We start from the raw sequence: 72,089 nt of genomic DNA, 5'->3' as shown, positions 1-72,089 counted from the left end.
GAGGAAAGAAAACTCAGGCCACCCCTGGAGTGGGTGTCATTTCCCTGTAGCACTGGACTCTGAGACAAAGGGGGAAGATCCTGATGCTGGGAAAGACTGAAAGCGGGAGGAGAAGGGGCTGACAGAGGACCAGGTGGGTGGATGGCATCACCGACTCAAAGGACATGAGTTTGAGCAAGCTCCCGGAGATAGTGAAGGACAGGGAAGCCTGGCGTGCTGCAGTCCGTGGGGTCACAGAGACTCAGACATGACTGAGCAACTGAACAACAAGAACAGTTCCTTTTAGGAAAGGAAAACGGGAAAATCTTTGCCAAGGACCAGCCAGCAACACTACTCCAGGTGCTGAGGCAGAAATGACGTTACTGCATCTAATTTGAAGAGATCCACAGCTATCTATCCCTATTCATATAGGGGTATAAAAATATGCCCTGTGTGCACAGCAGCACTATTTACAATGACCAATCCTTTGAAGCAACCTAAGTGTCGACAGATGAATAGCTAGAGAGGATGTGGTGCATATATACAATGAAATATTATTCAGCCTTGAAAAAGAATGAGGTAATATCATTTGCAGCAACATGGATGAGCCTGGAGATTTTCATAATAAGTGCAGCCAGACAGAGAAAGATAAATCTTATATCATTTATATGTGGAATCTAAAATATGACACAAATGTTGTTTATAAAACAAAAACAGACTCACAGACGTAGAAAACAAATTTACGTTTACTAAAGGGGAAAGGAGGTGGGGAGGGATAAATTAGAAATTCGGGATTAACAGATACACACTATTATATAAAAAAAAAAAACAGGTAAACAAGGGCCTACTGCATAGCACAGAGAACTACATTCAGTATCTTGTAACATCCCATAGTGAGAAAGAATCTGGAAAAGAATAGATATATGTGATATGTATACAACTGAATCACTTTACTCCAAACCTGAAACATTGTGAATTACCATGAAAGTGACAGCGTTAGTTGCTCAGTCATATACGACTTTTACGACCCCCTATAGCCCTCCAGGCTCTTCTGTCCATAGAATTCTTCACACAAAAATACTGCAGTGGGGAGCCATTCCCTTCTGCAGGAGATCTTCCCAACCCAAGGCTCAAACCCAGGTCTCCTGCACTGCAGGCAGATTTCTTACCGTCTGAGCCACCTACCTCAACAAAAGAATAGCGCTATTGCAGAAGGGAATCTTCCAGAGCTCTACAGATAGCAGCTGGGTCAGGTCCCAAGTCAAATGAAAGCAAGGCCCAGCAAACAAATGCATGAACAGGCTGGTGTCCTGCAAAAGGAAGAGTGGATTCTGGTCAACGGGGGTGTGCGTGCCTTCCCAGGGCATCCCTGCCCCATTAAACAGAGGCAGACCTCCGCTGCCACACTGACCTGAATTATCCACTGGAGAAACTGGCTTCGGACCAGAAGGAATAGCAACGTGCAGCCTGTGTGCCCTCGGGCCCCTCCCCTACACCCGTGACCTGTCCCCTCTACCTTCTCATCCGAACCTACAGGACGTTCATCCCAGGTCCCCCCAACCCTGTCCATTCACTGCCCTCTCACCTGGGATGTGGTGTAGACCCACATTCCACGCACCGTGTAAATCCCATTCACGGGCTAGCCATATGGGCTCACCTGGCCGGCAGGCAAACACATGTGAGCACAGAAACCAAAAGTCAAACTTCGGTCGGTTTGCTTACATTGCTCAGGGCACTGCCCCAGCTTATATTCAACTTCTGGAACTCAACCCCTTGAATGCACTAATAATCGAATGAGCTGGACCGGTCTTGTCTGCATTTGAATGTAAACTTTGCCACCAATGAGGCCCGTTACCTTGAACAACAAGGCACATCCATTCGTTTGATGAATGAAAAATCCCAGGCTCAAAGATGAATACTAACCATCAAGCATTTGGGGAAGATTACATGAGGGTTTATGTAAACCACGACCCACTGCCTGCACACTCAAGTGTCACCCCCACAAACACCCTGGGCTTTGGCATGTGGACAAAGGTAAAGCCAAAGTATTACATTGTCTCCTTATCTTCTAAGGGGGTCTCCCCAGGACCCCAGACTCCAGCTGCTTGGGCCTTGGACAGCTGGTCTTCTCAGGTTTCTGCTGAGAACACTGTCTCTGACGTCAGCCCGCCGGCCCCCCAAGTCTCCCTCTGCCCTCCCATCCCAGACTGCCAGCACCACCCACCAGCTGGGAGACCAGAGGGCAGGCGGCCTTTCTGGAAGGTGGCTTCTGGCACGTCCAGAGCGTCTGGCCCAAGAGCACCTCTCATGGGGACAGGCGGGGTGGGCAGCAGGCCTCCTGTGTCCCAGCCCCCATCTGGTGAATCCCCAGGGACCCCTGACGCACGGCCGTGTTGACTGTTCTCCACCAGCCTCCCCCGCTGAGTTCACCCCAAGTGTTCTTAGCAAAGGAACGAAACTCCTCCATGATGTCGCAATGCTCGATGCAGAGAAGAAATCTGAAATACACCTGGTGCCTCCCGACCCCTACTCTCACAGGAATGGAACCCCCATCTCCCAAACTGCCACGGCTGCTGCTGAAGACAATAAATAATAAAAGATGCACACGTGATTTCTCAAACAGTATTTTATTAATTTGCTTTTTATTGGAGCATAATGCTTCACAACGTGTGTTAGTTTCTGCGGAACGACGACGCGAATCGGCTCCGTGTGCACGTATATCCGCTCCCTCTCCAGCTGCCCTCCCAGCCAGCCCTCTAGGTCATCACAGAGCGCCTAGCCAAGCCCCCTGGCCTATAGCAGCTTCCCAGTAGCCATCTCTTTTATACAGTCGTGTGTATACGTCAGTTCTACCCTCCCAATTCGCCCCACTCTCCGCGTCCTAAAACCTAAAACAGTGTTTTTTATTACCACCCATCCTCTGTCCCCCCGCAGACCGTGAGAGTACCAGGCAGCTGCTCCCATTCGACCAATAAGGATACGGGGGCGGGAGGAGGGGGAACCAGCTGCCTATCAATCCACACCATGAGTGATGGATGGAGGTGGGGCTCAAACCCAGAGCTGTGACTTTGGATGACAATTTTTTTCCTCTTTATATTCCAATTTATCCCCTCATCTATGAATCCATAAAACATTCCTTTAGTGCTTCTTACTCTAACCTTCCTTAATAAATCAAGCATAAAGATTCCGCACGAAGCGCCGAATGACTTCCATTCCAGCCTGAATAAAACGCTCCGCGGGCCCTTACATTTCAAATTCACTGTGCTCCACACCCGAATCCACGCCTCCCATCACACTCAAGGGGATCACGTGATCAACTGTCGGCTGTTACCCCCTGGAGGACCACAGGGGCTGTCATATTTGGGGAGTGAAGCTACACTTTAGTTCCCACTTTAAGTGTTCAAATATGGAAAAGAATCATGTCAGTTGACATAAATGTGATATTTTAATGAAAATCTGCAATTGCATTTGGCCCCAAATCATTGCAGACAGTCACTGCAACCATGAAATGGAAAGACAATTGCTCTTTGGAAGACAAGCTACAACAAACCTATTAGCATATGGAAGAAAAGCTTTGACAGTACCTACAAGTGTGAGTCAGTTCTTTACATCAGTTGGCCAGAGTATTGGAGCTTCAGCTTCAGCATTAGTCCTTTCAATGCATATTCAGGACTGATTTCTTTTAGGATTGACTGGTTTGATCTTCTTGCTGCCCAAGGGACTCTCAAGAGTCTTCTGCAACACCACAGTTCTTACTGGGAAAACCATAGCTTTGACTAGACAGATCTTTGTTGGCAAGGTAATGTCTCTGCTTTTTAATATGCTCTCTAGGGTGGTCATAGCTTTTCATCCACAGAGCAAGCATCTTTTAATTTCATGGCTGCAGTCACCATCTGCAATGATTTTGGAGCCCAAGAAAATAAAGTCTGTCACTGTTTCCACTGTTTCCCCATCTATTTGCCATGAAGCGATGGGACCGGATGCCATGATCTTCATTTTTACAATGTGGAGTTTCAAGCCAGCTTTTTCACTCTCCTCTTTCACCTTCATCAAGAGGTTCTTCAGGCCCTCTTTGCTTTCTGCCATAAGGGTGGTGTCATCTGCATATCTGAGGTTGTTGATATTTCTCCAAGCACTCTTAATTCCAGCTTGTGCTTCATCAAGCCTGGCATTTCACATGATGTACTCTGCATAAGTTAAATAAGTTAAATAAGCAGTGTGACAATACACAGCCTTGACATACTCCTTTCCCAATTTGGAACCAGTCTGTTGTTCCATGTCCAGTTCTAACTGTTGCTTCTTGACTTGCATACAGATTTCTCAGGAGGCAGGTCAGGTGGTCTGGTATTCCCATGTCTTGAAGAATTTCCCACAGTTTGTTGTGATCCACACAGTCGAAGGCTTTGGCGTAGTCGATAAAGCAGAAGTAGATGTTTTTCTGGAACTCTCTCACTTTTTCACTGATCCAGCGGATATTGGCAAGTTGGTCTCTGGTTCCTCTGCATTTTCTAAATCCAGCTTGAACATCTGGAAGTTCTCGATTCACGTAATTTTATTGGAGTTTGTTGCTTTTCAATGTTGTGTTAGTTTCTACTGCTCTCCATATACATATATCCCCTCCCTTCTGGACTTACTTCCCATGCAGGCCACCCTAGGGCATTAGGTAGAGTCTCCTATGCTCTATAGTAGGTTCTCATTAGTTATTTTATATTGTTGTTATTGAGTGACTAAGCCGCATCCAACTCTTTAGTCCAACTCTGTGGACTGTGGCCCACCAGGCTCCTCTGTCCATGAGATTTGCCTGCCTACATCCAAGCAAGAATACTGGAGTGGGTTGCCATTTTCTCCTCCAGGGGATTTTCCCAACCCAGGGATTGAACCCATGTCTCCTGCACTGGCAGTCAGATTCTTCACCCTGGAGCTACCTAGGAAGTTACATAGCATCAATAGTGGGTATATATGTCAATCCCAATCTCCCAACCCCTCCCACCCTCTCCTTTCCCCTTGGTATCCATACATCTGTTCTCTATATCTGTGTCTCTATTTCTGCTTTGCAAATAAACTTGAATAGAATTCTCAAGAATATTCCCTGGGCTATAATGAAACACTTTGACTGAAGAGAGTGGGTTTTTAACTCAGCCACAGGAGAAAAAGATACAAAAATTGCCAAAAAAAAAAAAATCCCAATTCCCAAACTCCCCTTCCAGGGCCCCAGACAGGAAATTTAGAGAAGCAAGTGCTTATTTATGAAAGAGTTTCTGTGATAATTGTATAGCATTTGCCTCACGCACGAAGACTCTGAAAAGACAGCCAAGTTGTTTGAGGTCTCTTCTAGGTAAGATGGATTTAGATACCTATAAATCTCCTCGACACAACCAGACAGCATCAATAAACTTGAATGATGGCCCAGCACTCACATAATTAAGAAGAATTAATCCTCCCAACTCTGCAGTGATAGGTGTGTTGTCTGTAAAAGCCTTGTCAGCACTTCAAATATTTCTCAGCTGACAAAGATTGGACATTGGGGAAGACTAAACAGATGTTGTCAGACACAATCTGACAAGATCTGCTAAGATGAATCAACCTCCCCACCCTAGGGCAAAAGAGGAAAAGAGTGTGAGGAAAGCAGAGAGTGGGCAAACTTATCTCCCCAGACTCTGGAAGTCACCCGAAGATTAACTTCACAAACAGAGCCGATTAGGAAACGACGCAGCATGATTTCCTGTTGGGCAGGAACACAGTTGGTTGACAACAGTGTTCCTCAAAGGACCTTGCTGACAGTGCCAGCTTGCAAATTCTTCCAGTTCGTGAAGAGATAAGGAGTTTGTGCCAGAATATGTCAACGACAGCCCTGTTTAGTTCAGCTCACTTTTTAAAAATGTTTTAGTTTTTATTCAGTTCCGTCACTACGTCATGTCCGACTCTTTGCGACCCCATGGACTGAAGCACATCAGGCTTCCCTGTCCATCACCGACTCCCGAAACTTGCTCAAACTCAGGTCCATCAAGTCGGTGGTGCCATCCAACCATCTCATCCTCTGTCGTCCCCTTCTCTTCCTGCCTTCAACCTTTCCCAGCATCAGGGTCTTTTCCAGTGAGTCAGCTCTTTGCATCAGGTGGCTAAAGAATTGGAGCTTCAGCTTCAGCATCAGTCCTTCCAATGAATATTCAGGACTAACATCCTTTAAGATTGACTAGTTGTATCTCCTTGCAGTCCAAAGGACTCTCAAGAGTCTTCTCCAACACCACAGTTCAAAAGCATCAATTCTTTGGCACTCAGCTTTCTTTATGGCCCAACTCTCACATCTACACATGACTACCGGAAAAGCCATAGCTTTGACTAGATGGGCTATTTTGTATTGGAGTACAGCAAAAGGAGAAGGGGGCAGCAGAGGATGAGATGGTTTGATAGCATCACTGACACAATGGACATGAGTTTGAGCGAACTCCAGGAAGCAGTGAAGGACAGGGAAGCCTGGTGCGCTGCAGTCCACAGGTCACAGAGAGTTGGACAGGACTTGGCGACGGAACGACACCTGGATGGAGTATCAGCTGCTCACGACTCACAACTAAGAGCATCTCCAGGAGTTGTTGGAGACCAGAATTTCCCTGCTCTGTCAAACGCCATCACCTGCTCCCAAGCGCTCTCTCCTGCCCCTTACAAATGGCACCGTTCTCAGTCCCTCCAGCCAAGGAGGGTGGGGGTATCAAGGGAATGATAAGGTGGTACTTTTAGCATCTCCAGGCCTAGTTCCTGGGGCAGACACACACCTGGGAAAGAACATCCGCTGCCACATTTCAGTGAGACAGAAAACAAAATTCCTTACAGTATGTGGGGATTTATTTCCCTGGTGGTCCAGGGGCTAAGACTCCACGCTCCCCATGCAGGGGGCTAAGATCAAGCCCTGGTCAGGGAACGAGATCCCACACGCTGCAGCAAAGATCTCACCGTGGCAACGGAGATCCCGAGTACCACAACTAAGACCCGGGGCAGCCACGTTAATTAATCAATTTTTAAAAATAGAAAGAAAATATAAATAAAAGGAAATGGAAAAAAATATATTTCCTGTTAAGATTTTGAAAAACAAAAAATTCTTGAGTACTCCAAAATAGTGAGCATACTTTGTACTCTAGAGTGTGGTTTTGGTCACTGTGTCTGATGCTGTGAATATGAACATTAGTTCTGGGGATGAATTTAATATTAATAAATATTCAACTTAACCAAATGCTTGACAGGATTCCTCACTGACTGTTTTGAGGAAAGTAGACGACTAGAAAGATTAACAGATTTAAGTGTCTTTAAGAACAGGAGAGAAGTGTCTAACAACTGTGTGTGTGTGTGTGTGTGTGTGTGTGCAGAACAAGCTCAGGGCACCACCCGTGGAAGACAGGTGTGAACACAAGGAGTGTGTCCACATCTCCAACACGAGCCTCCCCGCCCCCATCACACGCCCAGAATACAATCCCAGACCAGCGACTTCCTCTCAAAGTCCAATCACCTCTGCCTGAATTACCCAGCTGAGGACACCAGCCATTTTCAACAAGGGTCTGGGCTTGGATAGTTCCTTTTTAACCACTAAAAATTATTGTATTGCCACTGATAAATGCTCATTATTAATGCCTTCTGAAAATGAAATCTTTTTAAATTTACAATGCTGTGCTTAATTTCTGCTGTAAAGCAAAGTGACTCGGTTATATGTGTGTGTGTGTATATATACATACATATATGTATTCTTTTTTGTATTCTTTTCCATTATAGTTTATCACAAGATTTTAGGATTTAAGATGAAAATGCCCCCCAAACCTGCACACTTCTGCATTGTCCTCTGTTTCCTCTCATAACTACATCCCCAGAATTTAAATCAGGTTTCTCTCATTTTTCTTTCCTCTTAAGAAATATTTCATTGTTAATTCTCTAACCTGGAGTCATATGGGCCTTTTCCTCCAACTTGAAGTTGCCTTGCTAAGCTCCAGGGCAGGTGTCTGTCGGCGCCCGTACGAGGCTTTCTGTGAATTTCTCCAAGACTCAGGCGCTTGGCCCCAGGTTCCCTCTGTTCTCAAAACAACATTCCTCCCCCTTCTGAGCAATGGAAATTATAGCGAAGTTAAGCCAGAAATCAAGCTGTATAAAATTACAATCACAGTGACCAACTTGGTATTATCACTATAGACCAAAATCCACTGGGAGTAAAAGTCCCAAAACCCCTTGACAAGACTGTCAAAGGTCATTTATTCCTTCTCCCTCAAAGTAAATGTTGCCAATTGTCCTCTCAACATGTGTCTCCCCCTCTCTTTGCACATAGGCAAAAAAAAAAAAAAAAACTTAGTACAGAAGTGTGCGTGGAAGAGTTTTGTTTACACACCCTCAGAAGGAGCAAGGTAGCTTCGCATTAGCATGAGCACACTTTAAACATATTAGGGCTTATCATGTCACGGAAGAAGGACAAATGAGATTTAGTGATATTCCTGGTGACTACGGCCATGATTGAGAACTGGCTGTAAAGAGCTCTCTTCATAGACTGGAGCCGTATATTATTACCTTCTTGGGAATTCAAGAACTCCAAGAATGAAAGTTTAAGGAGTGAATAAGCTTTGTTTCTGCCATGAATTAACAGACGAGAGGGACAGCGTCCTTGAAATGGATTATTATTTTTTCTTACTGTAAGGTGAGTGAAATCTCAGTAAAAGACAAAATCTCTCCCCACTCACTCCACCCTCACACTCCCACACAGGGACATGCCCCGGGGAAGTCAGTCCGCCAGGAACCAAAGCCGAGAACCCAGCAGTGACCGCCGTCTGACATTGTCTACCAGGAAGACTGAGTGGCTTCAGCAGAGACAGAGAAGACACTGTGGGTCTGAGGTGTGAGCCAGAGACGGATGGCCTTGGCCACAGCCTCCTCTGTCATCTGACTGCCAGTACCTCCATGCAGGTCCGAGGCCCTGACGTCAGGGCCAGCCTGAGTTCTGTGGCTCAGAGAGCCGTGGTGGCCAGTCCGGCCCTGTTTCATCACCAGCGTCCCCTGGGGGCCGGGGCCTTCAGTCACCTGTTCAGCCCTGTTGCCCATTGTACTATTTATTGAGTTGACCAAAAAGTTCATTTAGATTTTTCAGGATGATGTTATGGAAAATCCAAATGGATTTTTTGGCCAACGCAACACATCCACTAGCCTCTCACACATAATTGCTGCATCTTACCTTCTGTTTTTTCAGCATCCTTTCTTCCTCTTGGTCACAGGAAGCCCAGCTTCTGGGCAGTAGTTTCTATCAATCTTGGCCTACAGAGGACGGCCACCACTGGCTTCTCAAGGATACTGGTGACCCCCTCATGGAGTCTTTATTGGCACGGTGACTGAGTGTCCTTGGACTCTGTTAGGGAACAAGCAGGTTTCTTCCTCATGCAATAAATCCACTCCAAACTTCACACTTCCCTGAACCTCCTGACCTGTTCTGCAAATCCCTGACAAGAGACTGCTGAATCTTTCATCTCCTGTGTTCTCCCTCATAGTCAGACTTTGGGGAGTCAGCTCAGCTGTATCTTAGGACCTGCTCCAGGAGTTCCTGCCTGTACTCAGTTACGAATCACAGAAGGAAGCTCCACATTCATCAGCTCGCCATTTTTCACCCTGGAGTCGATCCCTCCCGCTGTCTCCTTCAACCTCCATCCCCATGCATTCTCTTGCTTTTGTCCATTCCTTTCACCCAGGTCCTACAACTCTTTCACTGAGGAGGCATCTCTTCCCATAGCAGAAACTGGATTTCTCCAGCTGGGCTAGAGTGGAAACTGATTCAGCTCTTGGTCTGGAGACGACGAGGCAAACAGGAGCAGATTTTGAGGAGGAAATGCATCATCTTCAAGGCATTGGCCTAACTGAGATCCCAGCATGGTCTCCAGGTCATAGCAGAAGCGTTCTCTGGGAATAGTGTCAGTCGCTCATTCATGTCCAGCTCTTTGCAGACCCACGGACTGTAGCCCACCCGGCTCCTCTGTCCATGGAATCCTCCAAGCAAGAATACTGGAGTGGGTTGCCATTTCTTTCTCCAGGAGATCTTCCTGACCCAGAAATAGATACCAAGTCTCCTGCATTGCAGGCAGATTCTTTACCATCAGAGCTACCAGGGGAGCCCTCTTTGGGAACAGAGTCTACTGCTTTTTCCCACCTTGAGACTTCAGGAGGACCTCGGAGTTCACAGTGGAAGAGGAAATGGGGGCCACGTGGGGAGCAGGGTTAGAGGAGACCCATATCATTCACACCTGTGGGGACACTGTCCTGGAGCATAAGCAGGTGTTATCACCAACCAAAACAAAATGAGGAGGGGATGCATCCGTTAAGTTACCCCATCATAGCGTCTCCCCCAAACAGCAAGCATGAGTCGGGAATTACCCCAGACGTACCTTTTAGGTCTCAACCTCTTGCATGTTCCAAGATTTTTACAGGAAACATTCATTCTTACGGCTTCTCAAATGACCCCAAAATATGAGAAATTTGTCATTGCTGTCTTAAGTGCTCTAAGTGGTTTTTCCCTGTAGAGAGCAATCTGTCACTAGCCCGGGAAAGTGGTCCAGGAGCAGAAAGATCAGTAAGGCAGCACTTCTCAGGGCAGCCTCACGAAGCCACTTCCACGGCCACCGAGAGATGGATGGATAACGTGCAAAGAAGGTGTGCTGATTCTCCAGCTGTCATGGGCTCACAGGAGATGCACAGAATGTCCCCGACAGGCGGGAATATCAGTGCCATTAATGTGCCACTGTGTCTGGTGGGGACGCTGGGGGCTGGATGGAGAGTCATTTGTTAAGGGGCCCATTTAATCTCCTGTCAGTTCGTTAGCATATTTAAATAGTTTTCATCTGGCTTCAGCACTCTGATTAAAACTGCTGACAAAGACAAAAAGTTCTGCTTGACGGGGTGAAACATGGCCAACAACGTGGATTCCGACTGGTTGATGGCAGGGCAGGTGTGAGTCTCTGGGGCCAGAGAACCTAACCCCGCAGGTGAGATGTTACAGAGTAGAACCTGCATCACTTTACAGAGTGAGTGGCCCCCTCACCCTGGCATGCAGCACTTGTGTTTCACGTGTGACCTGCTGTGAAAGATCCCATGATTTATTGACATATAATGTCTTTACTAAATCATCATGCTTCCATGAGTACTGTTGTTCAGTTGATACGTCCAACTCTTTACAACACCATGGACTGCAGCATGCCAGACTCCCCTCTCCTTCACCGTCTCCCAGAGTTTGCTCAAACTCATGTCTACTAAGGTGGTGATGCCATCCAACCATCTCATCCTCTGTCATCCCCTTCTCCTCCTGCCTTCAGTCTTTCCCAGCATCAGGGTCTTTTCCTGTGAATCAGCTGTTTGCATCAGGTGGTCAAAGCACTGGAGATTCAGCTTCAGCATCAGTCCTTCCGATGAATATTCAGGACTGATTTCCTTTAGGATTGACTTGTTTGATCTCCTTGTAGTCCAAAGGACTCTCAAGAGTCTTCTCCAACACCACAGTTTGAAAGCATCAGCGCTTCGGTGCTCAGCTTTCTTTATAGTTCAACTCTCACATCCATACATGACTACTGGAAAAGCCATAGCCTTGACTAGACAGAGCTTTGCTGGCAAAGTGATGTCTCTGCTTTTTAATACACTAAGTTGGTCATAGCTTTCCTTCTAAGGAGCAAGCATCTTAGATGAATGAAAAAATACAAAACTGCCATAGATTAGGACATCTCTTGCCTTCCCTGTAAATTTACTCTGTAAATTTTGTATCTGAGTTTTCAAATGCCTGGAGATGTTTGCCGAGCATCATGGTCACTACGGAAATGGAGCCTGGAGGTTTCCTGGCAGTGATGCGGTAAGTAGCAGCTGCGGAAGCAGAGAGGATGAATCACTGTCTCCACCCTGGACTCACCTGTGCTGTGTCCTTCAGCCCCACTGCAATGAAGCAAGAGTGATCCATGTCATACATACACTGTCTTATAGAGGAATCCTTGCGTGGGTTCATTTTTTTGGAGGACAGTTGAAGAGACACATCTGGTAACGTTTAACAGGAAGCCTCAGGGAAGAGTGAAATAAATCTCTCTAAATCTGACCCCTTCCCCTGTACTGTTCTGAAAAGAGGCTGGCGACCCCTTCCCCAGCACTCGCTTACTCGCTTCCAGCCTCCTGCACGTCCCTTCATCGCTGCTTCTGAAAGAGATGGTGCCTCGGAGCTCTTTAAGATGCCAGATTATTGCTGTAAAATGTAATGTGATACAAGGACAGATCAAATTTATGGAATGCCTTTTATGAGACGATCCCAAAGGGCTCTGCATAATGGCTATAAAATTGTGAAACACATTGTGGAACAGATTTAATTTTTAAAGCAGCTGAAAATATATATTAATGATTTACCATCCCTATTCCTCATTAGAGGTCTTTAGGAATACTAATAAAATGACTCTACCTACAATTATTTCCATCCAAGTGTTTCTTCGCAGAATTCAGTCTGATCATACAGCAGGTAATTGACCGATCAAGGTAACATTCTGAAAGCGGGGGGGGGGTTGTTTCAGCCAAACAGCCATCCGATTTTGTCATTAGCTTACTCCTCTTCCTGCAGCACCTGCTCAGCCTTCACCTGCGTTACTCGGCTTGGGTTTGCTTACAACGATGCATCATCTGAACATCATTCAGGTAATGTAAACTGGATGGAAATCTGTCCTTGGTAGACAAGGCACATGGATCCAGGTCTACCGTGTATTTGCCGTGTGCAAATGCTACCCATTCTTTAAGATCTGACTCGGGGCCCCATCCTTACCTGGCAGAGGTGGTGATGTTTCCCCAACATGCTCTCTGAGCACCCTACCCTTCCCCTGTCTGCCTTTGATGTCACCAACTAGAAGGTGGCCAATGACCTCTTCACCCAGCGAGTGGGGGTAATAGACTCAACTGGGGAACCGTCCAAGGAGTTGTGTAGATGCACCACGTGTCCTGTCCTACAGGACAAGTGTCAGGGCAGTTTTGTTAGCGGGGATCCCAGCAGGCAGTCTGGGATGCAGAGCCGTCCGAGACAAGAGCGGTCTTGGAAACATCCAGGAACACTGGGGCTCCGAGGGATTGCAGCCCCTCTTCCGAGGGAGTGAGACCCCTGGTGCTGTGGGAAGCTGAGTGGAGTGTAATCTCCCCACTGGGAGAAGTGGAGAGCCTGGTCCAGCGGGCTTGTGGTCCAGGCACCCCAGGGTCACTGCCCCCCAGTAATACACACTCAGGAAACACGCTGAGTGACTGAACGCCTGGAAAAGACTGAACAGCAAGAGGAATCGGGTACCAGCCCGAGGTCCACGGCAGGAGGTCACCAGACAGGACACACAGAGCCAGGCCAGGGGCCGCCAGGCTTGGACTGGGCACAGCCTGGGAGCCAGGGGCCCTGGCTGTGACCAGTGACCTCCTGTCACCTGGGGACTAGCCCTGACCACCGTGCCTGGTCCCCACGCCAGCCTCAGTCTCCTGCTTGAGTCTCACACCCACCCACCCCATGCCCCCTCCCCCACACCACCCCATCCCAGGCCTGGCCCTCTGATGCCAGGCACAGACGTTCCTGATACCCACTAGCCCATGCTTATAGCTCCAGCAGCCCCGTCCCTTCTGCCGGGATGCACATTCCTCCGGGCTCTCCCGCCCCTCCCCACCGGGGATGGCCGTCACCTAAGTACAGCACTTTGCCCCCCTGTGGATGCCTGCATCTCCTGCCCCTGGACCCACACTCCCCCCAAAGTCATGCCCACGCTCACCTATGACAGTGGGGAGTCAACCTGCTTCCAGTTAAACGTTCGACATCTATTTACATCAACGCCCTACAGCCATGATCAACAAACAAGCCAAAATGGAGAAAACAGGCATCTTCTCAAGAAATAAGCCCAGGACACTCCGAGCTCAGAAGCACCCAGGCAGCTGGCACCTGCCTCGATCTAGTTGGACGGTCACTGAGGGCTGAGCCAAGGCTGAGAAGAGTCAGGAGGAAGAGGGGGGGACCCACATCCCGGTCCTGCCGGGAGTGAGAACAAGCTTTTCACTCCTCCCAGGCCTTGTCCTTTGCTCTCTGGAGAGAGGGCTCCCAAGAGCCTGCTGAAGGTCCCCTCTTCGCCTGGGGAGCCTGTCCTGCATGGGGAGAATGATGGGCAGAAACCCAGGGCCCCTGGTGGGTGTGGCTGGAGTGTTGATCACCAAGGAGCACTTCCTGGACACAGTTTCTTATCGCCCTTTTCCCTTTTCTCTGCATCTCATAACCCGGTAACTTTCCCCTCACGTCACTCCCCTGGTGTCTGCGGTAAATCGTCGGAGCTGTCTTGCTGAAAACCAACCGGGTATCTTGTTCCAAGCCGAGGAAGCGTGACAAGAACCTCCCCTTCACCCCTTCCCCTGGGCATCCATCCTGGCGTGGTTCAGTCTCCATTTCTGGGAAAGGAGAGGACTGGACAGTGCTGATTTAGGAGACAAGGGGCCCAGGCTGTGCTCACCGCTGCGCCTGGAACTCGCCGTGTGACCCCCAGCAAGTCAGCTAACTTCTCTGGCTCTCTTATCTACACAGTGAAGTTTGGGGCTATGATTCTTTCTAATCTCCCCTCCAGCTTTTCTCTTCGATAATTCATGGCTTGCAAAACCGCAGAAGGCTTCATCATTTTTGACTGATCTCATTAATACAAATGAAGGGAAAGAATCTGGCGTTTTTTAAAAATAGCAGCCCAGAAGTCAGCGCATCGCCATTCTCCGGGGATGGGTTTGGTGATCCCCGGAAGGGAAAAGCTCCTTACTGCTTAATCCCTATCTCTCCAACAAGCCAGACATAAAATCCTTTAATCAAATCTAATAAACTCAGCTAAGCTTCAGAATGGGGCTAAGAAATAACTAATGTGTTTTCTGTCTGTCCAGATTTATTCACACGGTCCCCTTTGTAGATGTGCTCCCAGGTGATGCTGGGAACAAACAGGGATGGCAGAAAGCAAATAAGTACTGTGAGGAGCCCTGAGGCTGTGGGAGACACTTGAGTGCCTTTAGCAAAGGATGCTGTCCTCCCCCTTCCTGAGAAGAGGGTTGATCTCACTGTGAATTAGGAAGGAGGGTCGAGGCAAACCCCAACCCAGGTGTAGGCAGGTTGGGCATCAGAGATGGCTGCCAGCACCCAACTCTTACTATCCCACAATTAGTGTCCGTGATTTTTTCCCTACTTTGGTGCATTTGCAAATAGTCTTCCTTGACCTGGAAAATGCATCCAGTTTCTCCAATGTCTATTCCAGCATATGCAGTGTGCACACTTACTGCGCCTCCTTTGCTGGGAAGTGAACAACGTATGCAGTGGGTCAAATATACTATAAGCCCTTGGTCAGTGGTGCGGGCTAAGATCCTGCAGCCAGGAAAAAAAGAACACATACCTAGGATACACATCAGTTCTAGGAAGATAAGTGGCTTCCCTCTCAAGGATGGAGTTGGTCCAGGGCAGTCACTTTGCTACCAGACATCTGTTTGGTCTCTTCAAGAGATGGACCCATACTGGGGTTTAGGGTTTGTCACTGACTACACTAAAGCCTTTGTGTGGATCACAACAAACTGTGGAAAATTCTTCAAGAGATGGGAATACCAGACCACCTTACCTGCCTCCTGAGAAACCTGTATGCATGTCAAGAAGCAATAGTTAGAACCAGACATGAAACAACAGACTGGTTCCAAATTGGGAAAGGAGTACATCAGGGCTGTATATTGTCACCCTGCTTATTTAACTTATATGCAGAGTACATCATGAGAGATGCTGGGCTGGATGAAGCACAAGCTAGAATCAAGATTTCTGGGGGAAATATCAATAACTTCAGATATGCAGATGACACCACCCTTACGGCTGAAAGTGAAGAGGAATTAAGGAGCCTCTTGATGAAAGTGAAAGAGGAAAGTGAAAAAGCTGGCTTAAAACTCAACATTCAAAAAACTAAGATCCTGGCATCTGGTCCCATCATTTCATGGCAAATAGATCACAACACAGTGGAAAAAGTGAGAGACTTTTTATTTTCTTGGGCTCCAAAATCACTGCAGGTGGTGACTGCATCCATGAAATTAAGATGCTTGCTCAGTGGAAGAAAAGCTATGACCACCCTAGACAGCATATTAAAAAGCAGAGACATTACTCTGCTGACAAAGGTCTATCTAGTCAAAGCTATAACTTTTCCAGTGGTCATGTATGGATGTGAGAGTTGGACTATAAAGAAAGCTGAGTGCCAAAGAATTGATGCTTTTGAACTGTGGTGTTGGAGAAGACTCTTGAGAGTCCCTTGGCCTGCGAGGAGATCCAACCAGTCCATCCTAAAGGAGATCAGTCCTGAATATTCATTGGAAGGACTGATGCTGAAGCTGAAACTCCGATACTTTGGCCACCTGATGTGAAGAACTGACTCACTGGAGAAGATCCTGATGCTAGGAAAGACTGAGCGCAGGAGGAGAAGGGGATGACAGAGGATGAGATGGTTGGATGGCATCACCGACTCAGTGGACGTGAGTTTGAGCAAGTTCTGGGAGTTGGTGATGGAAGGGAGGCCTGGCATGCCGCAGTCCACGGGGTCGCAAAGAGCTGGACAAGACTGAGCGACTGAACTAAACTGAACTTGTTGCTGACGTGATGGACACCAGCACAGGCGGCAGCTAGATCAGCCTTGGCAAGTGGTTTCCAAGCTGCCTGGTCTCCATCCCAGCCATCCCTGTCCATGTTATACACATGTGTATGGTGTCAGACCTGGTGGCCCAACTTCAACCATGCAGGTCTCTCTGTACTGAATCTTTTTACTGAGTCTTCTGAAGTAGCTTCTCCCCTAACGAGCACTGTCATGTGATAAAGGTCTTCAGGCTTCATGCTCGCTGCCTTTGGATCGTCTCTACACCTCTCTCCTTGCTTCTGATGCCACACTGTAGCTCTTTCCGGGGCCCTAACTACCCAAGCCATTTGTCACTTGGTTCAGGCCCCTTCAAATTCCTTGGGAAAATAGAAAGTTAATGTAACCATGTGACAAGGCTATAAACGTATACTGTTGTCCTTCCCCAGTAAATGGGAAGAATGTCTGATACTCTTTTCTGATAAGGATCAGGGCAGATCCATGACCACATGCCGAAATACGCGTGCATGCGTGCATGTTCATCTGCTCTAACAACGCTGTGTGTGGGATGGCAGCCGCACCTGTGGCTCCTACCTGGGTAACTTTGCAACTGTCCACTTTCATTCTCCTAGAGATGAGAGAGAGGGGGAGAGAGTGCTGGTAAAGTCAATGAACATAAGATGGGTATCACGGCCCGTGCAGCCTCTCGGGTTTTAAAGGTTCCGTTAATGTGTACCATCCCCCTGGGGTGTGACACTGCTTCTCGTACTTTTATCTCGGTCATGGGAAGGCAGTGTCAGAGCTTTGGCTTGGCTTCCCCCACAACGATAATAGCTCTTTCCCACAGGATGAAATGCCAATATGGAATTCTCCCAGTTACCATGTACGTCTAGCCCAGTTACAAATTCAAGGGCAGGGAAATTAACCACAGGGAGAATGCAAACTCGGTGGACCCACCGCTAGCCACTCTGGGCCAAGTTTCCGCTCATCAGTCAGTCCTCTCTGAGGGGAGGAGGGGACACCTGATGACACTTTAGATCCACGGGTATTGGTGTCAACATATATTCCACATTGTATGTACCACTTCAGCCCACTTACAGAGCAACCTGCGAAGTTACTGGTTTTGAGTGGGGCCCAGAACAGAAGGCTCTGCTGTTGGCCTTGGGAGACAGAACTATGATCAGAAGTATTGTCTTTATTTGGAGATTAAGGATGGTGTGAGGAGATGTGTATGAGTGCCAAGTAGACAAGGGGTAGATTTGTGATGGTTAATTTCATGTGTCAACTTTACTGGGTTATGGGTGTGGGGGAGGAGGGTCAGATATTTTGCCAGACATCAGTCTGGATGTTTCTGGATGAGGTTAACCGTTGAACTGATAAAGAAAAGCAGATTGCCCTCCCTAATATAATGGGCTTCAATCAGACGACACTCTGAAAGCAACAGAAAGACTGAGTAGGAAGGAATTTCCCCATCTGGCTGCTATCGAGCTGGAACATGGGATTGTTTTCCTGCCTTTGAATTTGAACTGAAATATCAGCTCTCCCTGAGTTTCTAGATTGCTGACCACAGATTTGGGGAGTTGTCAGCTTCCATAATCACATGAACCAATTCCTTATTTTACATACATACATACATATATACTGGGATTTCCAGGTATCGTTGGTGGTTAAGAAACCCTCTGCAATGCAGGAGATCTAAGAGACGAGGGTTCGAGCCCTGGGTAGGGAAGATCCCCTGGAGAAGAAAATGGAAACCCACTCCAGTATTCTTGCCTGAAGCATCCCATGGACAGAGGAGCCTGGCGGACTTCAGTCCATAGTGTTGCAAACAGTTGAACAAGACTGAAGCGACTTAGCACGTGCACACACGCACCACATACACACCCACACACATCCTTTTAGTTTTCTTTTGCTGCATGACCTTAAGATAAGCCTTCATATTTTAATTGCTAGACTCTTCTGCACGAGGGTCAAGTTCCCCTGTTTCCTTCTTCTGAATTCTGCTGTATGGTGACAATTGTCCTAACTAAGCCTGAATGCACTTGGGGACGTCCAGGCTTGATACAAACACTTCCTGTCTACACATCAAGTGCATGAAACAAAGGCTTGCAAGCTACCTGCAGACCTTGTGATCCTCTCACCAAGCCCCTGGAGGACTAACTCTAACCGCAGTGAATGTACGCTCTTAGATGGCGTATTTTCCCACTGTGTCTATTGACCGATCCTTTGCCAAGGCACCCGTATCCAGGGCAATGTCAAGTGTAACTATTGTTTAATTTATGGATTTATTTTTGGTTGCCCTGGGTCTTCACTGCCACGCGGGCTCTTCTCTAGCTGCGGTGAGCAGGGGCTGCTCTTCGTTGTGGTTCACGGGCTTCTCGTTTGGCGGCTTCTCCTGTTCTGGAGCATGGGCCCGAGGCACGAGGTCTTCAGGAGTTATGGCGTGTGGGCTCAGGAGTACTGTGGTCTTCAGACTCTACAGCACCTCAATAGTTGAGACGCACAGGCTTCAATGCTCCATGGCATGTGGGATCTTCCCCGACCAGGGATCAAACCTGTGACCCACTGCATTGGCAGGAGGATTCTTCAACACGGGACCACCAGGGAAGCCCCAAGGGTAACTATCACAACCCTGGTTTCAGGCGTGTTCCTGTGCTTGAAGACCGAGTCCATGCCAAGTTATCAGGGCCCAAGAGTCACGTGAACAGCGGCCCTAGCCTGCGGCCAGCTCTCCCCGAGCACCACCTGTCACCACGGGCCAGAGCAGAGAGGGGAAGTGTTCAGCACTTTCCTGCTCCTTCGGCGGCTGCAGGCGGAGTGGAAGACACATGGTGGCCATCTGGGGCTCTTGTTGCGTCGTTTGTCATGAAAATGAGGTATTAGAATTTCAGCGTCTAATATGCTCCCTGAGTTATAGTGGAGCGTGGGGCTGCTCCTCTGGTATATTTCCCATAATAATGCAGCTTTGTCAAAGGCTGACAGCCAGCGATCCGTTCAAAAGGGCCTCGGAAAAGCACACGCTTCTTGTTGAAATGGCTTACGTTGCAGAAAACACGACAATCGGTCAAAATGGCACGTGGGGGAGGAGCTCACACACCTAGAGGAAGCCGTTTTAGCCCTCGGAAAACACCTATAAGGTGACGCAGTGGATAAAGAACCTCCATGGAGCCTGTGTAACAGCAGATTGCTCGGTGGCTCCCAGGTTACTGATACCCCACTAAGCCCTCATGCTCCCCGAGACCACCAGGCCTCGTCTTGTGCATAGAGGAGAAAACAGTGTGTGATATTTCCCCAAAAACCACCTGCCTGAAAGTACCTCCCCACCCAACACTGTGCACGAACGTCCACAATTAGACTCACTTTTTAAGAGTCATGTGGAGTTAGACGCCTTTGCTGTTGTTCAATCACTCAGCCGTGTCCGACTCTGTGACCCCATGGACTGCAGCCCACCCGGTTTCCCTGTCTTTCACCATCTCCCAGAGCTTCCTCAAACTCATGTCCATTGAGTTGGTGATGCTGTCTAGCCGTCTCATCCTCCGGCCCCCTTCTCCTTTTGCCTTCAGTCTTTCCCAGCCTCAGGGTCTTTTCCAATGAGTCAGCTCTTCGCATCTGGTGGCCAAACGATTGGAGCTTCAGCTTCAGCATCAGTCCTTCTGATCAATATTCAGGGTTGATTTCCTTTAGGGATTGACTGGTTTAATCTCCTTGCTGTCCAAGTCACTCTCAAGAGTCTTCTCCAGCACCACAACTTGAAAACATCAATTTTTTGGCCTTCTTTATGGTCTAACTCTCACATCTATACATGACTACTGGAAAAACCATAGCTTTGACTATATGGACCTATGTCAGCACAGTGATGTCCTTGCTTTTAAACCAAGTTAGAAGTCTATCTTCTCAGGGAAGATAATACATTCAACAGTTTGTAGTCTTCATTTAGAAGGAAAAACTAGGGGCGGTTGTCAAGAGCTCTAGGAAAGAAGATTTTAATTCCACAAGCGCCCAACACAGAAAGGGTTCCTCGGCCATGGGACATATTTGGATAGTAATCGGATGGTCTTCTTCCTACGTTGGGTAGGAAGCTGGAGCAGCTGGGCAAAGGTTCCTTTTGACTCAGAGGTCCTGTAACTTATTTTACCATTAACCCAGAATAGGGAGAACAAGGGGATTCTCCTCCTCTTTGGAAAGATATTAAGAACGTTAGCAGATCACTGGGCAGGGAAATGTAGATTCTGTGTGTGTCCATGGGGGATGCCTACCTGTTAAGCAGAGGAGTTGTTTGCATTCCCTAAGGCTCTTCTCATTCTGAAATTCCACAATTCTTGAGCCTAGGTGAGTCATATGGGATCCTTCCTATCTCTTTAGGGAGACAGAATAATATCACTCCAGAGCAGCAAAGAAGGACTAAATCTAGCACCAATTCTCATTGATTGGTAGTGGCTACTTAAAATGACTACATCAAAGAAGGATCTGAGGCCAAGTCCAAAGAGAAGTGGGAAGTATTTTCAAGAATAATTAAGTGTGTCTGTCAGAAGGTCTAGAGTGTGGAAATGTTGACAATAAGTACCATATTTGTCAGCCCTGCAGTAAACCCTTAAAAATCCTACTTTGTCAGTTTCAACGGTCACAGGTGATTGCTGACCCAAGATATGTCAAATAAAAAACAGTGGTTGAACTGGTCTGAGAGGCTGAGTGTGGTCACTGGTCACAGGCATGAAGGTCACCTAGGTCTTGGTGCTCCAAACTCAGCCCCTGGGGGTCCAGCCTCTTCCTCACCCTATAGCATCATCGTGCTCTGTCTAGCCTGTCTGAAGGTATTCTTCAAACGCTTCCACTACGTTCTATTCCATTTTAGGAGGGAAATGACAGACTGATTTTGAAGACTTGAGAAGGCTCCTGGAAAAACGATTACTCATTAATATTAACAGATTATTGTATAAAGCCTCTGCTCTGGTGCAGGAATGTTTAAGATTTATAAAAGTGCTTTCAGAGATGCAAAGCTGTACAACTTCAGTGCATCATTAATATTATTAATAATAATTTGTCCTTCATGTCTCCAAAAGAGATATCTAAACACATTGTCGGGACTTCCCTGACAGTCCAGTGGTCAGGACTCGACACTTTCACTGCCAGGGGGTGGGTTCAATCCCTGGTCAGGAAAATAAGACCCCAAAAGGTGGCTGGCATGGTTAAAAAAAAAAACAGAAAAAAAAAATTGTGGACAACAAAACTTCAGTAAAACAGTCCACGCTAACATGAAGAAGTTTGATAGAGAATTAATTGATAAAGGAACAGATAAACACTGGATGAAATGAACAAATAATGAATCCCCAGGGGGCAGGTACCACACCCCTCCAGTTACCCTTTGCCTCACTTTTCTAAAGCATCTTTTTTCTAAATTTCTAAAATAATACAAGGATTGAGAATAAAGAAGTGGACAGCTCTCAATGAAACTTTTCAGTGAAAAAACTCAATGGATGAGCCTCCCAAGGCAGCAGGAAGAGTGGCTGATGGAAAATCTGGAGGTTGATGCCACAATAGGAAAATGAGCTTTTGGCAAACAGGTTCACTATTTTCCCAAAGATGACTCACATTTTAAATTTCTTGGTTTGAGCTGATTTAAGTCACCCCCAGCCCAAACGTGAAAGGCAGAAAAACATTAACTCCAACCTGCCTCTAAACTTGTATTGGTCTGGTGTCTTTAGAGAAACAGAACCAGTAGGAAACATTTCTACCTGTGAGCTGTCAGAGGGAGAGGTTTTGAGGAGCTGCCACATGAGATTGTAGGGGCTGCCCAGTCTGGAACCTGTAGGGCTGGAAATCCAGGTAGGAGCTGAGGCTGCAGTCATTTTTTCTAACTTTTTATTTTATTTTTAAATATTTTTTACTCTTTTATTTACTTGGCTGCACTGGGTCTTAGTTGTGGCACATGGGATATAGTTCCTTGACCAGGGATTGAACCTGGGCCCCCTGCTTTGGAAGCACAGCATCTTAGCCACTGGACCACCAGGGAAGTCCTCAGTGTGCAGTCTCCTTCTTCTCAGGGAAACCTCAGTTTTTGCTCTGTGGCAAATTGAATGTTTGTATCCCCCGAGAATTCCTCTGTTGAAGTCCTAATGCTCGATGTGACGGTATTTGATGAGGCCTTTGAGAGATGATGTGTGGGTTTCCCTGGTGGCTCAGAGGGTAAAGCATCTGTCTGCAATGCAGGAGACCTGGGTTCAATCCCTGGGTTGGGAAGATCCCCTGGAAAAGGAAACAGCAACCCACTCCTGCACTCTTGCCTGAAAAATCCCATGGACGGAGGAGCCTGGTAGGCTAGAGTCCATGGGGTCGCAAAGAGTCGGACACGACTGAGCAGCTTCACTTTTTTGGGAGATGATTAGGGTTAGTTGAGGTCTTGAGGATGGGACCCCATGGTGGGATCAGTGCCCTTAGAGGAGACACAGAAGGCCTGCTCTCTCTGCCACGTGAGAGCACAGTAAGAAGCAGCTGTCTGCAAGCCAGACAGGGGATGCTCCTGGGCGGATGGAGAGAAGGTGAAGAAGGTCGTCAGACTGGCTGGAGGGAAGGGCTGACATGAGGAGACACACGCCCAGAGTTGGAAGGGAAAGCGTTTGACACAAGAAGGATCTCAGATGTGAGGCTGCACAGACTGTGTTGAACAGCTCAGGGACCAAAAAGGAGACCAGAGGCAAATAGAAGAAAGTCAGGTTTGTAGGAAGACAAGACAAAACAGAAAGGGGAGCTCATGCTACCAGGACGCCTGTGATGCTGGCGTTGTGCTGAGTGCAGGTCTTCTCATTCCATCCTCACCGCAACACTGCAGAAAGGCAGATGGAATTTTCCTCTCCTACAGGCAAGGAAAAGGAGGCTGAAGGCTACACACCTCAAAGAGGCGGACCCTGCTTCCACACCAAGCCTGTCTTACACAAGCCTCTGCTCCCCCACCCTCTCCTTTCCACCCATGGCTGCTCCTGAAAGGATAGACTGGTAATGTGTGTAGAAACTATGAGCCACTCCCTGGGTAATAGAGAACAGCCACTGCTAGTCACCTGGCATCAACCTAGTCATTTTCATCACAAGAACTTCCCTGAAGAAGACAAGGAACAAAGAAAGACAAAGGCTCAGTTTCCCCGGTAGACTTTCCTCATCTGCTCAAAGACAGAACCAAATGCAGCAGATATTTTTCTTCCCTGAAAACGTCCAAGGCCAGTTACCCATGACCGGTTCCCAGCCAAGCGCCAATGGGAAGATGGTGAAGGCATCCTCCTCACGCCTCTGTGGTCCCTCTTTCCTGCTTTCTTGATGCTCCCAGTCTCCTTCCAATGCGAAAGGGATTCCCAAAGACCAAAGGAATTCCCATCACTGCCTGTTCATAGTGATTAACGGTTGGATTTGAAAGGCAAACTTCCTCAGCTTAAACCCCTGCCCTGTTACTTCTATCTTTGTGTCCCCAAGCACATGAGCCTCCTTACATTTTATATCCCAGGGTATAAATTGGAAATAATAATAGTACCAGCCCAGCAGGTTATTGTGAGCATTGAATGAGCTGTGTATTAGAATGAAGCACGTGTTGGAAGAGGCAGGCAGCAGGTCTGGAACGTGCAGTGAAGTGGTGGAGTGAGGGGTTGAGGGGAGAGAAAGCATAGCCAGCGAACTCCCGCGGGTCCTCCAAACACACCCTCCGTCTGCCATGATCCTTCCTCCACCCTCTCCACTCACGTTTTGAATGAGGCTGATAGAAGTCAGTCCAGAGTTGTAGCACAAAGTATACAGGTCTAAAGCCAGGACACCACCATCGAATTTTAGGTTATTTTATAGATGAGGAAACTGAGGTCTGGCAAGGTGAAGGGCTTGTCCAAGGTCACACACGGCTAGTTGTTACTGAGTCCAAGCTCAGACTGCTTGTCACATGACAGGCCTAATAAATTGAGAGATGAGTTGTTGGGGCAAGGAGTAGAGGCTTTATTCAGAAAGCCAGCAGACCGAGAAGATGGTGGACTGGTCTCCCAAAGAACTCTTACCCCAGTTAGAACTGAGGCCCCTTTTATAGCAGAATTCTTTGTTCCTGCGGCTATCTACCTCAATCAGGTCATAAGGTCATGATGTTCCTATAAACCTCCAACAAGATACATGTTACTCTGTTCTGCAACTTTTTATCTCCATATGAATGGGTAACAGTTACACCTTAAAAGCTCAGAGCCTGGAGAATCCACTCTCCTGTATACTTGAGGTCACAAGCAACATTCTTAACTTTAGCAGAAACAATAGAATGCAGAGGTTAAAGTCAAAGAAACAGATCCAGTATGAAGTCAGATCTGTCCTTCCCTGTTATGCAGTGACTACTCCGCAAGAGGCTGCCAGCTTAGAACCCACATCTGTGGACTTCCAGGCTGCTCTCCCGTCCCTTCCACATGCTGCTCGGTCTCTCACACTAAATGACAAGCAGACAATGAAGAAAAACGTTGGCGTGAATGTGATTTAAAATCGTGAGGAATGTGACATGATAACCAGCTGTTTGCCATCACTTCTGGTGATAAGCTGTTGAAGCGACAGTGCTTCAGTTAAACCTGAGCCGAAGAAGCAGCTCGTTCCTGGGCATCTGGCAGGCGTCTTGTTCTTTTGGCTTCAGTTCAGTGCCACAAGAGATGGGTGCAGACTCACTGTGACCCGTGGGAGCTGCAGCCTGGGCTCCCTTAGAGAGCAGAGTGTGTCCACCCTGAGTGGCTATCTCCACCCTGGTGCTGAGAGTGAGTTATGGTCACACCCTCGTTCTCAAATCTATCTAAACCTTTCCCTCAGAACCGACCAAAGGGAATCCCAAGAAACCACCAAAGACATGCTAGAGTAAGCTGATCCCCACTTCCTCCTGCAGACGCTACCAGGGAAACCGCACAGGTATCCACACAGTAGCCGAAAATGATGTGACTGCTACCCACCTGACCCCTTGACCGGGGCACGGGATTACTTGCTCTTGACTAGTTGTTCCAAGTGTCAGCTATGGATTCAATAAACACCTTAGATAGTTTACTGAACCATGCATCCTTGGGCAGGCTTTTTAAATTTGGGTAAATATAGGCAACACAATTATTCAAACGAGACAATGTTTGGACCCCATGCAATAACTCCTCTGCCTGCAGGTTGGGAATGCTATTTTAGGATGTCCCATAATCTACCCTGAGTTCCAATAGCCCTCTGGACCCCTGTCACTGGAGTTGGCCAAGGAAAGCAGTAGCTAGAATTTCAAGCAGCTGCACAGAGAAATGTTTCAGCATGGAGTTCCTTTTACCGTAATATCCAGCATGAACTGTCAGTATTTACGGTCCCTTTCCCTTCTGTCCTGGTCAGGGCAGGGAACAAGAGAAATGAAAGAGAACAGGACATTGATCTGAGAATTTTAATCTAGGCTGAGGCAGGCAGAAGGTGGGAGGAAAGAGAACAGCGTCTTAGCTGAGGCTTCAGAGGAACGCTTCCTGTCCTGCCCACAGTTAGGGGTCAGGGAAGGGGTCACAGCCTAGCTCTCCAGTTATTCCTAGACTCACCACCTCTCCAAATAACCTTTCCCCATCCTTTCTTCTTCCATCAACACGGACACACTCACATGTGTACACACAAACATACACACACACTCCCTCAGTCAGTTCAGTCGCTCAGTCATGTCTGACTCTTTGCGACCCCATGGACTGCAGCACACCAGGCCTCCCTGTCCATCACCATCTCCCAGAGTTTACTCAAACTCATGTCCATTGAGTCGGTGATGCCATCCAACCATCTCATCCTCTGTCACCCCCTTCTCCTCCCGCCTTCAATCTTTCCCAGCATCAGGATCTTTTCAAATAAGTCAGTTCTTCACATTAGGTGGCCAAAGTATTGGAGTTTCAGCTTCAGCATGAATCCTTCCAATGAATATTCAGGACTGATTTCCTTTAGGATGGACTGGTTGGATCTCCTTGCAGTCCAAGGGACTCGCAAGAGTCTTCTCAGACACCGCAGTTCAAAAGCATCAATTCTTTGGCGCTCAACTTTCTTTATGGTCCAGCTCTCACATCCATACATGACTACTGGAAAAACCATAGCTTTGACTAGATACACCTTTGTTGACAAACAAACACACTCCTTACTGACTCCAAAAATGATTGGGTGGTTCATGTCAGAGCACAACTAATCATAGCCATTTATGAGCCCGTTATCAGTCATGCCTAATTACCAAGTAGCATATAATCACAGTACATGTAATTAATAACGTGTTTGATTAGTTTTGTTGTGCTTATTTGCTATCAATACTGAATCCTGTTCTGTGAGTTCAGCCTTCATGGTCTGGAGGACATGGCCCTAAAAGGGTAAAGTGACGTGAAAGTGAAAGTCACTCACTCGTGTCCAACTCTTTGTGACCCCATGAACTATACAGTCCGTGGAATTCTCCAGGCCAGAAATCTGGAGTCGGTAGCCTTTCCCTTCTCCAGGGGATCTTCCCAACCCAGGGATCAAACCTAGGTCTCCCTCATTGCAGGTGGATTGTTTACCAGCTGAGCCACAGCAGAAGCCCCTAAGAGGGTAAGGAAGGGCTGAAACCTGGGCAGAGTCAGAGCCCAGGAACACCTGCCGGGAAAGACGCAGCCAAATGAAGGTTATTAGTAGACCAGGAGGTTAAAAGCAGTTCTAGAGATAGCGAACAAGACCAGGGTTTCAGAAAGCCAGTTGCTGCAGAGCAGAAAGAGGGCTGGAGTAAGGACAGAAGAAGGTGGAGACCGCTCCACACCCAGCACAGGGCAAGAGCAAATGCAGGTGAGCAGGGCCGACACACCTGGTCTGCAGGTGCGTGGTTCAAGCGCTAAAGAGGATATTGGATCCACAGGACAAACTCGGTGCATTTGAGAGGGTCTGGATACAGCAGGTGTACCTTTCAATGATCAAAACTGGAAGAAATGCATCACTGTTCACTATAGGCAAAAGGTAGAAACACCCCAAATGCCCATCAAGCCCTGAATGAATACATAAGATGTGGTCCATCCATACACTAGAGTATTGTTCAGTCTTGAAAAGGAAGGAAATTCTGGTGCCTGCTGCAGCATGGATGAATCCTGAGCACAATTGTTCCTGGTGTTCAGTTGCTCAGTCGTGTCCGACTCTTTGCGACCCCATGGACTGCAGCACACCAGGCTTCCCTGGCTTCCACCATCTCCCAGAGTTTGCTCAAACTGATGCCCATTGAGTCGGTGATGCCATCCAACCATCTCATCCTCTATCGTCACCTTCTCTTCCTGCCTTCAATCTTTCCTAGCATCAGAGTCTTTTCCAATGAGTCAGCTCTCCGCATGAGGTGGCCAAAGTATTGGAGTTTCAGCTTCAAGATCAGTCCTTCCAATGAACACCCAGGACTGATCCCCTTTAGATGGACTGGTTGGATCTCCTTGCAGTCCAAGGGACTCTCAAGAGTCTTCTCCAGAGCCACAATATGAAAGCATCAATCCTTGGGCGCTCAGCCTTCTTTATGGTCCAACTCTCACATCCATACATGACTCGTGGTAAAACCACAACTTTAACTATATGGACCTTTGTAGGCAGTTATGTCTCTGGTTTTAAATACGCTACCTAGTTTGTCATAGCTTTCCTTCCAAGGAGCAAGCATCTTGTAGTTTCACGGCTGCAGCCACTGTCCACAGTGATTTTGGAGACCAAGAAAATAAAATCTGTCACTGTTTCCACTTTTTCACCATCTATCTGACACGAAGTGATGGGACTGGATGCCACGATCTTAGCTTTCTGAATGTTGAGTTTTAAGCCAGCCTTTTCACTCTCCTCATTCACCCTCATCAAGAGGCTCTTTAGTTCCTCTTCGCGTTCTGCCTTTAGAGTGGTGTCATCTGCATGTCTGAGGTTGTTCATATTTCTCCAAGCAATCTGCTTTCCCAGCTTGTGCTTCATCCAGCCTGGCATTGCACATGATGTACTCTGCATATAAGTTACATAAACAGATGACAACATACAGTCTTATCATACTCCTTTCCCAATTTTGAACCAGTTTTTCCGTGTAAGGTTAATATACTAAGTGAAATAAGCCAGACATAAAAGGACAAATCCAGGGATTCCACTCATATGAGGTCCCAGAAATAAGCATATTCCTGATGAGAAAGTAGCACAGAGGTTACCAGGGACTGGGGAGAGGGAAACAGAGAGTTAGCGTTAGCAGAGACAGAATTTCCCTTTGGGAGGGTGAAAAAGTTCTGAGATGGGCGTGGTGACGGCTGCATGGCAATGTGAATGTACTTGTGCACGTGTGCTAAGTCGCTTCAGTCATGCCTGACTCTCTGTGACCCTGTGGACTGTAGCCACCAGGCTCCTCTGTCCATGGGAATCTCCAGGCAAGGACACTGGAGTGGGTTTCCATGCCCTCCTACAGGGGATCCTCCTGACCCAGGGGTCGAATCCACATCCCCGAGGTTTCCCGCATTGGCAGGCAGGTTCTTTACCACTAGGGCCACTTGGGAAGTCCATGAGTGTATTTAATTTTACCCAATTGTTCATTCAAAACTGTGCAATTTACACAATGGAAAAAATCTAGAAGAAAGTTGGGATGTTAGGGGAGGAGACGAACAAGAGGTGAAACATTTTAAAGTTGTTCCCTGGAGCCTTGGGTTTAAGTGGAGGATAGCACATACAAGGATTCACCAAAGTAAGAAGCCTGACACCTGGGGGCAGACGAGGAAGGGCCAGGCCAACCATGCCTGGTGGACCACATGCCCCCTCCTCATCCACAGGGAGGTTTGGCTTGTTCGTCCCATAGTCCCATCTCTGCAGCTCCTGTCCCAGTTCTAATTACAGCCACAGTGATGCCAAGATCGTGGCAGAGAACACAGGCTAGAATTCAGAGTCGGCTGGCGAACACCCGCACGGAGCAGGAAAGGCACCAAACTGGGGGAGGGATGCAGTGGGAGCTCAGGATCAGCAAATGCAAATCCTTAGATCCAGAACAGATGAACAAGGTCCCACTGAATGACACAGGAGCCACTTCACTCTTCAGGGCTAAACCATAAGGAAAGGAACATGAAAAGGAATGTATGTATGTGTATAATGGAGTCACGGTGCTGTAAGGCAGAGATTAACACAACATTGTAAATCAACTATACTTCATAAATGAGCAATTTTTTTAAAAACAGAAAGAAAGGCACCAAACTGAACCCAAGAAATTGATTATCTTTGGATATTTATCTAAGCAAATACTCCTTTTAAAAATGTCTACCCTTTGCTACCTTGAGCCATTTAAAAATCATTAAAAAAAAACATTTTAAAATCATGTTTTTACAAAAGGAAAAGAATCATGAACAATTAGCATGACATCCCAGTAGCTCCCTGTAGCTGATATAACTGACGCACACGGAAGCTCCAAGACTGATGCCCGAAGGTTGTGGCTGGATGGAGAGCGGAGCCCCGGAGGGCAGAGCTTACCACCCTCGGGGAGTCCTCGAGGGCCCTGATGCCAGGCTGGCCCAGCGCCGCACCTGTGTCCTCCCCATGCGGTCGGCAGCTGCTCTGTGGGTTTACATGGCAAGCGGTGGGAATGATTCATCATCATCGGCCCCCTCTTAATCGCACTTTAATAAAGCCATAAATCAGCTCCCGACAACGAGACAAGTCTCCAGAAGGCACGGCAGTGCCATAGGACAAGAGCCAAGCCAGGTGGCACCTGGGCATTGGCAGTGCCCAGTGGGCAAGGCCTAGTGGGGAGAGAGTGCCTGGAATCCACGGCCACAGCCACACCTAACCCCGTACCTCTCCCTGAGAGCTCAGTCCTACATCTGGGGTTAGAAGCCAGGTTTAGGGCTATATTCAGCCCATAAGCGCTTGATGCTTTCTAACTGTAGTGCTGGAGAAGACTCTGGAGAGTCCCTTGGACTGCAAGGAGATCAAACCAGTCCATCCTAAAGGAGATCAACCCAGAGTATGCACTGGAAGGACTGATACTGAAGCTGAAGCTCCAATACTTTGTCCACCTGATGCGAAGAGCTGACTTGTTGGAAAAGACCCTGATGCTGGGAGGGATTGGGGGCAGGAGGAGAAGGGGATGACAGAGGATGAGATGGTTGGATGGTATCACTGACTCAATGGACATGAGTTTGAGCAAGCTCTGGGAGTTGGTAATGGACAGGGAAACTTGGCATGCTGCAGTCCATGGAGTCACAAAGAGTCAGACACGACTGAGCAATTGAACACAGCTACACCTGTTGATAAAATATTGAAATGGTTCCCAGCAGATGCTATAGACCCAATGTTTGTGACACCCCCCCACCCCAATCCATATGTGGACACTAAACCCAGTGTGATGGTGCTTGAAATTTGGGGCTTTGGCGGTGATTAGCTCATGAGTGTGGAGCCCTCCAGAATGGGGTTCATGATCTTATAAAGGATGGAGAGACCAGAGCACTCTCTTTCCAAGAAGACAGCATCTGCCAACCAGGAAGAGAGCCCTCGCCAGACACCCAATCTGCCAGCACCTGGACCTTGGACTCCCAGACCCCAGACAGTGAGACGTAGGTGTCCGCTGTTCAAGCCCCACAGTCTGTGGCACATGTGATAGCAGCCTGAATAGTCTAAGACACCAGATGATAAATATCCACAACACCAAGGTCCCAAAGGACCTGGCCATCCCCGCCACCCCCGGATCTCATCCGTGACCCGGTAAACCACGCCACCACCAAGCAAGCGAAAGGCCCGCCTGGCGCGGCCGGGGGCCAGCCATCCTGCTGTGGTGGACCTCTTCCTGATGGGCGGGTGGCCGGCTGCCCTGATAGCTGTATGTTTCTACTATCACTGCCATCTGTGCTGCTTTAATTTATATCACACAAAACAGAGCGGACCAGCCTATAAAGATGTGGAGTGGAGCAGGAGAAGTCAGTTGTGACATGTAAGTATGCTTACACAAAAATTTTCTTTCTACCCCTTAGAGAAGTCCATTTATCAGGTCCAGAAAGACATGTTTTGAACAGACACACACAGTTTTCTTTACGTTTCTAGAATCAGAATGGCTTCAGGTTGTGACTTTTGTAGAAAAGCTGGGTGATGATTTACTACTGGATCCATGGCATTTAATATTCCCAAGGTCCGATCTTCTGTCCTCGTAGAGCAATTTATAGACAATATAAGATATATATGTGCGTGCTCAATCTTGTCTGACTCTTTGAGACCCCGTGGACTGCAGCTTGCCAGGCTCCTCTGTCCATGCAGTCTTCCAGGCAAGAAATACTGGAGTAGGGTGCCATTTCCTACATACATAATTCAAAAAAATAAATATAATTCCTTGCTTTATTAGAGATAGAAAAAGAAAACAATTTCTAATACAATGATATGTGTTTCATACTTGGGCACAACTAAGCTCAAAAATAATGATAAGTTATGCTGTCCTGGCCTTACATATAATGAATGAGTTTGGACTGGGAAAAAAGGAGGAAAAAAAAGGATCAGAAACCATTGTGACAAGTACAGAGAAAGCAAAGAGAGAGGACACCAAAATAAAACCCAGTACAACCAGCATACGTTAAAAATAAAATAATAATGCTAACAGATAACCTATGTTTATAAGTAAACTGGAATTCGGTTCTAGGTAAACTGGAATTTGGTTCTAGGCTCAGGAATAATAAACAAAATTTCCATCTTTTTGAACAAACTTTGAATGTCTTGCTGACTAAGATAGCATCCTTGGACAGTAATTTCCAGAATACCCAATGACGTCCCTGGAGTTCACCATCTGAATGCTGGTGGTGGTCCCCTCCTCGTGATAGCCAGGCATGCTCCCCCAAATTTCAAAAGAGCCGCATTGTGGATCCCTAGCTAACCAATGCTAAAGAGACAGAGACCTCACTCTCCTGGTGGCGAGCGTGCCTGAGTGTGTCGGGGCTGTGAAAGGGCTTGGGACACAGGGGAAAGTCAGCCTTTTCTCCCCACGCTGGACGTTGGAAGAAAGGGAAATGAAGACTCAAGGCTGCAGGTTAGGTTTTCAGCTCGAAAGGTCTGTGTGGTGGTGCGGCAGCACGCGGCCAAGCTTGGCTCAAGCCAGCCCCCAAGAGCCCGTGGGAGGATCTCTCCGATCCTCATGTCAGGACACCATGTGGGAAGCTGGGAATCGGACACAATGGAAGCATTTGCACCAGGGAAATCAGGACTCTTCTTTTTTTAAGAGAGCCCAGCGTCTTTGTTTTTGGCCACACCGTGCAGCTCGTGCGTGGGGTCTTAGCACCACAGTGAGGGACTGAACCCGGGGCCACGGCAGTAAAATTAATGAGTCCCAAGCCCTGGACCACCGGAGAACTGCTGAGAGCCCGTGGTTACACGTTTAGCAGCACGCCCCTGCAGGAACATCTCACCACTGGCGTGGCCCGAAAGTCCATCCGGATTTTTCCATTACATCTTACAGGAAAATCTAAACGAACTCCTGGGCCAACCCAATACAAACGGGTAAGACAAGAGGAGGAGGATATTTTAGGAGGCACGGTGAATTCAGTGAATGGTGAACTCAGCTTTTGACGTCTTGAGTTTGAGAACAACGATGTTCAGTGCCTAGTTAGTCCACAAGTCACTCAGGAAAACAGCAAGTCTAGCTACACAATTCATGCTTTCTTCTGTCCCAGAGAATGGAGTGGCTGCCCTAGTCCAATGCTTAGAATACTGGGTACAGGAGACCCAGCCCCTGATGCATCTTTGGAACTAGAAGGGGTCTCTAGGTGCAGCTGTGGGAGGTGGGGAGGGAAAGAGAGAAGGTTGAGCTACAGATGAAGCAGATCCCGTACCACTGGGAGTGGCTGTCCTCTCCAAAATACCACTCACCTTTGCTGTCGTTCAGTCACTAAGTCATGTCTAAGCATTCTTTGACATTGCCTTTCTTTGGGATTGGAATGAAAACTAACCTTTTCCAGTCCTGTGGCCACTGCTGAGGTTTCCAAATTTGCTGGCATATTGAGTGCAGCACTTTCGTATCATCATCTTTCAGGATTTGAAATAGCTCAGCTGGAATTCCATCACCTCCACTAGCTTTGTTTGTAGTGATGCTTCCTAAGGCCCACTTGACTTCAGACTTCAGAATGTCTGGCTCTAGGTGAGGGATCACACCATCGTGGTTATCTGGGTCATGAAGATCTTTTATGTACAGTTCTGTGTATTCTTGCCACCTCTTCTTGATCTCTTCTCCTTCTGTTAGGTCCTTACTGTTTCTGTCCTTTATTGAGCCCATCCTCGAATGAAATGTTCCCTTGGTGTCTCCAGTTTTCTTGAAGACATCTCTAGTCTTCCCCATTGTACTGTTTTCCTCTATTTCTTTGCTTTGTTCACTCACCTTTAGGATTCTTGTTTTGTGATTGGTTTATTGCTTTTCTTTCAACACTGCCCTTAAATACTGCTTAATGTAGGCGTGGGACATAGAAGGCTCTTAAAGAAGGTCTTTTGAATGATCAAATGCCCAGGTGTTATGTTATCCAGAGTCCACAGATAAAGAAAGCTAAAGGTGAACAGAAGCATGTGGCACTCTATCCCCTGGGCCCTGGCTGGGCCCAGCAGCAAATCTCTCTCTGGATTGATATGGAAGCCCGTGGACCACAGGACTCAGAGTGGCCCCCACACCGGAGCTGCTCCTTAATGAAGTTCCCCAGCAGCGCACATTCATCACTTCCTGTGACTGGACTCCACTCAGCACTGGGAGAATATTAAGTTAAGAGGAACACATTAAGTGCTGGTGTAAATTAAAAGCCAAATCATTCTATAATCAAATAGTCATTATTCCAAAAGGAATTGCTCACTGGGAACACTTTTATCAGTATTTATTGCTCTATTATATTATAATGGGCTATTTAATAATAAAAAAATACATCATATTGATTAGAAGCCAGCCTTTGATTCAGACAAAATCGCAGAGGTCCTGTGTATATTTTCACCCATCCTGTAATTTATCCCCCGCTGCCCTACTTTTATTGCACCCTGGTCTGAGGAACAGTTAAGGACACATAGACGCATCAGTCTTTCTGCCAGGGAACAATACACGTGGACGCTATGAAGCAGCTTTAAACTGGGCATTCTTCTTGGTTGCACTTACGGAAATCGAAGATGGCTGCTTCCGTACACCCCTGACCTTCTGGGTTGGGAACATACCACCTCGGCTTTGGTTCTGCACGGGGGTGTCAAGGTTTGCAGGCTGCTGTGTGGTCAGGAGCCGGGCGTGAGCTGCGGGCAGCAGAGCCAGGACGGGAGGTGAAGGGAAGGAGGAACAGGGAGAGGACAAAGGATGGGAGAGGATGCGGAAAGGGGAGAAAAAAACATGGAGAAGAGGAGGGAGGGCCGTAGGAAGGGAGGACGGGAAGAGGGCGGGAGAGGCACGGAGTCAACAGCGGAGCCCTGGTCCTGGCAGTGGGGTGCACGGGGCGGGGGGAGCTCTCCCCTCCCCCATCCCTAGCATCACTCCCTCCTCAAACCACCCTGGACCACGTGCAAACCCGGCTAAGCCAGTCACATCTTCCCCGGGGCCTTTCTCCCCTTGAGCCGGTGAAGACCGCCTCTCAGTGTCAGCAGGTAACGTGGCCAAGGCTGGACCCAACTTGTTTTGTCCAGAGTGTAGAATCTTGCTGTCTTCTCAGATCTAATTCCATCACCACTAGAGTGCCAAGTTCTACCATCCCCAGCAGAGAAAATCATGGTATTTCCAATAGTTTCTTCTTCTGTAATAGCGTTGTCTCCAACAAGTCATAAAAGGCTTTCAAAATATGTCTAAGGAAATACAGAGAAAGAGCTACTTTCTAAGTTAGGTAGTAATGAAAAAGAGAGAGAGAGAAATATAAGAACAGAAATAACTTGCATTCATGTAGAATCATGTGCCATTCAAAGCACAAGACTAATTTCCCAAGGTCACAGAGTAAATTATTAGAAGAAATGGAATCAGAACTCTCTTTTTCTGACTCGAAGTACGACAGCCGTTCCTCAAGGCCAGAGGCTCCTATGGAATTGCTAAGACGGCTCACTGAGAACGAGTGAAACAAGATCTTTTTTATCCCTCCCTTGATTCTGTCACATCTCCTGCATTCCTCATTGAAAATATCATAAGTTGGCACAACACCCCCCTTGGTGTCCAGTGTACCCTTCTCATAGGCTCCGCCCCTTCTGTTCAAAGCCATTTTCTCACCATGAGGACATAATCTATACCTTCAAGCCAGGCATGAGCACAAATCCCAGGGTCCACTTTTGAAATTCTAATTGCCTCCCACGCTTCAGGCACCAGTGACTGTGTCAGTCAGGACGCTGACATGAACAGCACATCTGCAAAAATTAATTTAGGGATGTTTAATGAAGGTGTCTTCCCAAAGTTGACTGCAATGTTCAGAGAAAGCAGCAAAGAAAGATGAATTAGCCAGGATGCACTTCTTCAGGGGGACACTGACCCTCAGTCCAAGTGTAAAGCAGAGGGCTTGGTTCTCGGAATCCAGTGAGAGCTGCCTCTGGAGAAAAGGGCTGTAACCTCGGGTGGAAAAATGTCTTCAATGATGATTTTTAAATTCTCAAAGCTTCAGGAGACACAAAATTCCACTTGAATAAAGATAATGAAACTAACAATGGAGGGAAAAAGAAAAAAAGTACAAAACTGTACACATTGTTGAAAATGCATATAAGTACTGATAAAAGAAATTTGCTGTGATATTTAGAATTTGAAAAAGAATAGATAAATACAGTAACTAGAGACAACTCTACACATGGTCAATACTGAAATCAGATTGATTATATTCTTTGCAGCCAAAGATGGAGACGCTCCATACAATCCGCATACAAGACCTGCAACTGACTGTGGCTCAGATCATAACTCCTTATAGCAAAATTCAGGCTTAAATTAAAGAAAGCAGGGAAAACCACTAGACCATTCAAGTATGACTTAAATCAAATCCCTTATGATTATACAATGGAGGTGACAAATAGATTCAAGGGAAGAGATTTGGTGGACAGAATGTCTGAAGAGCTAGGGACAGAGGTTCATAACGTTGTACACAAGGCAGTGACCAAAACTATTCCAAAGAATAGGAAATGCAAGAAGGCCCAGTGGTTGTCTGAGGAGCCGTTACAAATAGCTGAGAAAAGAAGAGAAGTAAAAGGCAAAGGAGAAGGGAAAGCTATGTCCAACTCAATGCAGATTTCCAGAGAATAGCAAGGAGAGATAAGAAAGCCTTCCTAAATGAGCAATGCAAAGAAATAGAGGAAAACAGGAGAGACGTGTGGCCTTCCCCTCTCCCTGCCATTGGCACGTGCTCATCTACTGATACCAGTGTGCGGAAAAGCAGGAGTCATCTGGCAAAAAGGTCACTTCACCTGCTGTGTTCAAGGCTCCCATTTGACCAGAGATTGTTAACTGTGTTCACACCAACTTGCAGAGAAACAGCAGACAGCCCTACGCTGTCAGTGAATTAGCAGGTCATCAAACTCATGCCGAGTCTCAGGGTACCAGCAGAGCTGTGGCTCGAATTCCCAGGGTTCCAGGTGGTGGGACTCACCATTCAGGTGCTTCTGGAAACATGTGTCTTGGAGCCCACATGTTCTCACCAACCTGGAAACACTGGCACCGTTGAGGGAATCCAATGCAGCAGTGATATGCCATCTGCTCTGCATGGGCTGCCTCGGCCTTACCAGCGCCGGTCATGTCTGAAGGAAGTTCCTGAATGCCCTTTGCTGGTCGAAGATAAAGTTGAAGGCTCCAAGAAGACCAAGGAGGCTGTTTTGCTTCTGAAGAAACCTAAGGCCTGGAATGATATCAGAAAGGTCGACGCCTCTCAGCAAATGAGAGCTGGCAAAGGCAAAATGAGAAATCGTCGCCGTATCCAGCACAGGGGACTCTGCCTCAACTATAACAAGGACAATGGTATCATCAAGGTCTTCAGAAACATCCCTGAAATTACTCTGCTTAACGGGAGCAAACTGAACGTTTTGGAACTTGCTCCTTGTGGTCATGTGGGACGTTTCTGCGTTTGGACCGAAAGTGCCTTCCGAACTTAGATGAGTTCTATGGCACTTGGCGTCAAGCAGCCTCCCTCAAGAGAAACTAGAACCTCCCTGGGCACAAGACGCTCAACACAGACCTCACCAGGATCTTGAGAAGCCCAGAAATCCAAAGAGCGTGCCAAGCACCACGCAAGAAGATTCATCACAGAGTCCTGAAGGAAAATTCCACTGGAAAACCTGAGAATCATGTTGAAGCTCAACCCATATGCAAAGACCATGCACCGGAACACCATTCTTGGACAGACCAAGAGCCACAAAATCCGGATGGATAGGGCAGCAGCGGCACTAGAAGTGAAATCAGATGAGAAGGGGGTTCTGGGCAAGAAGCCTGCGGTGGGAAACAAAGACAGCTGTTGGTGATAAGAAATTGAAAAAGCCTTTAGTGGGGAAAAAAGGCCACAGGGACCAAGAAAGCAGCGGCTGAAAAGAAGCCCACAGAAAAGAAACCCACCACAGAGGAAGAGATGGCGTCTGCATAGACTTAATTTTGTTTATTCCATAAACGCTAAATCATTTTGGACAGCCAGTTTTGAATAAACACCTGAACAAAGAGGCAACGAGAAACATGAAGAAAATAAAAAGAAAGAAAGAATTAGAGGAAAGCAATAGAATGGGAAAGACTGGAGACCTCTTCAAGAAAACAGAAGATCTCAAGAGAACATTTCATGCCAGGATGGGCACGGTAAAGGACAGAAACAGTAAGGACCTAACAGAAGCAGAAGAGATTAAGAGGAGAGGAGGCGGCCAGAATACACAGAAGACTGTTCTCTGTATTCTAGTTCTTTGTCCAGAAGAACTGTACAGAAAAGCTCTAATGACCCAGATAACCACAGTGGTGTGATCACTCACCTAGAGCCAGACATCCTGGAGTGTGAAGTCAAGTGGGCCTTAGGAAGCATCACTATGAACAATGCTAGTAGAGGTGATGGATTCCAGTTGAGCTGTTTAAACTTCTAAAAGATGGTGCTGTTAAAGTACCACACTCAATGTGCCAGCAAATTTGGAAAACTCAGCAACGGCCATAAGACTGAAAAAAGTTTCAATTTTCATTTTCAATCCCAAAGAAAGGCAATGCCAGAGAACATTCAAGCCACCGTACAATTGTACTCTTTTCATGTGATAGCAAGGCAATGCTCAAAATCCTTCAAGCTAAGCTTTAGCAGTACATGAGCCAAGGACTTCTATACATACAAGCTGGATTTAGAAAAGGCAGAGGAACCAGAGGTCAAATTTCCAACATTTGTTGGATCATAGAGAAAGCAAGGGAATTCCAGAAAAACATCTATTTCTGCTTCATTAACTATGTTCACAACAAACTGTGGAAAATTCTTAAAGAGATGGGAATATCAGACTACCTTACCTGCCTCCTGAAAAATCTGTATGCAGGTCAAGAAGCAACAGTTAGAACCAGACATGGAACAACAGACTGGTTCAAAATTGAGAAAGGAATACATCAAGGCTGTATATTGTCACCCTGCTTATTTAACTTATATGCAGAGTACATCATGGGAAATGGCAGGCTGGATAAATCACAAGCTGGAATCAAGATTGCAGGGAGAAATATCAACCTCAGATATGCAGGCGATACCACTCTAACAGCAGAAAGTAAAGAGGAACTAAAGAGCCTCCAGATGAGGGTGAAAGAGGAGAGTGAAAAAGCTGGTATAAAACTCAGCATTCAAAACACTAAAATCACAACATCCAGTCCCATCACTTCATGGCAAATAGAAAGGAGAAAAATGGAAACAGTGACAGATTTTATTTTCTTGGGCTCTAAAATCACTGCAGATGGTGACTGCAGCTATGAAATTAAAAGATGTTTGCACCTTGGACGGAAAGCTATGACAAACCTAGTCAGCATATTAAAAAGCAGAGACATCATTTTGTTGACGAAGATCAATATAGCCAAGGCTATGGTCTTTCCAGTAGTCATGTACGGATGTGAGAGTTGGACCATAAAGAAGGCTGGGTGGGGAAGAATTGATGTTTTCGAATTGTGCTGCTGGTGAAGACTCTTGAGAGTCCCTTGGACTGCATGGAGATCAAACCAGTCCATCCTAAAGGAGATCAGTCCTGAATATTCACTGGAAGGACTGATGCTGAAGCTGAAGTTCCAACAGTTTGGCTACCTGATGTGAAGAACTGACTCATTAGAAAAGACCCTGTTGCTGGGAAAGATTGAAGGTGGGAGGAAAAGGGGATGACAGAGGATGAGATGGTTGGATGGCATCACTGACTCAATGGACGTGAGTCTGAACAAACTCTGGAAGATAATGAAGGACAGGGAAGCCTGGTGTGCTGCAGTCCATGGGGTTGCAAAGAGTTGGGCATGATGTGGGGACTATGAGACAACAACAAATAATAATAAACACTGAGACTTCAAAAAAAGAACAGATGCCTAGAAAAAGGAGGCTAGGGGATCATTTACAAGCAATGAGATCTAAAGACTGTCCAGAAGAACGGACAATGTGACCAACAGATTTCAAGACTACCATCCCGTTGCTAAGGACAATCTGATTATAGGAAAGGAGATTTCATTCTATGTTGACATATGCCATTAAACATGATGATCAGGGGGGAAAAGTAAAGAAAATAAAATCTCAAAGGTTTGGTAAAACATGCTTCAAAGCTAACAATGTGGCGGCTTGGTATTGCCACAGATTTTGCTGCCGTGGAGTAGCTCTATGACCCCCACGCCTACCCTGACTTCATTCAAAGTTATTTTTGTCACCTTCAAACAAAACTGAAGAACCGACACCCACCCCTTCTCATCCGGCAGGTTGTCTCAGGCTTTACTGATATGTGAGCAAGTGCTTCCTAAATAAGCAGGCCTGATGCAACCAGAGGTACGGTTACTGAGGCCACAGTGTAGGTGTTGAACTAACGCCCACCACAGTAATATTTCCACTGTAAGCATTTGGCTATGAGTTGCTGATTGACTTTTTATTTAACAATGTAAAGGCAATGCATCAGTCTCACTAATAACCCCATTGTACCTGTGAACAACAGGCAAAGGCTTTATAAACCTGCCCTTCTGGTCGGGGGATGTGTCGCCACAGTTTCTAAAGTAACACTCATCACCCACAATTTAGATTCAATCAGTAATCCATCGAGTACACACATCTGCAGGGGGGTATGTATTGAGAACAAATTCAAGGCTCGTAATTTCAGCCTCAACATCAAATTTTTAAAAAACGATCAGAAAACATGACCACGCTTTGCAGGCAGACTACTGCCCCCTGTTTCATTTCTTCACTAGACTTAAGGGGTCGTGTGGAGGGCCAGATGCTGCGTTCCTGCCACTCACAGTGTTTAGGATCTTTCCTGAGAGTTCACGGTGACTCTAACACAGCATCTAACACATCTGTGTCCCCTTCCCCCCTTCCCCATGTCCCCTAGGCTCAGCGCTACATCAGAATTGAGCCCAATATCATTGCTGGGAAATTAGGAACCTTCCAGACTATGATTCCTCCCACTTTATCCCAACAGACAACCTTGCCCTTCTGAGCTTAGCTTTTGGGGATGAGCTAGTTGACTGATTGGTGATTGCTTGAGTTAGAATCAGCAATGCTATGAGGAAAGCAACAATCCCCCAAACACTCAACACTCAACAACGTCACTGTTAAAAGGACAACAAATATATATACACACTATGTATAAAATGGGTAACTAATGAGACCGACTGTGCAGCATAGGGAACTCTAGTTGGTACTCTGGTGACCTAAGTGGGCTTCCCTGATCGTTCAGTTAGTAAAGAATCTGCCTGCATTGCAGGAGACCCTGGTCTGATTCCTGGGTCGGGAAGATCTGCTGGAGAAAGGATAGGCTACCCACTCCAGTATTCCTGGGCTTCCCTGGTGGCTCAGCTGGTAAAGAATCTGCCTGCAATGCAGGAGACCTGGGTTCGATCCCTGGGTTGGGAAGATCCTCTGGAGAAAGGAAAGGCTACCCACTCCAGTATTCTGGCCTGGAGAATTCCAAGGACTATAGAGTCCATGAGGTCGCAAAGAGTCAGACAGGACTAAGCCACTTGGTGACCTTCGTGGCAAGGAAGTCCAAAAAAGAGGGGATATATGCATCCATATGGATGATTCACTTTGCTGTACAGTAGAAACGAACATAATACTGTAACACAACTACACTCCAATAAAAATAAATAAATCAAATGCATGTATCAAATAAATAAATGGCAACAGAAAAAGTGACCCAAATGTAATTTCCAAGAGTTTTCATGTTCAAAAGCCAACAGCCTATAAAAGCAGATTTATTTTTCCAACAACAATAACAGATTTTGCACGTCAGCAGTTCATCAGAGGGAGGAACTATTTCCTTTGACCTTGTTCAGGACCCTGTGGAATTGGTGACACGTCCACAAACGTTAACGCCAGGGCTTCACTGCAGCCCTGACTCCTCCCACCCAGACGACATCGTCTCCTTCACATTGTCACCCCCTTAGTGACAGGGAAACGTTCCAAATCCAGAATCAAATCCTGGAGAAGCAAGCCATCGGAAGCTACAGCGGAGCTTCTTCCTCTGGCCTTTCTAATCCCGAGGCCCCCTTACCTGAGGTCTCCAGGGGACCGACTGCTGGCATGTGAGCCCCTGTAACCCGCCCACCCTCTGAACTTCAGCCCCCTCTCCTGTGACAGGCACCCTCAACTCCCATAGGGTTAGCACCGTCTCCAACACACCTCAGTTTCCTGTGCTCACAACCCTACCTGCCTGGATCCACCCGCCCTTTCCTCACCTACTGAAACCACGTGTAAATGAGTGGCTGTGTTGGCTACTGCAGCCTGATCCATGGCCCTCTTTCCCCTTCTTAGCCACCCCCTGGACTGGGAACTACATTTCCCAGACTCCCACTCCAGGGAGGGATTCCAATTGGTTTCCTCCAAAGAGGTGCACTGGGCTTCCCACATAGTTCAATTGGTAAAGAATCCACCTGCAATGCAGGAGACGCCGGTTTAATTCCTGGGTCAGGAAGATCCCCTGGAGAAAGGGTAGGCTACCCACTCCAGTATTCTTGGGCTTCCTTTGTGGCTCAGCTGGTAAAGAATTCACCTGCAATACGGGAGGCCTGGGTTCTATCCCTGGGTTGGGAAGATCCCCTGGAGAAGGGAAAGGCTACCCACTCCAGTATTCTGGCTTGGAGAATTCCATGGACTCTACAGTCCATGAGGTCACAGAGTCGGACATGACTGAGTGACTTTCACTTTCACTTTTCAAGGAGGTGCACTGCTGCAGAATCTGCAGGCAGAGTAAACAAAGAAAGCCACTTTTTCCAGTGGTTTGTACTTTGCCGGGTTAGTAACAGTGGCGCTTTGAGGTCACCTCTCTTTGGTGCTGCACTGAGGTCACTCACAGCATCTCTGGATATCCTCCCAGGAGTCTCCACTTTAATGCTATTGCAGGTGAGAATTCCAGCCATTTCTGCACTTGGAGATTTCCTGAAGATAGCGTCGTCACCTAATGGAAATTTAATCCAATAATTCTCTACAAAGACTCTTCCCATTTTAGTATCTAAAGTGCATCATCCTCTGGCTGATCCTGATACGGTGGAGGAAATGTTAACAATTTTAATAGACGGCTCTGGAAATGCATGTAGGAAAAGAACAATATATGCCTGGAGGGAAAAGAAAACCTTAAGATGTACTTCAAGGAGAAGATGAGATGGCCAGGGTCAGGTGTGTGGGCTGAGTCACTTCTCTAGAGAAGCAGACGCCAGAGGAAGAGGAGATGCAGTGGAGATGGAACTTGGTATCTCTTCCCCAGACCTTGGGCCTTCAGTGACCCAGAGCTTCAGCATGACAAGCCAAGAGTCAATCTCTTGTGTGTGCATGCTCAGTCATGTCCAACTCTTTACCACCCTATGAACCAAAGCCTGTAGTTCCCAGTCCAGTTCCCACTTCTGTCCATGGGATTTTCCAGGCAAAAGTACTAGAGTGGGTTGCCATTTCCTCCTCCAGGAGATCTTTCTGACCCAGGAATTGAACCCATATCTTCTACATTGGCAGGCAGATTCTTTACCACTGAGCCACCAGGGAAGCCCAGATTTCTTGTAGGAAGGGGTAAAGGGGTGATATGGGGAAAGCATGGAGCTGGGGGAGACTGAGCCCCGGAGGTAAGCAGGTTGGTGGAGACAAATGATGAAGTGCCTGACCCTTCCCTCAAGGACCAGGAACCCTGCTGCCATCCCAGGCTGCTTGGGGGTCATGGTACCAACCCAGTATCTCTTTCCATCCCATTGAGGAGCCTTGCATGTGACCAGACACCCTACCCGCTGCCTAGCCTAACCTGGCCAATCGTTCCATGTTAAATGGTGCCCATGGGGTGCCTCCTCCCACAAGCCTTCCAGAATGATAACTCAATCCAAGAAAAGTTTGGTGGAAGATGTAGTTAGACATTTGGTGGCAGGAAACTTTTTAGTATCCATTAAAGTCAAGTTGTATAGAATCAACTCCCAAACATGGAAGAATTATCACACAATGTAAAAGGAGAGGATGTCAACCATGAAATACTGATTAAAACAATAGAGACTCCAACAAACAACGCGTGCTCACTGAGATGTTGCCCACCTTTGCACTCCCGTAGATACCCTCACCCATGTCCAGAAGTGTCATTTGGTGATTCTGTAAATGGTGAAAATTTCTTTCTGATGCTGCAGAATCCCCGCTGAGACTGCAAAATGTAGCTAGGTAGATGCAGGTAATCTACACTTCTCCAGGGCACCATTTTTCCCCTGACTATGTTCTGTGAGAAATTTTATATTTTAAAAAAGGAGAGGTTACAAACTCAAATAAGTTTCAAAAGTGCTGCCTATCTCATCCTCCTTTTGCAGATTTACAGTGCACATCAGCAAAATAAGCACTGTAGAATCCAGCACTAAAAAGACCCTTTTAAATTCCATTTAATCTAAATGATCTCCAAATTTTTCTGTGCAATAAGTCCTTTCTCAAAAGGGTCTATGAAACAGTGATTCAAACGAAGCCTGTTTGGGAAACTCTGCTCTAGAGAAAGTACGGCCAAGGTTTTACAAACCCTGGCATCCCTGGTTATGTGTCTCTTAAAACTCCAATAAGTATTTCTTTAGAAGAAGAGAGACTAACCTGCAATGTTATAGAATCTGCCACTTTCTACATATTACGTGCAGCTTCTCCCTCATCGCTAAACCAGAAAACCTGCTTTCAGACTGAATGCTTTTAAGTCAGGACAGCCATTCAGTTCTGTCTGCTCCCAACTCCCAGAGAAGCTAACCTTCACCTCCAGACTGTCAAGAAACTGGCCACAGAATGCAAATGACAGAGGCAATGCCTTACACAGCACCAAGGGGCCAAGTACCATTCTCAGGTCTTGGCCTATCTTAATCCATTTAATCCTCGGGGAACCCTGGAAGGTATAGACTACTATCTTCATTTTGCAGATTGAGAGTTTAAGGTCCAGAGAGGTGAACCACTTGCCCAAAGCCACACCTGCACAAAATGATCAGACAGATCACCTGGCTTCCTAGCCTGTACCCTAACCACTGAGCTACTTTTCACAATTACTTCCTTTTTTTTGGTTTCCCTTGTGATTTCCCAGCTGGTAAAGAATCCGCCTGCAATGTGGGAGACCTAGGTTTGACCCCTGGGTTGGGACGATCCCCTGGAGAAAGGAAAGGCTACCCACTCCAGTATTCTGGCCTGGATTCCATGAACTGTATAGTTCATGGGGTCACAAAGAGCTGGACATGACTGAGAGACTTTCACTTTCACTCTTTTCCTTTTTTTAAGGTTTTTTTTTAAAATAAAGTATAGTTGATTTACAATGCTGTGATAATTTCACATATATAGCAAAGTGATTCAGTTATATGTATATGAACCATGAAATTTGCTCAGTCACATATATATATATAAATACATGTGTGTCACATATCTATGTGTGTGTATATGTGCATATACATACATGTATATATATAAGCAAGGAAAGCTTTATTCTAGGCCATTGCTGTAGGAGAGAGAGACTGAACCAACTCAGCTCAAACAGGGTAGGAGAGTTTTTAATCCCTGTGGTGAACTAGTGGAAAAGTCCTGGAGGAAGTTAGGGAGTGGGTGGTCAACATGATGAAGCCTCTAAGTCTGCTAATTTATACTTACTGTAGTTAGGCCCCTGCTCTCCCAGGGACACTGGGAAATAGGGCATTATCTTTCCAGATGATGGCATTTCAAAGGGATGGCTCCCCTGTCCTCAAGAAGGACAGTCCTGGACTGTAAAGCTGGCAAGAAGCTAGAAGATATTTGTCTCCAGGGACAGAGGAAGAATTCACCGTGTTAAGTTTTCTAAGGGGCTTCCCAGGTGGCACAGTGGTAAGGAATCCATCTGCCAGTGCAGGAGACATAGGACACGCAGGTTCGATCCCTGGGTGGGGAAGATCCCCTGCAGAAGGAAATGGCAACCCACTCCAGTGTGCTTGCCTGGGAAATCCCGTGAACAGAGGGGCCTGGCAGACTACAGTCCATGGGGTCACAAAGAGCCAGACATGACTTAGCAACTGAGCGTGCACACACACACACACACACACATACACACATGCTAGTGCTCTAAAGTAAATGCTGTAAGGAAAGGGAGGTCAGAGGGCGAGAGTCAGGAAGTGATCTGTCTGAAGTTTAGTCAAGCTGAACTTGACTAAGGTCGTTTGGGTCACACTCTAGAATTCCTGAGCCAGATCTGAGTGGACTGGGCCCAGGAATCTGTTCTTTAACAAGCTATCCAAGTGTTTCCAAAAGGTGCCAACCTTCCAAGTCTTAGCTATAATAGCCTGAGTAACTAGAAACCTGGGGTATTAATTTGCTGAGCTTCACAAATGTCATTTTGATGAACTAGCTTCCCTACGAAATAAAGCTGGCCAGGTGGTGAATCTCAGCAGTGTTGTCTCCATGTTAACCTTTCGGAGATGACACCCAGTCTGGAATTAAGAGGAGCCTGGAATTTAGAGGAACTCCAGAGCTTTTCAGTTTATTTTGTTTTGTTTCAGTGAGGACCCACCCAAGAAAATTTACCATCATTCAAACAGGAATTTTCCCTGGGACCCTGGAAGCCCATACTTTAGTCAAGGCGATTCTTTTTCTTTAATGTTCTGTATTGCTTTCAGTACATGAAGGGTATTACTTTCCCAGTGCTACAGGGAGAGGTTCTTTATAGACCCAGTAAATCAGGGATAAGAACTAATTGAAACTTGCTTGCTATACCTTTGTGGGCTGAGTCTTGCAACAGGAAGGCAAACAGCCAGCAATTAAAATGCTAATACAGGGCTCACCCCAGTTGGGTGCGCCTGCCAGAATGCAATGGGCAGCTCGAGGAGAATTCATAACCACCGGCCTGGACTGGGCTTAATTTAAAAGCCATCGATTTATCAGAGCTGCAAGCAACACTTTAAGAGATATTGTGCAAATGGAAAATACCAACAATAAAAATAACAATAATAATAATAAAAGAACTGATTGTTAAGAAGCAAACCAAATGATTCTCAATGAGCTGAGCAGACAGCTCAGTTGTTTAGGATTTGGTGCAAACAGCGCCAGCCTCTTGGGTTTAGCTCTGTTAGGCTAGCTTTTCTGGGGGCCTGGCCAATGGAAACAGCAGCAGATGCCATGTACAAAGACTCAGGCCTGAAATGTCACTGAGACATGTGAGAGTGGGTTGACCTTGGGGACTTGCAGTTGAACTGACCTCAGCTGAAATCATCCCACTTGGGACTTCCCTGGTGTTCCAGTGTTTGAGTCCACCTTCCAATGCAGAGGCGAACAAGGAAACAGGATTTGGCCCCAGAGAGCTGAGGACCCATATGCACGCATGCTAAATCGCTTCAGCCGTGTCCAGCTTTTTGCGACCCTATGGACTGTAGCCTGCCAGGCTTCTCCCGGCAAGAATACTGATGTGGGTTGCCGTTTCTTTCTCCAAGGGATCTTTCTGACCTAGAGATCGAACCTGTGTCTCCCACAGCTCCTACACTGCAGGCAGATTATCTACCACCAAGCCAAGGGGACGCCCTGAGGTGCATACGAAAGGAATAAATTCAGTGAGCCCAGAGGCTTGCATCTTCCCATACAAAGAATACTAAATTCCTTAACTTGATATCTGATCTTTGATGTTCAGACTGCCCACTCCCTTTGTTTCAAACTTGTATATAGCCTGACTTCCCCTCACCCAGCCTCCTTGGAGCAGTTTTCCCAGAGCTGCAGTGATGCCGTCTCCTGGACTCGGAGTCCTAAACATTCCCACCAAATAAAGCAGCTCTCTACTCTCAGGTTGTGACTCTATTTTTCAGTCAACACAATGCAGAGGACAAGGGTTCAATGTCTGGTCCAGGAACTAAGATTCCACATGCCACAGGGCAATTAAGCCCGGGTCTTGTAACTACTGAGCCCCCAAGCTCTGGAGCCTGGGTACCGCAACTCGAGAGCCAGGATCCCGCGTGACATAACTAGGACCCAATGCAGCCAAACGAATAAATGAATGAAAAAAAAAATCACTCTACTTGCTAGCTGTTGATTTTGGGCAAGTTATCTTAATAATGCCTGCCGCAGTTTCCTCATCTGCATCATGAGGATATGAACATACCTACCCCATAAAGTTGTGAGAATTCAGTGTCATAATTTAAAGCAGTTAACACAATAGTTGCATAGAATGATTGTTCACATAATGAACTATTATTACTAACATCATTATTAGGCCTCCCACCCTCACTTGTTCTGTTTTGCTGCCTTGGCTGCTATCCCTCTGCTTTGTACCTATTCTTTGGTTTTTCTCCCCAAAGCCCTCCATCATGATTCCATTAGGAATCTCAGCTCCCACCTCACAGGCCATGGGCCAGACCTGTATGGTCCCACACTCAACTGTTTCCCAGGAGGAAGGTCAACCAAGAACCTTCCTCTTACTGATGGCAGCTTGAGAGCAACATTCTGAATAAACTCCAATTTAATTCAAAAACATGCATCCAGCATCCATTATGGATAAGGCACCATGATGGCCACATGGTGCTGCCCATAGCTATTTCTTCACTTTGATATTAGATGGTCCAGTAAGCAAAACAGTGCCCCCACATACACACACAAAGATATCCACATTCTAATCTCCTGAACCTGTGAATATGCTGCCTTGCATGGCCAAGGGATTCTGCAGATGTAACCAATAAGACAGGGTCATATTGGATTGGGGCGAGCCCTGAATTCAAAGTCTGGTGGCCTCATAAGGAAAGGGATTTGGAGACAGAGACTTACACAGGAGAAGAGCCCACTTGACAATAGAGGCAGTCTTTGGAGTGATGCAGATGTAAGCTAAAGAATACCAAGGATGAATGGCCACTACCAAAAGCAAGAAGCAACCAGAAAGGGCCCTCCTCTAGGGCCTTCAGGGAGAGCATGGCCCTGCCAAAACCTTGAACTCCAGAACTGTGAGAGAATATATGTCTGTTGTCTTCAGCCACCCACTTTGTGGTACTTTGCCATGGCCACCTTAGGAAACTAATACACTTAGCAACTCAAAGCTTTTGAGAATGAAAGTCCTCTTAATATGACAGGAAAGGTTCACTTCATTCACTCAGTCGTGTCCAACTCTTTGCAACCCCATGGACTGCAGCACGTCAGGCCTCCCTGTCCATCACCAACACCCAGAGCTTTCTCAAACTCATGTCCATCAAGTTGGTCATGCCAACTAACCATCTCATCCTCTGTTGACCCCTATTCCTCCCACCTTCAATCTTTCCCAGCATCAGGGTCTTTTCCAAAGAGTCAGTTCTTCAGGTGGCCAAAGCATTGGAGCTTCAGCATCAGTCCTTCCAATGAATATTCAGGACTGATTTCCTTTCAGATTGACTAGTTTGACTGACTAGTCAGTCAAAGACAGATCGACTAGTCTCTTTGCCATCCAAGGGACTCTCCAGAGTCTTCTCCAACACCACAGTTCAAAAGCATCAGTTCTTCCCTGCTCAGCTTTCATTATGGTCCAATTCTCACATCAGTACATGACTACTGGTAAAACCATAGCTTTGACTAGACAGACGTTTGTTGGCAGAGTAATATCTCTGCTTTTTAATATGCTGTCTAGGTTGGTCATAGCTTTTCTTCCAAGGAGCAAACATCTTTTAATTTCATGGCTGCAGTCACCATCTACAGTGATGTTGGAGTCCAAGAAAATAAACTCTGTCACTGGTTCCCCATCTATTTGCCATGAAGTGATGGGATCAGATGCCATGATCTTAGTTTTCTGAATGTTGCATTTTAAGCAGCTTTTTCACTCTCCTCTTTCACTTTCATCAAGAGGGTCTTCAGTTCCTCTTTGCTTTCTGCCATAAGGATGATGTCATCTGCATATCTGAAGTTACTGATATTTCTCCCAGCAATCTTGATTCCAGCTTGTGTTTCATCCAGTCCAGCATTTCTCATGATGTACTCTGCATATAAGTTAAATAAGCAAGGTGTCAATATACAGCCTTGATGTACTCCTTTCCCAATTTGGAACAAGTCTGTTGTTCCATGTCCGGTTCTAACCGTTGCTTCTTGACCTGCATACAGATTTCTCAGGAGGCAGGTCAGGTGGTCTGGTATTCCCATCTCTTGAAGAATTTTCCACAGTTTGTTGTGATCCACACAGTCAACACAGTCAAACAGAGAAGGCAACGGCACCCCACTCCAGTACTCTTGCCTGGAAAATCCCATGGATGGAGGAGCCTGGTAGGCTGCAGTCCATGGGGTCACGAAGAGTCAGACACAACTGAGTGACTTCACTTTCACTTTTCACTTTTATGCACTGGAGAAGGAAATGGCAACCACTCCGGTGTTCTTGCCTGGAGAATCCCAGGGATGGGGGAGTCTGGTGGGCTGCCATCTATGGGGTTGCAGAATCAGACATGACTGAAGCAACTTAGCAGCAGCAGCAGCACACCGTCAAAGGCTTTGGCATAGTCAATAAAGCAGAAGTAGATGTTTTTCTGGAACTCTCTTGCTTTTTCAATGATCCAACGGATGTTGGCAATTTGATCTCTGGCTCCTCTGGCTTTGCTAAATACAGATTGAACATCTGGAAGTTCACAGTTCATGAACTGTTGAAGTTTGGCTTGGAGAATTTTGAGCATTTACTTTGCTAGCATGTGAGATGAGTACAATTGTGCAGTAGTTTGAACATTCTTTGGCATTGCCTTTCTTTGGGATTGGAATGAAAACTGACCTTTTCCAGTCCTGTGGCCACTGCTGAGTTTTCCAAATTTGCTGGCATATTGAGTGCAGCACTTCAACAGCATCAACTTTTAGTACTTGAAATAGCTCAAATTCCATCACCTCCACTAGTTTTGTTCGTAGTGATGCTTCCTAAGGCCCACTTGACTTTGCACTCCAGGATGTCTGGCTCTAGGTGAGTGATCACACCAGCATGGTTATCTGGGTCACTAAGATCTTTTGTGTATAGTTCTGTGCATTCTTGCCACCTCTTCTTAATATCTTCTGCTTCTGTTAGGTCCATACCATTTCTGTCCTTTATTGTGCCCATCTTTGCATGAAATGTTCCCGTGGTATCTCTAATTTTCTGAAAGAGATCTCTAGATTTCCCATTTTATTGTTTTCCTCTATTTCTTTACATTGATCACTGAGGAAGTCTTTCTTATCTCTCCATGCTATTCTTTGGAATTCTGCTTTCAGATGGGTTTATCTTTTATTTTCTCCTTTGCCTTCAGCTTCTCTTCTTTTCTCAGCTATTTGTAAGGTCTCCTCAGAGAACCATTTTGCCTTTTGGCATTTCCTTTTCTTGAGGGCAGTCTTGATCACTGCCTCCTGTACAATGTCACAAACCTTTGTCCATAGTCCTTCAGGCACTCTATCGGAGCTAAACCCTTGAATCTATTTTTCACTTCCACTGTATAATCATAAGGGATTTGATTTAGGTCATACCTGAATGGCCTAGTGGTTTTTTCTACTTTCTTCAATTTAAATCTGAATTCAGCAATAAGGAGTTCATGATCTGAGCCACAGTCAGCTCCCGGTCTTGTTTTTGCTGGCTGTATAGAGCTTCTCCATCTTCTGCTGCAAAGAATATAATCAATCTGATTTTGGTATTGACCATCTGGTGATGTCCACGTGTAGAGTCTTCTGTTGTGCCGTTGGAAGAGTGTACTTGCCATGACCAGTGGGTTCTCTTGGCAAAACTCTGTTAGGCTTCATCCTGCTTCATTTTGTACTCCAAGGCCAAACTTGCCTGTTACTCCAGGTATCTCTTGACTTCCTGCTTTTGCATTCTAGCCCCCTATGATGAAAAGGCACCTTTTTTTGGTGTTAGCTCTAGAAGACCTTGTAGGTCATCATAGAACCATTCAACTTCAGCTTCTTTGGCATTAGTGGTTGGGATATAGCCTTGGTTTACTGTGATATTGAATGGTTTGCCTTGGAAATGAACAGAGATCATTCTGTCCTTTTTGAGATTACACCCAAATACTGCATTTCAGACTCTTTTGTTTATGAGGGCTACTTCATTTCTTCTAAGGGATTCTTGCCCACAGTAGTAGATATAATGGTCAACTGAATTAAAATTGCCCATTCCCACCCATTTTAGTTCACTGATTCCTAGAATTTCGATGTTCACTCTTGCCATCTCCTATTTGACCACTTCCAATTTACCTTGATTTATGGACCTAACATTCTAGGTTCCTACGCATATTGCTCTTTACAGCATTGGACTTTATTTCCATCACCAGTCACATCCACAACTGGGCGTTAATAAGGTGCAGCTAATTCAGGATGAAGCCTCCAAATACAACCTCTCCATGAACTGGAAGAACAGCAGCAATATCCTGTGATACCATCTCTTCTAAACTTCATATATTTCTGTGTTTACCAATAATTTATGTGCCTCCTATAAGAATCAAGCAAATCAAGCAGTTAGGTAATGGGGGGAGATCAGGGTAGACATCACCAGGAGACCTTAGCTGAACTGTTCACCAGAGCTGAGCTAATAAACTCTCCTTGCACCAAAATTCCCACTTCCAGAAGAGAACACAGAGACGTTAGTAATCCAACAAATGACCTCAGGCTAATTAAATCAATAGTCCTTGCAAATGAAGTTTTTAAATGGTAGTGTTTTAAAGGCTTTAAATAAAAACTGGGATCCATTCCTATTGGGGATAACATTTGAGGATAAATTAACAAGCAGGAAAGAGTAAGGGCTTCCCTGGTGGCTCAGTGGTAAAGAACCTATATGCCAGTGTAGGAGACGCAGCTTCCATCCTTGGGTTGGAAAGATCCCCTAGAGAAGGAAATGGCAACCCACTCCAGTATTCTTGCCTCGGAAATCCCATGGACAGAGGAGCCTAGCAGGCTAAAGACCATGTGGTCGCAAAGAATCAGACATGACTGAGCAACTGAACAACAAAAAGAGAGAGTAAGAGAAGGAAACAGAATTGTCTTCTGCTATCTAAAAACTCAGTCGCCATGCTAAACTGAACTCATAAAGACCCTTTTCTGTTCCATTGAACTTTCACATCCATAAATCTTCCTCTGCAGTTACTCTCAACCATGCAGGAACCAACATGGAGAGCAAGGGGATTTGCCTTCCTGTGTGAAATGTGTCTGCACAGACTTTCTTGCTCCAAGACATCCTATCTCTACAAAAAGAAAGAAAACAATCAGAATGATCTCCCTATTGACTCTGGGCCAAGGGTCAATGTCCTTGAATGTGTCTAACCTAGAGCAAATCTCTTCACTTTCTAGACCGTCACTTATTCATAATATGGTAAATAATGAAGTCTGCAGTAAGATGCCACCCTTGGATTTTAAATTGCACAATATTACACAAAGGCAATAAATTCCAGGGATACCAACAAGCATGTTTTTTTCCACATCTCAACCTCTCTGAGATCAAGATGCCTAATAGCCCTACAATCCCTGCTCTACAACCTCCTACGGTACAGTGTATGATCCAACAACCACTGTCTGCCGAGTGATGGTCCCAGAGTAGTTGCCATCGGTTCAGTTCAGTTCAGTTGCTCAGTTGTGTCCGACTCTTTGCAACCCCATGGACTCAGCACGCCAGACCTCCTTATCCATCACCAACTCCCGGAGTTTACTCAGACTCATGTCCATTGAATCAGTGATGCCATCCAATCATCTCATATGGTAGCTGCCATCACTTGTCCTCAAAAGCCATCTTGACTGCTCACCTATCCTCACTGCCATTGAGTAACATGCATGGTCCACCCTACATGACTTTATTCACTAGTTACAGTGTCTTCAGGAGGAGCAGAAGTTCACAGAACCTTTCTGGCCTTTCTGCTCAATTTTTCTGTAACTCTAAAATTAATCTAAAAGAAAGCTCTAGGGGGTGGGGTAAGTGGAGAATGGTTACTGTTTAAAGGATACAGAGTTGCAGTTTTGCTAGATAAGAAGAGTTATAGAGATGGACAGTGGTGATGGTTGTACAACAATATTAATGGATTATGAATTCCTAAGGGGAAAGAACAGACTTTTAGACTCTGTATTTGCAGGACCTTTGTACAGTATCTCATAACATAAATAGTGCTCGACAAAGTTTGCTAAGTGAATGAATTAATCGACACACCTTTACTTCTGTGATCATGACCATTACTTTTGAGTTTCCATGGCTGGTACTCACTCGCTGTTTCAGACAAATATATCACTTGCTTTATACCATGTGTTGCATAATCACTTAGAAAAATGCTGGCAAAGGAATCATTTTTATCTCAGAGTGTCCTTCAAACTGTCTGACTTTCCATGGTTTCAGACTAGGGGTTTACTTTTTCCATTTCCATCCATCTTTTTTGTTTTTCCATTCATCCTATAAATTTTCTCAAAACACCTGGCCCAGGGTCACCAGGTGCTGGTGGAGAATAACCATCCCAGTTATGTATTTTCTCCCATTCAGGATTACCCTGCATCATATTTCAATAGCTGGCCAGTTTAATCATCTCCACTGTCGGGAAAGTTTGGCTTGTGGATAAATCAAAGCAGCTCTGCAACAAGAGTCAGGGACAGACTAACTTCCTGGGAAGAACTTCCCTTTGCAAATATATTGCTTTCTCGGTCATAAACAAGGTCACTATCAGTGCCTTTCACCTTGATGAGAAATTTAAAATTTCAAAAGGAAAAATCACCCTACAGGGAGAGGGAATCTTAGCTCATCTCACAGAGTCTTTAAAAAAAAAAAAACATAATTCTCCATCATAAATTTGTCCTGGTTAACCCAAGAAGATCTGTGGTTTTTGATTTGTGTGACCAAACATCTTAAATCTCACTGCTAACTACAAGTCCCTAAATCTAACTGTTTTTGCTGACAAGAGAAGAAAATCTGGAAGGCCCAGACTTTGCAGACATTTTTCTTGGCTTTGGCATTCCCCACTGGTGGTTGTCAAGTTGATGCTGTCACTTTGATCACTTTGTTTGTTTGAACATGAGAATGTAAAAAAGGACAACATACATCCCCTTCCTTCCTGTGAGTCTGAGCCATAGTCAGCAGTACGTGAAGGAAAGAGACTAGCAGGGGCCAGGAGAGGTGAGAGGAAGGGCTGGGAGCAGGTTCAGGAAGTGATGGGAACCACAAACGTGAGTGTGGCAGAATGCATCCTCCAAAACACCCGCAGCAGCACTTCCAGTCCCACCTGCCCCTCCACAGCACTGCCACCCCCCTCCAGGTCAGGAAACCTATTGACTTTGAACTTGGGAGGGACTTTGTGGCTGCCTCGATGGATAGAAGCCGTGGCAAGTAATGCTGCATGCCTGCCAAGCTATCATCAGAGACAGTCCTCTCTACTTTTCCCTCTGTCTCTCCTCCACCCACCATCTTGCCCTTGGAACCAGCCTCAATATTTATACAAAGCTCAAACCACAAGGAGAAGTCACATGTAGAGTGTTTCAGACAAGAGACCAACTCCAGATTGGCCCCCAAATCCAACATCAACTATTAAATATGTGACTGAGTGAGCCTTTAGGAGATTCCAACCCTAGGCTTCACCAGCTGATGCTGTAGTGGGTAAACACCGGCTATCCCCACCAATTCCCACACAAACCAAAGATTCATGAGCAAAATATATGTTCATTTTTTTAAGCCACTAAGTTTTGGGGCAATCTGTTCCACGCCCAGAGTAAATGGATCAATATGGAGACCAAGATTGGCCGAAGTGACACAAATGAGCCTGACCAAGGGATCACACAGAACAAGCTGTCAGGTAAAGCCAGTTATGAAGCAGAGTGCTAAAGCCAACACCAATTTTGAAAAGTCATGAGATCAAGAAGACCTTTCTATTTCTGCAACTACAGGAAAAATCATTCTCATGATGGACATCCATTTTCATAATCAATGGCTGTCTCTGCTGTGGTCAAAAATATTGTTAAGCCTCCAATGTTAAATTTTTATTTTAAATACTCAGATTATTCTGAAGGTCATGATTATACAATTAGGCCATCATTGTACCATAGTTCTCTCCCCTAAGCTCCCAATGACATCCCCATCTACTGACCCACAGGTACCTCAAATTCAGTATGTGAGAACAAGTTCATCTTCTTACTTCTGCAACTGATATAACAAAACACTTCAGTAAGCCTCATGCTAATTCTGATCACAAAATTAGCAGACCTGAAAGGAAAAGGAACCACTACCAAAATATCACTATCAAATCAAAAAGATAGACAGCAAGAAAGAATGAACTTTAAACTACAAAACAATCAGAAAACAGTAAAATGGCAATAGTAAGGCTTTTTCTATAAATAATTGCTTTAAACATAAATGGATTAATTCTTAATCAAAAGACATAGCATGGCTGAATGGATTTTTTTTAAAGATCCAGTTATATGCTACCCATAAGAGACTCACTTTAGGGACTTCCTTGGTGGCCCAGTGGGTAAGACCCCACACTCCCCACACAGAGGATTCAGGTTCAATTCCTGGTCAAGGAGCCAGATCCCACATGACACAACTAAGCGTTCACAAGCCACAACTAAAGACCAAATACCCCTAATGCCAGAACTAAGACCCAGCTCAGTCAAATACGTATTTTAAAAAAGAGAGAGAGAGAGAGAGATTCACTTTAATATTAAAGACACACATGAAAGTAAAGGAATGGAAAAAGATATTCGAGGCAAATGGTAACCACAAGAGAGCAGGAATGCTATTCTTAGACAAAACAGTCAAAAATTGTCACAGGGATAAAGAAGGTCATTATTGAGTGACAAAGTGGTCAATTTATCAAAAGAATATAAAATGGTAAACATATAAGCACCAACATCGGCATATATTTCTACCAAAAGATATATCCAAGGATGCATCACAGTTTTATTTGTCAAATTCAAAAACTGGAAACATTCCAACTGTCCACAAACAGCAGAGTGGATTAAAATATTCTGCTATAGCTATTCACTGTAACTACATACCACACAACAGAACACAACAATGAGAAGAATGAACTACTCCTCCATAGACAGCGTGGATGACGCTCACAGACATGATGAGCAGAAGATGAAAGAAAACTGAAAGTCACTGAGTCGTGTCCGACTCTGTGGCCCCAGTGACCATATGCAAAAGATGGCAACACACAGAAGTTGCACACATAATGCACAACTTGTAGGCGCTTCGATGACAGGTCAAACCAATCAGTGGCAATTTAAGTCAGAAAGCTGGTTACCTCTGGTTGAGAGGTGTGCAGGAAGTAACAGGACTGACTTAGGAAAGCACCCCTAGGGAAGCTTCTGGAACTGTTCTCTATCTTGATCTTGTAAAACAAAGTAAAAATTCAGCAACTTGTCCACTTAAGATTTGTGCCCTTTGCTACATATATGTTTATATTGCTGTTGTTTAGTCACTAATTTATGTCCAACTCTTTGCAACTGTAGTCTGCCAGGCTCCTCTGTCCACGGACTTCTCCAGACAAAAATACTGGAGTGGCTTGCCATTTCCTCCTCCAGGGGATCTTCCCGACCCAGGGATCAAACCTGCGTCTCCTGTGTCTCCTGCATTGGCCAGAGGACTTCTTACCGCTGAGCTGCCCGGGAAGCCCATATAAATTTTTAAACTTAAATCTTGTCAATTAAAAAAAATTTTTCTTTTTTTCACTGTTTCAACTTTCACTTCTTTATTTATTTATGTTTAGCTGCACTGGGTCTTCGCTGCTGCGTGAGGACTTTCTCTAGTCGCAGTGAATGGGGGCTACTCTCCAGCTGCTTGTGTTGCACAGGCTTATCACGGCGGTGGCTTCTCTTGTTGTGGAGCACGGCCTCTAGGACACATGGGCTTCAGTAGTTGCAGTATGTGGTCTCAATAGCTGCAGCTCCCAGGTTCTAGAGAACAGGCTCAATCATTGTGGCACACGGGCTTAGTTGTTCCATGGCATGTGGGATCTTCCTGGACCTGGAATGGAACCCGAGTCTCCTGCTTTGGGGCAGATTCTTTACCACTGAGCCACCAGGGAAGCCCTAGAGGGGTCTGGGTGTCTCTAGGTCCTCTTTTCACACTGGTCTCCTCCACACTTCTCCTCCGTCCACACTGGATGGGAGGCAGAGCATTCCTCTCTGTTGCGCTAATTCAGTCTAAGTCTTAGGCGAGTGCTGTGTCCTCCGGCCTGGGGAGGGGGCTTCTCAGTGACCCTGCGCTCTTCCCAGGGGCGGGAAGTCTCCCGTGGCCTCAGCCCAGGATGACTTCCGGCTGCTCCATCACATGACCCCGGTTTCTTTCTGTCCCCTTCCACCAGATGCAGGTCTTCACCAGGGCCCCAGGGGTGACAGGGTTTCCTGCGTGTTCCTTCATGGCTAAAGGATCCTAGCCTGCAGGGGAGAAGGAGGAGGAGGGTCCACACCTTTCCTGCATCTCCCCCTCCTCTGGGTTTGCCCAGCGAGGGGGCTTTCTGGAGACCCTCTCTGGGTTTCCAGTCTGCCTTGGGGACACCCCAAGAGGCGTGCAGAGAAGGAGCAAGTCCCCATGGCTCCCCAGGCAGTGTTCTCATGCTGGCCCATGACTCATTAGAAATTTAGGGCTTTAGCGATTCATTAGAAATTTAACTTCCTCTAACTGGCCGGTATAGTGTCTGGTTGTAGACAAATAAGTAAGTGTTCACATAAGCAAGTGTTCACATCCCACACCTCCCAAGGCACTCAAGTATTTCCTTGGACTTCTGGCTAGTTTGCTGCCCTGTGGTTTTAGCTCGGTGAGTGTTCACATAAGCAAGTGTTCACATCCCACACCTCCCAAGGCACTCAAGTATTTCCTTGGACTTCTGGCTAGTTTGCTGCCCTGTGGTTTTAGCTCGTTAATGAATTCAGGAAACACTGAGGGTCTGGGGATTGTTCAGCAATTAACATTTTTGTTGTAAAGGTGGGATTGATGTTCTCGCTAGCTTTCTACATCCCGAGTGGAAGCTGGGAGACTTCACTGAAGACAAAAGAGTCCTCATCACAGCTTATAATAGAAAAATAAATGGGAAAGTTCAGTGACCGTCAAAAGGAAGAACTTTTAATGAATTAGTTTACATTCAGACACTGGAAAACTAAACCTCAGAGAAAAAATTGAGACAATCTACATATACTGGCAGAGAATGAGGAAGCCAAGCTATACAAGTAAGTAAATAAAATAACATAAAGTCACATAGGAGGAAAAAAGAAAACTGAGCTCCGAATAAAGAAAGCTGAGCACCGAAGAATTGATGCTTTTGAACTGTGGTGTTGGAGAAGACTTCTTGAGAGTCCCTTGGACTGCAAGGAGATCCAACCAGTCCATCCTAAAGGAAATCAGTCCTGAATATTCATTGGAAGGACTGATGCTGAAGCTGAAACTCCAATACTTTGGCCACCTGATGCAAAGAACTGACTCATCGGAAAAGACCCTGATGCTGGGAAAGATTGAAGGCGGGAGGAGACGGGGACGGCAGAGGATGAGATGGTTGGATGGCATCCCTGACTCAATGGACATGAGTTTGAGCAAGCTCCAAGAGTTGGTGATGGACAGGGAGGCCTGGCGTGCTGCGGTCCCTGGGTTCACAGAGTCAGACATGACTGAGCGACTGAACTGAACACATAGGAAGTGTGCTATAGCTCTTTTTAAAGGGAAAAAAGAATACTGTTTGTGAGTGCAGATCTGTCACTTTGTCATTTGCACAGAAAAACATGTGTTAGAAAATACTCTTAAAAAAAAAGAAAAGAAAATACTCTATAACCCAGGTGTGTCCTTACCTGGGAAATCCCAGACAGAAGGAACCAGGGGGGCTTCAGTCTGTGGGGTCACAAAGAGTCGGCCACGACTGACTGATCACACAATAACAACAACAACAAAAGTGGAGTCATAGAGGAATAAACAGCCATTGGCCAACCCCTAGTCCTTGATAAGAACAATAAATTAGCTAAAAATAAAATACTGTATAATATTCATATGATAGTCAGTTTTACTATGTCATGCTTATTTTAAAAACATATTTCTTCCAACCATGGTTTAATACATTGGGGAGAAATTTGAGCATAATGAAAATTTTGCATTTGTTTGCTTGCAATTTTGTTCACGAGAAACATCAAGTGAACGCAGAAATCTGGCTCCAGCTTAACCAAGTGCAGTAGGAACACATAAAACACACACCTCAGACTACCAGCTCCTGCAATCATCACGTGTGTGGTAAGCTCCACTCACCCACATCTGGTGAACTTTCCTTCAACTTCAGATAATCCTCTATTCATCACTTTCCAAATTCACTAGTGACAATCTTTCTGACATTCACATCCACAAGCAAAATTCAGAGCATTTTCGAGGTAAAGTGCCATCTTGATCGTAGTATTGATGCATTTTCTAACCATTTACCAAGTGTACAACCCAGCTACTGTTTTTATTATATGTCGATATTTGTTTTAATAGGTCACTGATGAAATTTTTGAGGGTTGGTCCTCTAGCCCTGTGAATTTTAGTGCACGATTTTGCCTAGCATGGTCATTTTTAGGAGTATTCCTATCACATTAGATCATAATTGACGATGATGCTGGGAATGAATTGGAGGAGCAAGGTGAAAAGATCTTTCACTTCTTATTATACATGTCCATGTTATACAGGCAAAATCAAAAGCAAGTCAAAAGAAGCTGAGAAATAAGGGACAGAGGACCAGAGGCCCCAATGAACATTGGTCATCAGACTGTGATATGACTGGGACATTGAGGGGTGCACCATGGTGGCGCTATGATCCTAGAAAACTCCCTTGGGTTTAGAAATAGTGTGTAAGACCATCATCTTAACTACCATATGATCCTGCAATCCAAATCCTCGGCAATGCAGGCCCCCTAATGTTCATTGCAGCACTGTTTATAATAGCCAGGACATGGAAGCAACCTAAATGTCCATTGACAGAGGGACGGATGAAGAAAATGTGGTACATATATTCCATGGAACACTACTCAGCCATGATATAACACCATCGGCAGCAACACGGATGAACCTAGGGACTGTCATACTGAGTAAAATAAGTCAGACGGAGAAGAACGAATATCATATGGTGTCACTTATATGTGGAATCTTTAAAAAGTTACAAACGAACTTATTTATAAAACAGAAGTAGAGTCACAGATGTAGAAAATAAACTTAAGGTTACTGGGGGAAAAGACGGAGGAAGGATAAATTGGGAGATTGGGCTTGGCGTATACACACTATTACGTGTAACATAGATAACTAGTAAGGACTTACTGTATGTAGCACAGGTAACTCTCCTCAATGCCCTGTAATGACCTATATCGGAAAGGAATAAAGAAAAGCATGCGTATATGTGTAGGTATAACTGATTCACTTTGCTGCACAGCAGAAGCTAACAACATTGCAAATCAACTATGGTCCAATAAAAACTGATTAAAAAAAAAAAATCCTCCCTTTAAGGGACTAACAGTGCCACCAGCATATCAAAAGCTCTATGAAGACTTCAGCAAAAACTTGGGCAACTGGAATTAACCTGGCATTTCTAAAATACGTATGACCATGAGACACTGCTTTGACATCCTTTAATATCAATGTGATACTGATGTGACATCCATTAATGTCCCTTGGATGGAATATAACGATCAGGTCACATCAACAAGAAAATAAAATCTTCCCTCTTGTTATCCAATGAATGAATGAAACACAGAGACTAAAATAGAGGAAGAGTATATGTTTGGGTGGAAAGAGGATGGGAAGGAGGAGACAAAGGAAGTGAAATCTGATGGAGACGTTTTCAATCTGCAGGCTTGGAATCTTCACCTGCTGACTCTCCAGAGGGTACTTTTTGGCTCTGCTGGACCTCAGAGCAACAAAGAAAGGACGTTCCCGCCGACTCTGACTCAAGCTGGTACCCGCTTAGCTAAGAGTACCTCTCAGCAAATTCATGACTTGGCATCACTTTACTCTCGCTGTCAAATCAAGACAGCTTTTCCATTGACCTGAGAATTCTTCATCTCATCTTGTGTTCATTGAAACTGACATGAGTTTTTAAAGACATCTCCTCTGGGAGTTCAGTCTCGGACATTTTCACATACTGATGGGCCAGGATTCTTCCCAACACTTTGTGAAATGATCAGTCTTGATAAGAAAACTGTAAAACAGAATATTTTTAAATGGAGCCTGCAGACTGAGCAACATTAGGCCTAGGCTGGGGTCATATGTCAGTTTTTCAGGCCAGTCCTTATCGCCAAAAAAGTAGGTAGCATTTCTACCACTGGCGATCAAACCACCTGGGAATATGGTCAGCCTCTCCTGGGGGTATCCTTGTCCTGCCTGAAGAGATGAGCTAACCAGAAGCGCTGGCATTTCCAGATGCTAAAGATGTTTTAATGCCCACAAGGAAAGCACGAGGGACTCTTTCTCCCTGCTCTAAGCATAAGGACTTAGGGGTCTGAGTGAAACCTTCTCTCAGAGGGAAAAGCGTTCCTGTGTGGGACATTTCAGCATAAATGCCTTCATGTCATGCCCTGCTAAGTCGCTTTAGTAGTGTCCAACTCTTTGCAACCCTGTGGACTGTAGCCCACCAGGCTCCTCCATCCATGGGATACTCTAGGTGAGGATACTGGAGTGGGTTGCCCTGCTCTCTTCCAGGGGATCTTCCCTAGTGGCTCAGATGGTAAAGAATCTGCCTGCAACATCGGAGACTCGGGTTCAACCCCCTGGGTTGGGAAGATCCCCTGGAGAAGGGAATGCCCATCTACTCCAGTGTTCTTGCCTGGACAAGAGAAGCTTGCTGGGCTACATTCCATGGGTCACAAAAATGACTAAGCCACTAGCATACACATAAGTGCCTTCAGGCAGCCTTAACTGGGTCTGCTTTAGAAAACACATCCAACCATGAGGAAATGCATTTTAGTTCCAAACCCAAGAATTGAAAAGTGTTAGGCACTCAGTCATGTTCGACTCTTTGCAACCCCACAGACTGTAGCCCACCAGGCTTCTCTGTCCATGGAATTCTCCAGGCTCCTACTGGAGTGGGGAACCATTCCCTTCTTCAGGGGATCTTCCCAACCCGGGGATTGAACCCAGGTCTCCCTCATTGCAGGCAGATTCTTTACCAGCGGAGCCACCAGGGAAACCCCAAGAATTGAAAGGAATGAAAAGTCTGCACTTGGGGGCCCAGCGGGCAATCAGTAAGCTGGCCAAGTAGAAAGCGGTTCTGGGGAAGCTTGCCTGAGGTTGTGGAACTTCAAGGGAGCTCAGGGTGTGAAAAACACAGGGTTCTGGCCCCAGATGGCTGAGATGCATGTGAAAGGAATGATTTCAGTGAGCCCAGGCTCCTGCATCTTCCCAATACATAGAAAAGCACTAAATTCCTTAACTTGAGATATCTGGTTTTTTTTAATTCACAAAAATACTTTTGATGTTCAGACTACCTGCCTTTGTTACAAACTTCCATATAACCTGGCTCCTCCCCTCGCCTCCTCCGAGCAGATCTTTCAGGGTTACTTAAGATGCTGCCTTCTGGGCTTAAGTCCTAAAAATGTCAACCGAATACAACTCTAACATTTAGGTTGTGACTACTTTTTAAATCTACAGTACCATTTCTTATTCCAACAAAAAATGTGATTCACCTGTGTGCAGTTTTTAAAATTTAACCTAACCAGACAGACAGCAGGGCATAACTTGCAGAGCAAGTCAGGTGGGGAATGATTTTGGTTCTGACTTCCTAATTCAACAATGGGTCATCTGTGGGCGACTACACAGAACCGGCAGTAGGGACCGCTGCCATCAGCAAATACTCTGAGGTCATTCCAGTCAGGGTTTGATTCCAGCTCTGCCATCTCTGTGTTTGACATGCTGGGAAATTCACTCACATCTGTGGAATAATAAAAAAAAAAAATTGCCCAATCTTAAAGTTGAGAATTATGTTTTATTTGGCGGACAAAACTGAGAACGTAAGCCTACAATTTAGCCTCTTGGGTACCTCCAGGGTCTGCTCCAAAGAGGAAAGGGAGGAGCCAGGATAGTTGGGAGGTTTTGCAACAAACACCAGGTAGTTGGAACTTCCAAAGGTTATTGCTAATGAAAGAAAACCAGGCATCGTAAGGAATCGAACACTTTTTTTAAGATGCAAAAGTCTGGGCTCACTGAAATCACTCCTTTGATCTGCATTTCAGCTATGGGGGCCAAGATCCTGTGATTTCTCTTCCCGAGTCTCCTCAATGTGCACTCTGGGGGGTGGGGGGTGGGACTGCACCCTGGGTTCCCTCCAGGCTGACCCTCAGGGCGGCCATAATGTGATGGCTTGTTGGCCCTGTTTACTGGTATGCCAGGCATTGTTTTTTCACTGACACACCCTTTAAGCCTCAGCTTCCTCCTCTACAGAATGGAAATAAGAAGAGCACGTTCCTCCTGGGGCTGGGGTGGGGATGAATGGGTCATACCTGTGAGTATCTAGAGAAGGGACGTTCTCAGAGGGTGTCAGTTACTGTCAGTAAGCGCCCAGTTTCCGAGGGAGTGACCTGCTCTTCCACATGCCTTCAGTCGTTAGGAATTTTCCAAACAGCCATTTGACTCATCCTCCAAGTTATTGTACCATTTCCCAGAAGAAAAAAAATAATAATAACATGCTCAAAACAAGAAGTATTATTCTGTTTACAAAGTTCCAGAACATCATTCTAAGTGAGTTATACATATTATTTTTTAATCTTCCAAACAAGCCTAGGAGATAAATCTCACCATTATCCTCATTTCACAGATGAGGAAACCTGAGAACAGAGAACTTAAATAACCTGCACAAGGTCACACAACTAATAAGACTCAAACCCAGACAGTCTGGCCACTGAAACTGCTCTCCACCTCCTCTGTGACTTCGGTTATTTACTCTGACTGATCTATTAAATTATCCCACTCATTTTGACTTTGCTTTTATTACTCAGGAGAAGAAAAAAAAAATGGACATATTATGTTCAGGCATCAGACAGACCATTAGAAAACAGTCCATCTGTTTGTGCCTCAATCCAGGCAGGAAATAACAAAAAGAAATTCAAGAAAGGGGGAAAAAAACACTTAAAATGTTTGATTGCCAATAATTCTACATGGCTTAAGAAAGCCTCCAGCTAAAAATAATCTTTGGATCTAATCTTCAATTACAAAGGGATAAATTAACTCCCTAGAGATGGTAGCAAAATTTAAAAGTATCCCCACTTGTCCAATATTTTTCAATCTGTTCAATTGAAAACAAAACAAAAAAAACCTACAAGAAAATAATTCCAAATGTCATACTGCTGTGAAATACAGCTGCAACATGAGGGCAATGTTTCTTTCATTTAAAGATTTCAAAAAAGTGTTCCCTTTCTCAGCCATGCCACATCAGGAAAGTGGAGGGGACACTCAGCTGTATGACAAAAATTTACACAACACTGTAAATCAACTCAGTTCACTTCAGTCGCTCAGTCGTATCTGACTCTTTGCCACCCCATGGACTGCAGCAAGCCAGGCTTCCCCTGTCCATCACCAACTCTTGGAGCTTGCTCAAACTCATCTTCCTTGAGTCAGGGATACCATCCAACCATCTCATCCTCTGTCGTCCCCTTCTCCTCCCACCTTTAATCTTTCCCAGCATCAGGGTCTTTTCCAATGAGTCAGTTCTTCACATCAGGTGGCCAAAGTATTAGAGCTTCAGCTTCAGCATCAGTCCTTCCAATGAATATGCAGGACTGATCTCCTTTAGGATGGACTGGTTGGATCTCCTTGCCATCCAAGCAACTCTCAAGAGTCTTCTCCAACACCACAACCCAAAAGCATCAATTCTTCAGCGCTCAGCTTTCTTTATGGTCCAACTTTCACATCCTTACATGACTACTGGAAAAACCATAGCTTTGACTAGATGGACCTTTGTCAGCAAAGTGATGTCTCTGTTTTTTAATGTGCTGTCTAGGTTAGTCATAGCTTTTCTTCCAAGGAGCAAACACTTTTTAGTTTCATGGCTGCAGTCACCATCTGCAGTGATCTTGGAGCCCAAGAAAATAAAGTCTCTCACTGTTTCCATTGTTTCCCCATTTATTCGCCATGAAGTGATGGCACCAGATGCCATGATCCTAGTTTTTTGAATGTTGAGTTTTAAACCAGCTTTTTCACTCTCCTCCTTCACCTTCATCAAGAGGCTCTTCACTTTCTGTCATAAGTTCCTCTTCACTTTTTGTCATAAGGGTGGTGTCATCTGCATATCTGAGGTTATTGATATTTCTCCCAGCAATCTTGATGCCAGCTTCTGCTTCATCCAGCCTGGCATTTAACATGATGTGCTCTGCATATAAGTTAAATAAGCAGGGTGACAATATACAGCCTTGACGTATACAGCTCTCTGTCTTGTTTTTGCTGACTGTATAGAGCTTCTCCATCTTTGGCTGCAAAGTATATAATCAATCTGATTTTGGTATTGATCATTTGGTGATGTCCATGTGTAGAGTTGTCTCTTGTGTTGTTGGAAGAGGATGTTCTGACAAGTGCATTCTTTTGGCAAAACTCTGTTAGCCTTTGCCCTGCTTCACTTTGTACTCCAAGGCCAAACTTGCCTGTTACTCCAGGTATCTCTTGACTTCCTACTTTTGCATTCCAGCCCCTTATGATGAAAAGGACATCTTTTTTTTTGGTGTTAGTTCTGGAAGGCCTTGTAGGTCATCATAGAACCATTCAACTTCAGCTTCTTCAGCATTAGTGGTTGGAACATAGACTTGGATTACTGTGATATTGAATGGTTTGCCTTGGAAATGAACAGAGATCATTCTGTCATTTTTGAGATTGCATCCAAGTACCGCATTTCAGACTCTTTTGTTGATTATAAGGGCTACTTCATTTCTTCTAAGGGATTCTTGCCCACAGTAGTAGATATAATAGTCATCTGAATTAAATTCTTCCATTCCAATCCATTTTAGTTCTCTGATTCCTAAAATGTTCACTCTTGCCATCTCCTGTTTGACCACTTCCAATTTACCTCCATTCATGAACCTAACATTCCAGGTTCCTATGCTCTTTACAGCATCAGACTTTTACTTCCCTCACCAGTCACATACACAACTGGATGTTGTTTTCACTTTGGCTCTGTCCCTTTCTTCTTTCTGGAGTTATTTCTCCACTCTTCTCCAGAAGCATATTGGGTACCTACCAACCTAGGGAGTTCATCTTTCAGTGTCCTATCTTTTTGCCTTTTCATACTGTTCATGGGATTCTCAAGGCAAGAATACTGAAGTGGTTTGCCATTTCCTTCTCCAGTGGACCACATTTTATCAGAACTCTCCACCATGACCTGTCCATCTTGGGTGGCCCTACACGGCATGGCTCATAGTTTCATTAAGTTAGACAAGGCTCATAGTTTCACTGAGTTAGACAAGGCTGTGGTCCATGTGATCAGTTTGGTTAGTTTTCTGTGATGATTGTGGTTTTCATTCTGTCTGCCCTCTGATGAATAAGGATAAGAGGCTTATGGAGGCTTCTAGTAAATCAACTAGACTTCAATAAAATTTTTAAAAATTTAAATAGAGAACTGGAGTGGGGGATCTCAAGACTATCAATGTCCAGGTCAGACATCATGCAAAACTGGGCAGAATGAGGTTTTTTGGAGCACACATGCAAAGCCAAGCATTGGTCATTTTTGAGATTTGCACACAAAAATTATAAAGATGGGTCCATAAAGGAGATTAATTTGGGGAGCCAAGGAGTCAAGAATGTGGGGAGCATACAGGAACAGGTGAGGCAGAAGGGCAGACAGGAATCAAGAAATTCTAGCTCAAGACCCAAATGCAATGACCAGAGTCCATAAAAACCAGGCGGGAGCACACAATTCACTGGAGATATTTGTTAATATAGATTATGTTCTAGATACAGAGCTAAAAGATGGTGCAATTGACAAGCCAATGGCAGCGATGTAGATAGCAAGTTGATAAGGATTCAGAAATCCTAAAGATCACTCACTGTAAGTTCAGTCACTGAGAGAAATCAGTTCCCACAAAAGACTAGAGTACAAGATCAGGCATGCAGCGATGGGAGAGCAGAATGGAGCCCCTCACGAGTGTTTGTTGTTACTTGTCAGATTCTGGGGTCCTTTTCCTGCCCTGTTGCTTCCACTGGGCTTTCCTTCCAGCCTGACGCTCGCTGAGCTCACATAGAGCCTGCACACTACAGACCAACTATCGGCCCTGCATAATGGACCGGGCAATGGGTGGATGGAGACGTGACCTTGTAAACCAAGGAGTGAAATAAGCCAGTCTAGGAGTAAGATCAGAAGTCACCTACTGGTGAAAGTGAAAGTTGCTCAGTCGTGTTCAACTATTTGAGACCCCATGGACTGTACAGTCCATGGAATTCTCCCGGCCAGAATACTGGAGTGGGTAGCCTTTCCCTTCTCCAGCGGATCTTCCCAACCCAGGGATCAAACCTAGGTATCCTGCATTGCAGATGGATTATTTACCAGCTGAGCCACAAGGGAAGCCCAAGAATACAAGAGGGGGTAGCCTATCCCTTCTCCAGCAGACCTTCCAGACCCAGGAATTGAACCGGGGGTCTCCTGCATTTCAGGCAGATTCTTCACCAACTGAGCTATCAGGGAAGCCCCATCCAAGGGTATCAGGATCTAAGTGGAAGCAGCAGGAAGACCAATTGACTGCTGAGCTCGAGAGCAGCTCCTGAGACTTCCGATTCCTCGGCCTTAACCAGGAAAGAATCCTCTACCACGGGGCTGCACAGAGGATTTTAAACATGGTACTAAGGTGTTCAGCAGAGTGCTTGAGTGATAGTAGAAGCTGGGCGTGGTTATGGTGGACAGGGAACAGTGCTGGTAGTGACAGGGATGGCAGGGGTGACAGTGGCAATGGCGGTCGTGCAGCGAGGCGGGGGTTGTGGTAACGGTAGCAGTGACACGAGTGGCAGTCCTACTGATAGCAGTGGTGATAGTAGTAGCGATGGTAGTGTTGTGGTAGTAGTCATAACAGTAGTGGTGCTAGTACCAGCGACAGTCGTAACGGGAATAGTGGCGGCTGTGGTAGTAATGATAGCAGTACACTAGTGTCACTAGCAGGGGTAGTAATAGTGGCAGTAGTGGTGGTAATGGTAGTCGTGGTAGTACTAGTACTAGTGATAGTAGTGGTGGTGGTGGTAGTAATGGTAGTCGTGGTAGTACTAGTACTAGTGATAGTAGTGGTGGTGGTGGTAGTAATGGTAGTCGTGGTAGTACTAGTACTAGTGATAGTAGTGGTGGTGGTGGTAGTAATGGTAGTCGTGGTAGTACTAGTACTAGTGATAGTAGTGGTGGTGGTGGTAGTAATGGTAGTCGTGGTAGTACTAGTACTAGTGATAGTAGTGGTGGTGGTGGTAGTAATGGTAGTAGTGGTAGTAATAGTACTAGTGATAGTAGTGGTGGTGGTAGTAATGATAGTAGTAGCAGTAGCAGTGGTAGTAATAGTGGCAATAGTGGTGGTAATGGTAGTCGTGGTAGTACTAGTACTAGTGATAGTAGTGGTGGTGGTGGTAATGGTAGTAGTGGTAGTAACAGTACTAGTGATATTGGTAGTGGTGGCGGTAATGGTAGTAGTGGTAGTACTAGTTCTAGTGATAGTAGTGGTGGTGGTAGTAATGATAGTAGTAGCAGTAGCAGTGGTAGTAATAGTGGCAATAGTGGTGGTAATGGTAGTCGTGGTAGTACTAGTACTAGTGATAGTAGTGGTGGTGGTGGTAATGGTAGCAGTGGTAGTAATAGTACTAGTGATAGTAGTGGTGGTGGTAGTAATGATAGTAGTAGCAGTAGCAGTGGTAGTAATAGTGGCAATAGTGGTGGTAATGGTAGTCGTGGTAGTACTAGTACTAGTGATAGTAGTGGTGGTGGTGGTAATGGTAGTAGTGGTAGTAACAGTACTAGTGATATTGGTAGTGGTGGCGGTAATGGTAGTAGTGGTAGTACTAGTTCTAGTGATAGTAGTGGTGGTGGTAGTAATGATAGTAGTAGCAGTAGCAGTGGTAGTAATAGTGGCAATAGTGGTGGTAATGGTAGTCGTGGTAGTACTAGTACTAGTGATAGTAGTGGTGGTGGTGGTAATGGTAGCAGTGGTAGTAACAGTACTAGTGATATTGGTAGTGGTGGTGGTAATGGTAGTAGTGGTAGTAACAGTACTAGTGATATTGGTAGTGGTGGTGGTAATGGTAGTAGTCGTAGTACTAGTACTAGTGATAGCAGTGGTGGGGTGGTAGTGACGATAGTAGTAGCACTAGCAGCAGTAGCAGTGGTAGTAACAGTGACAGTGGCAGTAATGGTGATGGCAATAATGACAGTAGTTGCACTAGTGTCAGGGGTAGCAACGCTGGTAGTAGTGTGGTGGTGACGGTAGTGTGGTGGGAGCGACACTAGCAGTGGTGGTAGTGTGGTGGTAGCGGTGCCTTGTCTGCACTATCTCACGTGCACCATCACCATCACTTCCTTGGTTTGTTTATCTCGTGTTCTCCTGCAGAGCTCATCTAATAAGAAAGGGTCCGAGAGTCAATGATTTTCTTTCCCGGGTCTCTTTCCTCATTAGTCTTTTCTCTGCGGTCCCCACACTCTTTCAGGTTGGGCAGCTGGGAGAGACTCTTCCGCACCCATTAGTCCCTCTGCCAAAGACCAAGAAGCTATGAGCCGGTTCCTTCCAGGCACACTCCGACTGCAGCTTCTACTGATGTTTTTTGTTCTCTCTGAATGTAAGCACCTGGTTTTCCCTCTTTTCATCGCCTTCCTGTGAATATTTCTCTGCACTTCTCTTTGTTGTACTCCCCACCCCCAGCCTACAGTGTTCAGCCATTTATTTACTTCATCCTCCAAGATGCCCCTCAAGTTTCACTGCTCCACTCAGAAGGCTCCCGAGACACCATCTGTTCAAGGGCAGTTCTGTTCTCTCCATCAAAGACTCACCCTCTACCTCTCCCCCTCCTGGAATGGACAGTCTGGAAAGAGACAAGACCAAGAAAGGCACAAGAACAGACAGGATATCAGGTGAGTACAGAGTTGTGATGAGGGGGGGGGCACTGAAGTCATGTGTCAGCCCGCAGGCATCACACATGCCCCAGTCCGCACTGCCCTCTGCTGCCTATGGCAACCCCAGGCCCCTCCCAGAGCCAGGCTCCCCTACAGGCTGGTCCAGCGACTGAAAAGAGTCCTAGGAGCACATCAGAGGGATGGAGATGCTCTTGAACAGTCTGAGCACGGCATGGCCAGGAAGGCAGGGAGTCAGGAGCCAGCAGGCCAGAGTGTGTGTGTGTGTGTGTGTGTGTGTGTGTGTGTGTGTGTGTGTGGTCATGGGTATATGTGCATATGTGTGTGTGTGGTCATGGGTGTATGTGCGCACATGTCAGGGATCATGTGTGTGCGTGCACGTGTGTGTGTGGCCATGGGTGTATGTGCGCATGTGTGGGGGGTCATATGTGTATGTGCACGTGTGTGTGTGTGTGTGTGGTCATGGGTGTATGTGCTCATGCATATGTGAATGTCCGGGAAGGAAGAAGAGATAACACCTGAGCAGAAAACAGCTGTCTGAAAGCAGAGCAAACTGGTCACCGTGGTGCTGAATCATCTCGTACTGAGTCTCACAAGTGCTCGGTCCTGCCCCCGCCTCCTTTGGAAGTGGTCTGGCATGCCTTCGCCATCCAGAGAAGGATCCCATGGAGCAGGCTGGAGGGGAGGGAGGGGGCTCACCCCCTGCCTGTGCCAATAGGAAGCCTGCAGGCTAAAGACACATTCATAGCAAATAGAAATTAAATTTGCCTAGAGGATGGCTTAGCGTGGGAAAGAAGGAAAACACACACACCACGTAAATCGAGGTCTTTGCTACCCATCTAACACATACAGGAGTGACATCTGGTCTAAGAAGTTGTATTAAATGTGGGAACACTGTTTACACCGTCCACAGGAGGAGTCATGAAGCTTTGCCAGTCAGATGAACAACGGCTTCCTACTGTGCAATGGGAAAGAGGAGATTGCTGTAACAAGCATTTTTCCTGTTAATTCTTCTACATGAAATAATTGATAACACGTCAAGCTTTTCCTTTAAAGCATACGTCTTGCCCATG

The 72,089-nt window shown here is 45.9% G+C and overlaps 1 non-coding gene and 1 pseudogene across 1 annotated transcript; one reads left to right on the top strand and one right to left on the bottom strand.

The window, feature by feature from the left end:
- The first annotated feature begins 12,621 nt into the window (after positions 1 to 12,621).
- On the top strand, positions 12,622 to 38,077 carry LOC133073110 (large ribosomal subunit protein uL4-like; annotated as a pseudogene).
- On the bottom strand, positions 22,521 to 22,593 carry TRNAW-CCA (transfer RNA tryptophan (anticodon CCA)). The gene has a single exon. It is a non-coding gene; the product is annotated as a tRNA-Trp (tRNA).
- Positions 38,078 to 72,089: the final 34,012 nt, after the last annotated feature.

Source organism: Dama dama, chromosome 18 (genome assembly GCF_033118175.1).
Source record: "Dama dama isolate Ldn47 chromosome 18, ASM3311817v1, whole genome shotgun sequence".
In the NCBI taxonomy this organism is placed as follows: domain Eukaryota; kingdom Metazoa; phylum Chordata; class Mammalia; order Artiodactyla; family Cervidae; genus Dama; species Dama dama.
This window is presented reverse-complemented; position numbering and strand designations above follow the sequence as displayed.